The sequence below is a fragment of the Rhopalosiphum maidis genome, chromosome 1, assembly GCF_003676215.2.
Source record: "Rhopalosiphum maidis isolate BTI-1 chromosome 1, ASM367621v3, whole genome shotgun sequence".
NCBI lineage: Eukaryota > Metazoa > Arthropoda > Insecta > Hemiptera > Aphididae > Rhopalosiphum > Rhopalosiphum maidis.
The window spans coordinates 58,874,291-58,929,713 of NC_040877.1; the positions used below are offsets into that span (position 1 = coordinate 58,874,291).

At 27.1% G+C, this 55,423-nt stretch overlaps 4 protein-coding genes across 6 annotated transcripts; 2 read left to right on the plus strand and 2 right to left on the minus strand.

Moving 5' to 3' along the window:
* The first annotated feature begins 1,551 nt into the window (after positions 1-1,551).
* On the plus strand, positions 1,552-26,161 carry LOC113547782 (disintegrin and metalloproteinase domain-containing protein 9). Of its 2 annotated transcripts, XM_026948274.1 has the most exons (18): positions 1,552-1,921; positions 14,129-14,238; positions 18,465-18,547; positions 18,633-18,708; positions 18,780-18,862; positions 18,929-19,044; positions 19,099-19,142; positions 19,231-19,395; positions 19,453-19,622; positions 19,692-19,907; positions 19,970-20,068; positions 20,347-20,506; positions 20,584-20,724; positions 21,865-22,040; positions 22,131-22,332; positions 22,407-22,602; positions 22,666-22,804; positions 24,478-26,161. In XM_026948274.1, exons 1-18 carry the CDS (start codon positions 1,813-1,815, stop codon positions 25,946-25,948), a joined length of 3,756 nt encoding a protein of 1,251 aa, XP_026804075.1. In that variant the 5' UTR covers positions 1,552-1,812; the 3' UTR covers positions 25,949-26,161. The 2 variants fall into 2 exon arrangements, with proteins under 2 accessions (XP_026804075.1, XP_026804077.1); XM_026948276.1 differs by lacking the exons at positions 1,552-1,921; positions 14,129-14,238; positions 18,465-18,547; positions 18,633-18,708; positions 18,780-18,862 and having other exon boundaries at positions 19,236-19,395.
* A 1,713-nt stretch (positions 26,162-27,874) lies between these two features.
* LOC113547805 (alpha-1,3/1,6-mannosyltransferase ALG2) lies at positions 27,875-29,301 on the minus strand. The gene has a single exon (XM_026948317.1). The coding sequence runs from the start codon at positions 29,102-29,104 to the stop codon at positions 27,920-27,922; it is 1,185 nt and encodes a 394-aa protein (XP_026804118.1). The 5' UTR covers positions 29,105-29,301; the 3' UTR covers positions 27,875-27,919.
* A 262-nt stretch (positions 29,302-29,563) lies between these two features.
* LOC113549421 lies at positions 29,564-30,610 on the plus strand. 2 transcript variants are annotated; one of them, XM_026950704.1, is made up of 3 exons: positions 29,564-29,703; positions 29,831-30,139; positions 30,207-30,529. In XM_026950704.1, the coding sequence occupies exons 2-3, from the start codon at positions 29,837-29,839 to the stop codon at positions 30,339-30,341; spliced, it is 438 nt and encodes a 145-aa protein (XP_026806505.1). In that variant the 5' UTR covers positions 29,564-29,703; positions 29,831-29,836; the 3' UTR covers positions 30,342-30,529. The 2 variants fall into 2 exon arrangements, with proteins under 2 accessions (XP_026806505.1, XP_026806504.1); XM_026950703.1 differs by lacking the exon at positions 29,564-29,703 and having other exon boundaries at positions 29,710-30,139; positions 30,207-30,610.
* A 4,722-nt stretch (positions 30,611-35,332) lies between these two features.
* On the minus strand, positions 35,333-48,701 carry LOC113547859 (tubulin alpha-1C chain). The gene is made up of 4 exons (XM_026948403.1): positions 48,542-48,701; positions 39,709-39,931; positions 38,276-38,817; positions 35,333-37,080 (listed from the first exon to the last, which is right to left on the minus strand). The coding sequence occupies exons 1-4, from the start codon at positions 48,542-48,544 to the stop codon at positions 36,496-36,498; spliced, it is 1,353 nt and encodes a 450-aa protein (XP_026804204.1). The 5' UTR covers positions 48,545-48,701; the 3' UTR covers positions 35,333-36,495.
* Positions 48,702-55,423: the final 6,722 nt, after the last annotated feature.

A 55,423-nucleotide genomic window follows, 5' to 3' on the forward strand; every position in this document is an offset into this window, starting at 1 on the left:
TTATTCTTGTGTAAAATATCGTTTTGAATTTATCAGCCCATAAATTGTGTAAAACTTTATAAAACAGTTGGGACACATGAATGTGTCCCACTTTAATCATTAGGACACAACTTGTGTACCCCACTTTTATCATTGGGACACAACTCGTTACCTACCTACGTCAAAGACACGGTGTGATAGACTAGATACTGATATCATTATACTATACAATGAAAGGGGTTGGTACAACGAGGGTCTTGAGTTAGTCTCGTGCGGCTCTTGACATTAAGTTAGAGTAAAATTGTTATAATTATAAACTATTTTATAAATATCTCTTAAAAATGTTGCTCGCATCGAATTAGCTTCGTAAATTTTCGGCTTCCAAAATTAGGATTAATGGTGACCCCTGCTCTATAATATAAGTTGTATTAAAACATAAGTTATCACCTAATTAGCTAATTAGTATAACCATCATACTTAACTAATAAAGTATCTACCTAAGACATTAAGTATTGACACTTGACAGATGACAAACAATTATAAATAATATCGTTTACTTACAAATTACAACACAATAATACTGTGTTAATATTGGTTTTTATAGGTAATAGGCACTATTTAGTATTTATCATTTACTTACAATGTTTACATTTTATCGCTTTATAACATGATAATTATTTATTATGTCCAATAAACATTATAATAGTTGTTCACCTGCGTGCCGCCGTCGCTTCTCTTCAGCAATAAAATACCTTACTAATTATTAAGTGCCATAGGTACAGACATACAAGTATACAACATTATTTTTATTTACTTATTGTATTTACTATTTATTATTTGTAATTTTATTACAATTTAGATCGAATCGATGTATATAATACATAGACCTATAAATCTTTATAGGTCTATGCTATAATAGTATAATACTATGTATAAATCGTGTCTCGTTATTATAGTTGTCACGCATAATAAAAACATATTGCAATTTAATAGTAAATAGATAATATTATTATAATTATTCCGCGACTGATGATTGGTATATTATATAGTGTAATTTGTAATGACTCATATCAGAAAAAATACTATATTATATAATATTTGTTGTAAATAATAATACCTACATGTGCGATGTGCTACTGTTATTTTGATTGCATGTGTTTGGATAAACAATATTATGATCATTTTTTGTCCATCGTTATTGTAATATTGTACATCAGTAAGGTGTTCAGAACGATTTCGTTCGGGCCCTATAAAGATGTGTCTACAGTGCCTTAGTTTCGTGAGTCGCAACGTCTTTACGTACTTACTCTATTTGACGGGGAACAACGACGGACGGGAAATAAAGATTTACTCGGCGGCCGAACCTGGCTGCACTGCGACCCCTTTGATGGTATCGCTTTTGATATAATATAATATATATATACGTTATTATTGTTGTTGTTGATAAGACAAGTGGGAGTAATAAAGATAATAAAAATCCTCTTAGCCGGAGGAAGTGGAAATGGTAAAAAATAAAAATCGTGATAGTTTTTTTTTTTTTTTAACAACGTTTAGTTAATTATCGTTCGCTCATCTGTTCCGTCCGCTCATGCGTAGGGTTCGGCACATCGCACGTGAAATAATTAAATTCTATTATAATTTAACTGTTTAATACTTAATAATATCAATGTTTTCATTTTCTACAGTTATTGTTCCATTACAGTGTTGAGTGTTTCACCGTTTTAAAATATCACTATAGTTAATCGGTTGTTAGTATTAACATTTCTTATCCTCACAATTGTTTTCTACTCTTGTGTACCTATTGAAAATTTAACAGCAGACTGAGCTTGATGAATGCTCATCGGCGATATGCTCACATCAAAGGATCTTTATCATATACTGCCTATTTTCAAAGTGCTAGTTCTCACATTTTTAACATTAGTTCATATTCAATATGTTTGCTGTGAGTATTTTTAATTTTATAACATATTATATTAATTGTATACATCATAAGTATCATATGATCTAAAATAGGTAGATTAAAAACTAATATATTGAGTTGTAAATAATTTAACTTTTCTTTTCGATTTTATGATATCTTAAGTTGTAATTAAACTTAATACAGATGCCGAAACAGTTCCATTTAAAAATGTTTGTTATTACTATTTTAAAATTCAACCGTTTTCTGATTAAAAAAGTATATTGTAGTTCTTATTACTGTTAGTTTTAGCTTATTTTCATAAATCTAATGGTAATTATATAATTATTTATCATGTAGATGAATTTACCAAGTACAGTCTACTGAATTAAGTATATAGCTAAATTTATCATATTTTATTCAATGGGGGACATATTTTTTTATGTTCTAGTCAATGTATTTTTCTTTGAATTACAATTTACAATGTTAAAGAAATATAATTTGACAATGTGTTATGTAAGTCGAGAAATTACTGACATTAGTAGGTAATATTGGCATATTGCCATTAGAGCTAAATACATATGTGATATTGTCTATATTATTTATCTTAAGAATTCTTTTTTTTAATGTAGACCCCATTTAAACAATAATTTTGTGTAGAGCATATGCATAATATCTATGTTCTAATAATAATTGCTGATTTTAACTGGTGGTCATAAGTTACATTAAAAAAAAATCTTACTCTTTTTTCAATCAAATTACCTTTTGGATTATTCTGAAGCAATTTGATTAATTGTACAAGATTACAAATAATTTCTAAAATTGTAAAATATCCTTTCTTTCTTATAGTATTTATCCGGTTATCCTTGTGTTTGTTGTTAATATGTAGATATTATTGTGTTCATTAAAAGATATTGTGATGGGAAAGGCGTAGGTCTTAAGTTCCCTAGGATGTTTTCAAATCCCTTCATAAAAAATTAACATACAAAATTTATTATATTTTTAGATTTATAACATCAGATCAAATATATTATGACTTATTACTTATTTAGGTATTTACTTTATTTAAATGTTTATACCTCTATACATATTTAAGAACACAATTTTGATAGTTGAAGCCATTGAAAATTAAAACCCACTTAATTTTGATAATAGTTTAAAAAGTCCCCCCATTTTCCTACAAAAACTAAACTGTTTAGTAAATGTTGATATATATATTCTGCATGTTTTTATTGTCTTTTAGATACTTATTATATATAATATATTTGCTTAAAATTTTTGGTACCTATACTTATAATTATAAACAATTTTTAATACTTTTTTCCTTTTAATTCGTAGTATCAAATTTCATTGTTATATAATAAAAATAAAACCACATGTAACACTATACTTTAAAATGTACAGTGCAAATTATTAAAAATGAGTAGTGTCCTAAATGATTAAATAATATTAAACTCATGACTTCTTTTAATATCTTAAGATGCTTATCTTATAAAAAAAATTTAAAACCAATAATTGTTTTTAAAAATACCTAATTGTAACTACTGATTCATTTTCTTACTACCTTGAATAAAGATGGTAGGCAATTTTTGTGTTATATGGCATGTGTTTTTTTGTGATTAAAACAGGACGCAACTGATGTAGTAGGAAGCCATTCAAGTGATTCAATTTTTACTACTTGATATTATTTCTTTACATATTTACCTAATTAAAAAAATATTTTATAAGTAAAATAATCATTAATTTATGATATTCATTATTGTATTACGTATTATTTATTGTAGTACTCACTGTTATATCTATATACTATAAAATATTACATATATTTGTATAAATATCTAATATTTTTTTTTTTTTTTTGCTGATTAGTGTAATGTTCTAACATTTGCCATGTCCTATATGTTATATATCAATTTCTTCTCTGCCATGTGGACAATTGTTTTTATTTTAGGATATTATGTAGGTTAGTTATTAAACCCAACAAACATATATATATAACAATAATTTTGATTCCTAATTGGTGCTTCTTACACAAACCAGTGGTAGTCCTTGACAAGTCTCAAGGGAGGAAGGTGAAAAATATTTTGCATATCCATGTACATATTTCACTTTTTCCCTGTTAATAAGTATATTGTTCATAAGAAGTAATTTTATGTACTATACACAATAGTAATAAGTTAAATAAACTTTATACCTATAACCTATTTATGAATTTATGATATAATTTGTTTTTATAATGATTAAAGACTAATAAAGTTACTATGTATTTTATTTGTATTTACTATTTACACATTTACACATTTACACAAACCAACTCCAATATATAATAGATTAGTAATTGTTTTAAAAAATGTGTGATAAGTAGGTTTAAACAAATGTACAAAATTCAAAATTAAGATTTACATAATCTAGTTGATGAACAAGCACATCTAATAGTTTTACACTGTACTTTATAGTTACATCTCTTAAAACCTTTTAATCCAGAAATACTATTAAAAGCAGCTACTTAACGGTTATTTCCCCTTTTGCTTTTATTTTAGTTACAATCGTTTCGAGTACCTACACTTAGGTCAAGAATCCATTTTTATGCTTATAACAATAGTCCTAATATTATATTAAATATTTAAAAATTATCTTATAATATTATATAAATTATCTTTGACTTCAAATGCAACTGCGAATACATTTCCAAGTATTATTACAAATGACAAAGAAAATTACGACAACTCCTAAAATATCATGATTTTTAATAATATGATGTATCTATGTATGTTTAATGACTATAATCTGAATTTACCCCTATTCTAGAAATTTTTGGTCGAGATACTACTAGAATTCACGATTTAAGAGGGCCTCGGGTTGTATGTGTTGTTTCCGTCTTACATAAATAAACATAACATATGATGACAAATTTTTGTTCAGTGGAACTAATTTTGTGTATAGCTTAAAACACTTGCAATGTGTTATAAACTTATAAAGTAATAACCAAATTAACTTCTCGTTCAAAATTCAGTTCTTAAGTTATATTTGAAAAAATATTGACATGCATGTTACAACTTCTTATAACATTAGCTGTTTGATACGGATTTGTCTCATTAGTAATTACCGTCTATTAGCTGCCGTTTTGCATTCTACTTACTTTTTAGTTTTTATAACGATACAGAAATATTAAGCGATTTAAAAATAAGAATTGTATGCAAATCTATACATATTAAAGGAAAATAGAAAGATATTATAATATTAATAGTTTAAAAATAATTTTATTAATTTATATATATAAAAAAAAAACAAGGAATTTACAAAATAAAAATGATGTGCGACCAAAATTATTATGACAATAATGAAATAAAAACTTTAAATTAATAAATGGTATGAAAAATACCCATGTGTTACTGTTGATCTAGTGCTAGACTTAAGCGATGGGAAACATTGCGACCGAAACGGTTTTTAAGATTTTTTTTCTATTTCCGTGAATATAAAAAAAACTAAATTGTTATTCACACAATTTTAATTATATATTCTATTATCTTATTTGTATACATGAAACACGTGCGTCGTGCAGTACTTACTTCTACTGAAATTCACCACAAGCGTTAGATACTATAGAAAATATATTAGATACGATACAATATTATGGGAAGTTAAAAAATCTAATAAATATCTAACAGGATATGCAGGGATATCTAAAAAAATTATTCTATATAAAGTTATACCTAAGACAATATTATATTTCCTTATAATAATAAGATTAGATTTTTCATTCAATACCAGTAGGAACTGCAGATTCGGACGTCCGTCGCATAACATATCAGGAACCAATTCGGATGTAATTTAAAATTCATATGGTTACACGACTGCCATGAATTTTGAAACTTAGTCATACATTTATAACTAGAGAATGGATTTTATTGTAAATATATATTTTTACTGAAATAAGATATATTTAATCAGATAAAAATGTGAATAATTTAGATCATTTTAATTGAAATAAGCCCAAATTTCTTAGACATATTTTTACGTATTTAACTTAAATTCCGTTTTCATATAATCTACCAATAAGTAGGTATCATTTTAGTATATGTCTATAGAGTTTAGATACTGATCAGGTTAAATTATTTGCACTGTAGCTGTTCTTTTTTGTCATCGTACATCGAATTTGTGTCGTTTTTCATATAATTGTTTAAAATGCCTAAAATTATAACTTCCATTAAATAATAAGGTAACTGCATACTTAAAATAATTTCCTAATAAATATTTCAAAACGATTAAAAAGTTATTCACAATAACTCTGTAAATGTTGTGAAACATCAGTATCAACAAGTCAACACTTTCAAGTGATTCAGCATTTTTTTATACTATCAAACATAAACAAAATTAAGAGCATCAAAATAAATTTTAATAACAAATTTTAATATCTTTGTTTTTACATCTTATAGTAATTTATTTATATGCAATTGCAGAATTCTAATATTTTTTCAGCTGTGCTATTATTAAAAACTTGATACTTATATTTTATTTTATTATTCTTTATTTTTTTGTTAAGTGATTAATAGGTACATATTTTAATAAAAGTATATACCTATTTTGCTTTTTTCATTACATTAAAACAAAAATATACATTATTTTCTTAACTAACGTATATAGTTACAGCATAAGTCATAATACAACAAAGACACATAATGTCATAGTTCAACTTACATAAAGCATAATTTATAGATTAAAATAACTATGGGTTGATTAAATACTATTCACTATGGCTTATAATATAACAATATGTTAGAAACATAGGTACATTATTCTATTTTTATATATATATATATATATATATACATATTCAACGTTATGCGGGATGACTATTATAGTTTTGGTTTTCTATCAAGCTCGTATTACATTTTCAACCCTTTTTAAGCGAACATTTTCTTTGAAAATGGATCGTCACGGATGCAAATATAATTCTTTGTATAACACGTGCAGAGAACGATAAGACATGTTAAAAATGTAATAAACAAAGGAAGTTCAATTAATTTATCTTTAATTTAGTATAATTTGTTATTATATTGAATAAAAATATGTATTTAAAAACATAATAATAAATGATAAAAAATAGCAAATACGACGGATATGAATTGATTAACTTATACAGGCTACAATTATATTATTAAATGTATTATAGTAATATATATATTATTTTAAATTAGTAAAAATAAAAAATAAGTAAAACAGAAATGAATTCAAACTTGCTAAGTAGCTTTATAATTATAACATTTACAAGTAACCTATAATTTTGAATTTTGATACGTAAATATTTTTTAAAATTATGAGCGCGATAAATACATTGATTTTACAATAGGTAAGTTGTTTTTATTCTGAGAAACTTTTTATGCCAGAAATTGCTTTAATTTTCAATATTGAGGGTAGTTTATACTTTTAAAACAAATTTAAATTAATTTATAGTTTAAAGGATCAAAATTAAAAACAAAAATACCAAATATTTATTTTATCATTTTTTAGACATGATATATTTTTCAAAATAAATGTAATTACCTAAATATATTTTGGCTATTTATAAACATTTAAAAATTATGTTTTATTTAACTCTTTTTTTAAACTTATATTGATTCAATTTATTATAAATATTAATTAAGTATTAAAAAAATTAAAATTTTAAAAAGTTAAAAGTTATTTAAAAAATTTGAAATTTTTACCATTTTTAAACGATATAATGAACGTTATTTTGGGAATAATGGAAAAAACTTATTGTCTTGCCTTCCATAATATTGTAATATTTTAATATAAGTAAATAAATCTATTATAAAATTAAAATATTATGGAGGGCAAGACAATAAGTTTTTTCCATTATTCCCAATATAACGTTCATTATATCGTTTAGAAATGGTGAAAATTCAAATTTTTTAAATAACCTTTAACTTTTCAAAATTTTAATTTTTTTTAAAAAAAACTCATCGCCTTTCCCTCCAAAATATTGACATTTTTTTATTTTATAATAGGTATATTTTATTTACTCTAGAACCAAAATTGAGTTCATTGCGAAACACGTTTTGTCTATGTCGTAATACTACGTGTGACGGAAACAACACATACGGGTACCATGTCCTCTTTAAAAATGTTTGTTATGTTGTAATTAAATAACTAATAATTCTAAAACGCTTAAATATTTCACTATTATTTAAAATTAAAATTGTATATTTATGATTGAATCTAGGCGTGGATCCAGTAAATTTTAACAGGAGGTGCTCGAAAAAAATTATGTTACACCTTTCTATTTTCTATTTAATTTATTAGAGCTAACTTTTTTTTCAAACATCAGTTTTTATTAAATATTAACTTAAAAATACATAAATTTCTTGCATATATTTTACACATATAATTCTTCAATAACTTCCTCTGGAGTAATAAATTTAAATATTTCTGTTGGTGGCTTAGATAATAGGGGGTGTCCGAGTACTCATAGCCCCCTGAATTCACGCCTGATTGAATCCTTTAAATATTTAAAATAAAGTTAAACTATATTTTAGTGTCTAAAGTTTAAATGAGCGGAGTGGAAATGTGGAATAGAACAGGAATTTCCCCGTAAATTATTTTTCCACTTTTAACTTATCAAAACTTTAAATAACTAGTTAATAACTACTCAAAATTTGATTTTTTTTCATTTAAATTATCAGAAAAATATTATACTTTTGTAAACGTTACAACGTTTAAAAAATGAGTGTTAACCTTTTGCATAACCACCTAGTTAATACCTATAATATTTAATTTTTATTTGATGACCAGTTTATAAATAATATGCGTTTGTTCTTGTAATCTTGTGTATCTATATAGACTATACAAACGTGTTATTTGATATTTCACCATAACAAACAACATGAATATTTAAAAAGAATATTAGCAGACCTTGTTTAAAAAATATTTTTATTGTTTATTTTCATCCTCCAAAAAAGTTCTTTACACAATATTTGTTTTGGTAACCGTTTATGTTTTACCAAAACGTCTAGTTAAGTCTAGTAACGAATTTAGTAAGACCAAGAAATATTAAAACAAAATTAATTTCTAGAGTACCTAAATCAAAGGTCGTTAAATAAAATGTTTATAATTATAGGGCACATTTTATTTATAGTTACCAATATGGTAATGATTTATATATGTAATGTATATAGCTTGTTTATGAAACCTTTTTAAAGATTATGCTAAAGCTTAATGATCTTCAATAGATAAATAAAATAATAGTAGTAACATCGAGTAAACAATACAGTATTGTAACTAGCAACTTTATCTGTATAAAAATTAAATTTGACATATTTGGGCCAAATAGTTAATAGACTAATAAGTATATTATATATTATGTATATAATATGATATATAAACAATTTATAATATTATGTATATAATATGATATATAAACAATATATCGGGAGTATAATGATAATATTAAAAAAAAAAAAAAAATAATAATAATACTATTCAAAGACGAAACCGGAAGTTGAATCATGTAATTACTAGGTCTCGCTGTCTTGAGTTTTAATATGACATAGGTATTAAGAAGTCATATGAGTCATAATAACGAATAATACCAATGATAGTTTCATTCTTCAGAACTTTTTTCTTATAAATACCATTCAAATTTAACTTAAGAAAAATGTAATAATTTGTTAGGATTCACATTTTATAATTTAAAATAATATAAAATTATGTTATGATTTCTGGTTTATATACAACGATTTTAGTTATATTTAATTTAGTTAATAAAATATACATATTTCTAAATTTTTAATGTAGCATGCCGTTTAGTCCAATTTAAACTCTTAATTACAAGGATTTTTTTTAAGTAAGTGAATTTAATTTGTAATATTAAAACAATTCTTTTTTGGCTACCAATAAATTTTTATATTTTACTTAAATCATTAAATTTTGAACCGCTAATCTTTGACGCAGACGCTCATATCTTCTCTCGAGATGACGTCATGATGAGATATCTATCTATCATTCAATACTGCTAATGTTTATTTTACTTACGTATTATCTGCATCGTATACGAATAAATAGTATATTTTTCTATTTTAATGTAAAAAAAAGTAATCCTTTAACTATTATACGATTACAGTTCATTTCATTGGTCATTTCATTGTTCCATTCTATGCAGGATGTATATGTATTGAATATTTCATTCGAATAACTAACTATCATATACCTATGACATGCAATTTATTTAATTTGTACTCATTTGATTCGCTGTGTCATTGAAATATTCGATCATTGTGGTGGTTAACGTTTCATCATCATTTCTATATAGTAAAACTGTTAGCTATACTTAATAAACATTTACTTTTATTTGTAACGGATTCCAACGATACGAATAATAATTGTAAGAATTGTGAGAAAGTAAAATTATTAAGATAATATTATACAAATCAATGTTTCTTATAGGTATGTGTTTAAATAAATAAATTAATTAAAATATAATGTCTGCAAATCATTTAAGTATATAATTTGTAATTACATAATGGAAACGAGATATGCAAAATATGAAATAGGTAGACTATTAAATATTAATCATTGATCAGTATTGACAGTATTTACTACATTTTATTTTAATACTTTAATTTTTTATTGGAAAGTATTTTTATGAAAATACTCATAAATAGTGAACTTCATAATCAAATATATATACATGTATCTATCCAATTTGTATTTTATAAAACATTAATCTTAATATTAAGAAGACGGCTCACCCACTTGTTATCTCTTATCTCCATTCTACAAATACATAATATAACAAATTTATACCCAGTATTTAATGTTTAGCTTCTTTGGTTTTAATATTAGATTAAATTCTAATTTATCAGTTATAGATTAGTGAGTTATTGTTATAATCACTTTTATCCCACTAAAAACGTATTTAACAATTAAAATATCGGAAAAAAATGTATAACAATCTATAGACAATGTTGTTACCTTTAGGTTTAGTATAATAACTGATTAATTCAGTATAATTAATGATACAAAAAGTGAACTGCTATACGCGAATTTGCCATGTTACGCACTTGTAAGAAGGAAATAATAAATTGGGTCAAACGTTCTCTTAAAATATCTTAATTTCGATCATTTTTCAGAACCGTATTTTTAATTAAAAATCGTCATAAATATTTACATTATTATATTATTATTATTTTTTGTTATAATAAATTACATAACAATTGATTGATTTTAAAACTATAAATGTACTTAAGAACTTGATATTTTATTTAATCTTTATTTCGGCTGTGTTATATTTATCTGTTTGAAAGGAATTTATTTATAAATTATATTTTTCCTATACCTATAATCTGTATACTTTAAAATTAACATTATAATGGTGAAATAGTAGATCTCTATAAATATAATTTAACTATTTCCTTTTTGTATTGTTAATAAAATAAAATAAAATATATTTTTCTGTTCAATACGTCATATAATTGACGTTTGAAAATATAACCTCCAAAATCATTATTGGATGTATGATTTTATATTATTTAGTATTTACTATAGCTCTTAGTAAATTATTTTATAGTTAGAACAATATTATGATTAAGACAACGCCACACCCGCTGTGTTGTCTCTGTCTTACAAACGTAGTATAACATAGCAAATTTGAATTCAGTAGAACTAATTTTGCGTTGTTAACTTTAATATAAGAATGAATTGACCTATGGTATTATCTTATCAAATTTAAAGGTAAAAACCGAGTTATGAATATTTTTACGTGATGTCAAAATTGATCCTATTGAACATGTTTTTTCTATAATATGTTTTATGTTAGTAAGACAAATACGACACATGCGGGTGTGGTGTTCTCTTAAGTAAGAATTCATACTAAGAATTATTTAAATTTTTTTCGAAAGCTTGATATTTATTGTAATTATTAAAAAAAATTAAATTTCATAGTAATTATCTATTAGTTATAATTTATATGTTTACATTTCCATTTAATGTATGTAATTTAAAATTATTATATATAAGTTCATAAACTATTATTTTATCTTCTAAAAAAACTTCTATGTATTAAAAAATGTGTATTAATTTGTTCACTGTATAGATGACTTAATTTTTTGTGAAACATTCTTAAAAAACTAGCTTTTTTATCAAAGTGTATGATATTATTTATGAATTTATATTTGTAGTAGGGTAAATAATACGTAATCAATTTTAATAAGTTGTCGTTTTAAAAAAACGATTTGGATTTTACAATGTCGATCTATGATTTTAAGTATTTATTCTACTTTTTTTGGCTACTTCTATGTAACCATAAAATCTTAGAATCAAATAGAAGAATTTCCAAAAGAATGTACCTACACTTGTGTGTTGTGTCTATATTTAAAAAAATTTAAAATTCTTCAACTCTTCAAATGTATAATTGTTATGATTTTTATAGACACAATCTACCTATTATGTATTCGCTAACGACGCTAACCAATCATGATTGGTATCATATAATGGTGTTCCAAAATGATCATAATTTTCTTATTATTATTTATGATATAATATATATATATGAATTGAAAATTGAAAATATATTTCTTTTAGACGAAAAAACATAAAATAAAAATGTATTTATAACTTATTTTATTGTGTACTAATAATTAACACTAGTAAATTAAGCTTCACTTAAAATATTTTTTTTAATATAATATTTAGACGTTTAATTTTATAAATACAACGTTGTACATTATTAGTAGGTAGTAGGTACATTGTTTCATTTTTTGCTTGTGTCAAGGTAATTAAAATAGGACGAGTGCTCACATCATAACTCCCAATCCCGTAGAATCTTATTTCTCTACCTTTCCAGCTTTCAATGGTTGTTATAATGAGGTTGGAATGGTTGGATTATAAAAGATAACATAAATAATTCAAAATAATGGTATTATTTGTTGTCTTCGTCTTACAAACGACGTAACACATTTTCGTTCAGAATTTTACTTTTAGTTTCGTTTGTTGGGAATCAATTTAAATATTATTGAATTTAAAGATAAAACCATAATGTGTTTTCCCGGAAAGATTTTATCGATATTTTAATTTTGAAATGTCTAAAACATTTTAAAAACCTGTAAGTTAAATAATATGTTTTGATTTTAAAAAGAATGTTGTAGGTAGAAAGTTTTATAAATTGAATTAGAATATTAAAAAGCAAAACAATATACAGATATTTTGTTTTCAAGCAGCAATCGCTTCACTTCGATCACCTTATTAAGCACATATTTTTAACAATAATAAAAAAAATTAGCGATTCGTAATGTAAAATATCACTTATTTAAATTTCTTAAAAATGTTCTGTCAGTTGTCAGTAGTTTTTTCATGTTATGCATTTGGAAAATACCAGGGAGACAAGAAATAACCTTTTCTAGAATAGTTTTCTGATGTTAACCATTATTTTAAAACTAATAGATTTCTAGCTTTGCTCAGAATCTAAAATTGTATTGTTGAATGTGCAGTTATCTAAAATTCTTATTTAAATTTAACTGATAATGTACAATTTTCACCATAATTATTAATTGGTTAATAATAATTGAAGCCTATTATTATTAAAAGTTAAATAGAATAAACTCTATTGAATTTTTAAACTATTTATAGTTAATTATTTTAAATTGAAATTAGTTATCCTTAAATATACACTTTTAACTATAAAAAAGTGTGACTATACATTTTTATATTTAAAATGAAAAATATGAACTTAGAAAAAAATTGTTTCTATTATGATACGGTGTTTTATTATTGTGTTATTTGTTTGGTGTTGCTCACCAACATGCTCACCAAAATCGGGGGGGGGGGGGTTGAACCCCAAAAAATCTCACTGAATACGTGACTGTACCTATTTAAATACTAATATTTTTAATTTCATCTATTTATAATATAAAGGTGAAGTTAAGCCCCACTTGCTTAATCTATCAATCAACCACTGAAATGAGAATCTATTTGAATATTAGTATATAATTAAAGAGCATTGTAATTTTCCTTAGAATAATATTGTAAAATGTTTATTTTGTTGGTGTTACGGATTTTAATAGTTGGTATATCTTTTAATTTTATGCCATACTTCCATAACACATTTAATGTTAGAACATTAGAGCAATTTTATGTGATTTAATTTTAGTAGATTCCTGCTTAACTTTTTCAGAAGTTTTTTTTTATTTTAAAATATATTCAATTGTATGGAATTTATATTACTATAAGTATACTTAACTGAATATTTGTAATTTTCAGGTGGAATGACTGATCAAATCGACAATCAATTCAATAAATATGCATTTATAGAACCAAAATTATTTAATGCAAGGCATAAAAGAGAAATTCAATCAACCAAAATAAATCCGGTTAGTTCATATTACTATTATACATTATAAATTATATTAATTTATTTGAAATTCTATGAGAATAAACATACTAAAATCATGTTTATTGATTCGTGTAATCAACAATACGTTTATAAATACAATCTAAACAATATTATATTATGTACAATTATTTTACATTTATTTAATATGTGAACATATTAAAACATATCATTCAAATAATTATAAACGTGACATTTATGTAATTGGGTTTCTTTTGCTATTTTAATAATTAAAATAAATATTATCACATGGATTACGTTTACGTTATCAGTTGTAATTAAACTGATTAAAATCCAAGATAATTATTGTGTTTCCTGACTACATGGGTACCTATGTATGGTACTGTACATTATAAAATTATTAAAATTCTTTCCACTGTTAAACTATTTAATATTTAGTCTGCAAGCAGACAATATTTAATAGGTGACCTAGGCCACCTAGGGTAATTTACATAAAATTAGCTCTACCTATAAATAATACACAAATTTCCAGACTATCCCCCCTTATTTCATTAAACGGAAAAGTTTGGTATTTCAAAAATTCATCCAATTATTCTAATGAATGCTCTTGGCCCTTGGGGCACTTAAATGTCTAGTATTTCTAAAATGTGTCTTGTATCCTTTGAAGTTTTGTAAAAAGAAATAATTAATTGTTGCGCGTTTGTTTTAAAAATGAATTCGTGTAATACTATTAATTTTAAGATAGTAATCAATTTTAACTTAAAATACGTACCTATGAGTTATAACAATTAATGAAATACATTTTTAATTCTTGTTCAGAAAATATAATTATATAATTATTGTCTATTGAGATATCAAACCCAACATTGAGTTTTATTAATGATATTTCGAGGGAGAATTTAAAAAATATAAAAAATAATTTTTCATGCGGCAAAATTTTTCGAGTACAATAAAATTAATAAAACTTGTAATTTCAAATTAAATTAAAATTCTTTAACCTCTGAGAATTATACATATCAAATTAAATTCATTGCTATTTATTATTAATGAAAAAGTAATACCTTCATAATCTTATTATATTTCCACATATAGTACATATTTCATATTTTGATATTTTGCGTACTAATGTATCAAATAGTTCATAATTTAATATATGTATTATGCTGCATATCGCACATGTAAGTTTTTCTTGTGAGCCAATTGATCAATGGGACCAAAATATAAACATTAATAATTACATTATCTTCAATCGACGTACACAAATATACGATTTATCTATAAAAATAATAATATCAATAGCAATTTCGAACCAGTTGTATAGTGTACATGTTTCTGTTTGATAAGATATACTACATTTTAAAATTTTAAGAACATTTAATTTGTTACTTTTTTACGCAATAGCTTATCTGTGAATTTTGGTATTCAATACAAATTTGCACTATTTGCTGCAATGACTGATGAGTAGTTGTTGGAAATTACAATACTAAAAGAAGATTGAAAAAAAATAAATACAATTTTACCATTAGACTTTTGATGTGACTACCTATAGCGCTATGGCTTAATTATAGCAGGCCTTGCCATTTGGGTACCTACTAATTTATCAATAATACACATATCATCAATAATATTTATCTGGTACCTATACCTATAAACTGATTTAAAATATTGCCCGGTGATAGTACGCCTCTTAATTTATTATGTTACATCTGCTGTTATATAATAATCGAGGACACCAATGATAATATTATTTACCATATTGATAAACTTTTAACACTTTCAGACATCAATTTTATGATTTTAAAATAGCATTTCCGGTGTTTTGCAATTGTGTATATACCTAACCTTTATTGGTCTCTTTAGAAACTTTTAAATGACTCATAAATTATTGAATAATAACATTTTATTTTATTTACTCCTCGTCGTCCAAAAAAATAGTATATACAATGTTTTATAATTATTTTAATCTTGATTCATTTATCCATAGCCATGACTATAATATTTAATCAACTTTACGTTAAAAATAATTAGTACCTACGTCTCATTTTCAGCATTTTCATAATAAAATAGTAATTATAAATGTGGATTTATTGACCCCTAATTTAAACTTTAAAGTCACGATGAATTAATATTAAATACTAAGTTAGAAAATGTATATGTTTTATGATGTATATTTTAAAAAACACTAACTAGCAATTACAATTTCTTTTTCAATTACAAAACGGGTAATATTTTATTTATCTTTACGATTAAAGTACCTTTAAAATTAAGTAATAAATAAAATAATAAATTCAAATTTAAATGCAATTTATTGTAAATGTATAATGTAAAACATAAATACTAAAATAAATAATATTGTATAACATGCGAGTTACTATATGCATAAAAAATGGACAAATATGGCCTAAAACTATGGTTTTTTTTATAAAAGTATGAATAGTATGACTTAGGTTTTAAAATAATAAAATAAGTTACAGGGTTTTTAAATTAAAGTAAATGCAGATAAATATAACATTGATTACATAATAAATGATGAGTTGGTAAAATTTGAGTTTATCTCTTTTTCTTCTATTGGATTGACAGGCTTTATACTAAAATCTTTGTTTTTATTTTTTCTCAAAATTGTATACGTAAAGTTTTTATTTAAATTATAAAGTCATAGTTTATGCCATAAAAACATCAAAAATATCCTTAAAATGTTTAAAATATGCTGTAAAAACTTTAAAATGTTGAAATACACTTAAAGAAATAGTAATTTTAATCATCTTTTCATTAAACATATATATTTTTTACTTAGTATACGGTGTACTACAGTCGACCAGTAAAAATATACAAACTGAGTCTTAGTTATCAATAACCCGTATGCCCGTACTTATAAGTAGAAGCGCCGTATCGCTTTTTACCTTGAGGCTTGAAGAATCGTCTTTGTTATGGCATCGTCTAAGATCTTCCAATACTTGTACACACCAAGGACGTTTCTGAGCTATTACTACATTGTCACTAATTCATCAGATTCAGAAAATTACCCATCCGTGCGCATCATTATCAATGGACAACGTTCTCTTTTGAAAGTTAATATTTATTTTTAGATATATTAAACAGTCTCTAATTCATTTTCGATAAAATAGTGTAATCGAATATACTTAGGTAAAATCATATTATAACTTAATGTAATATTACAATAGATTCTTCAATATAATTATGCTTTAAAAAATATTGTATACATTTTAAAATTAATATAATTAATTCATAGTTATTTTATAATTAGTCTTCCAAAAATTACCCTAAATATGGTCATGAAATTAAAAATACATGAACCATTTTTATAAATTTAAAAAATACGTGTCTTGATTTTAGGCCAGATTTGGAATACGTGTACAAAAAAGACTTAACATATTTTTTTTTAAGCTTATTGTATTTGGGGATAATACTATGTAAAAAATCAGGCACTGTTTTAGTGTTTTTTATTACATCTGAATAGTGATATCTACTAAATATCCAGTAACTTTAGAACACGAATCATTGTAACTATTCAGTGCTCAAATTGGGAAAAATTAAGTAGAGAAGCTCAATCCAACGATTTAAAAACTTTTGCACAATTACTTAACACAGACACATGGGGTTCCCCTCCCCCTCGCCAACCTTACTTATATCTTGAATACCACTTTTCGTTACATAGATAAATTCCAAATATAATATATTTTGATAATAATACCTACATCCTACATGTTACAGTAGAAAAAATATAATAATCAACATTTATTCAGTATACTAAATAGATAACAAAATGAATAATTATTGTTTTTTATATTAAAAATCGTAAAATTCATTATATATTGACGTAAATTGAAATCCACATTTTAATAAAAATTATTTTAGACAGAAGTTTGTGCTGTCCCCCCCATTCCAGTAAAAAAATATAGTTGGGATATGAACAAAAAAAATAGTAGAGGAACTTCGTCTCACTGCGGGCTCTGCGCACCACCACCCCCTCCCACCATTTGATCACTCAGTTACATTATGTTATTAATGTAATATGTGAACTATTTAATATAAATTAATATCTTCTATAGTTTTATGTTTATATGTAATAAATTTGTATGTATCGTTTCTGTTTTGCACTATGATTATGTAGGTAAAACACAACAATTATTATCAGTGATATAGTTTGAAAAGCTATCTACAAGTCTAATTTTATTCAATAAGATTATTGTTTTTGTTTTATTATATTTTTTTGTACTTTTGTAGAATGGCCTAGAGCATGCTCATGGTATTACCTTAACATTTGTCAACAATCGACAAGAATATATTATTGATCTCAGCCTTAACAAGTAAGTCAGAATATTATTTATTTAATCAACAACAATTTTAATAATTATGAAACTAATTTATTTTATAACTTTTTACTATCTACAGAGGACTAATTCCAATTAATTATTTTGAAAAACATCAGAAGGATGGATCTCATGTGATAAATAGACCAAAAGCTAATGTAAATTTACATTTTCATTATATCCTAACAGTTTAATCATATTTAGTTAATTTATAATTATATATTAATAGGAACTTGAATTTTGTAATTATAATGGTAAAATTCGTGATTTACCAAATTCCTGGGCAGCAATTTCTACGTGTAATGGCATAAGGTTATTATAATAACTACTTATAAAATAATAGAACAATTTAATAATTAGTGACTATTCTTTTTATAGAGGAATGTTTTTTGATGGGGTTTCATATCATTATATTGAAAATGTTGAACGTGAACCAGGTGATAAGTACCATATTTTGTACAAACATGAAGATCTAAAAACTAATTATACCTGCGGTAAGTGATTGTAAAACTATATTTTGAATTTTAAGCATAACTTTTTATTTTCAGGATTTCCTAGTGCTCCTGAATTAACACCTAATGAAATCAAACGTGTAAGTAGATTTATTTTTATAAATGTAGCATACTATGAAATGAGTTCTTTTGTGTAATATATAATATGTATCTATTTAATATTTTTAGAATAGAAGAAACACGAGGTCCTTGAAGGGACCATATAAACAAAATGATAAATCTAGATTTATCGAATTAGTTCTTGTTGTTGACCAAGAAGAGTATAAATCGTTTAACAGTGATTTGTCTAAAGTCCATCAGCATACTAAAGATATGGCAAATATAATAAATTCTGTAAGTGGTATCTGTTAATATTAAGACATTGCATGACATGTTATTGTTATTTTTCAGCTTTATGTACCATTAAACATATTCATTACACTTGTTGGAGTGGTTGTATGGACTGATTATAATGAAATTACAATAGCTTCAAATGGTGACACTACATTGACTAATTTCTTAACCTATCGTCGTGAACATCTTGTCAAAGATCATCCTAATGATAATGCTCAATTACTAACGTAAATATAATACTTTGAAAATTATAAAAAACTAAGTATATATTTTTTGAATTTTGATTTTTTTTTTAGAAAACTCCAGTTTGAAAATGGTGTTGTTGGTAAAGCTTTAAAAGGACCTATATGTACTTATGAATTTAGTGGGGGTGTAAACAGTGACCACAGTGTTGTACAGGGTTTGGTAGCAACAACTATAGCACATGAAATAGGCCACAACTTGGGTATGGAACATGATACAACTGAGTGTGATTGTCCTAATGAACGATGTGTTATGGCGCCTTCTTCAGGGTTAGATGATAGATAAACTTAAATGATGTAAATACTATATTTAATTTTATATTTTTCTTTAGAACACAGAGTCCAACCCATTGGAGTTCTTGTAGTTTGGAATATTTAGCGCTTGCGTTTGAACATGGAATGGACTATTGTTTAAGAAACAAACCTGTTAGGTAAAGCTTACTAAGCAAAATTTTAATGTATATTCTAATAAAAAAATTTTCCAATTTAAAAAGGATGATTCATTTATCAAATAACACTTATTACTTCAATATTTATTAACTTTTTTTAAAATATTTTTTTTACATAATTTCCAGTTGAAACATTAGGTATTTTCAAAACAGTGAATAGTATATTATAGATATTAAAGTAATGAATGTTGTTTGATAAAAGAATCACCTAGTTAACTCGTATAATTATACATATTTACTCAAATTGCTTTTATTGTTAGATTATTTGAAAGCCCAGAGTGTGGTAATAGTTTTGTAGAAGAAGGAGAACAGTGTGATTGTGGTTTAAAACATATGTGTACCAATCCTTGTTGCAATCCAAATACATGTATGTTTTATGATAATGCCACTTGTGCTACAGGGGAATGTTGTGATTTAAATGTAAATTGAAACTGTTTACTTTTAATTTTAATAAATATTCAATACATAATAGTTAAAATTTAATTTAATATTATTAGACTTGCCGTTGGAAGTTGGCCGGTGTGGAATGTAGATCAGCTCCACATGAATGTGATTTACCTGAGTACTGTACAGGAGATTCAGAGTATTGTCCAGATAATGTGTTCAAATTTGACGGATCTGCTTGTGAATCAACTGAGGTATATTTAAAATATGCTGTATTTAAACTTCTAAGGGTATCTAATTATTTTTATAAAAGTTAATTATTTGTAATTGTATACTATAGAATATCCATCCATTAGGTAAGTCGGTCACTAGGAGTCTAGGACCATCTATATATACAACCTTACCTGTAGTTTTCCGATGCTTGTATCCTCTTGTAACCAAAAACGTGTTAAGATTTTTTATTCATGCCTTTATTTTTTTTAATAATAACAATATTTATTTAATATTTTTAATAATTAAAACAACAAGAAATGAAAATTAAATTAAATTACAATATACCCATTCTTGACTTAATAACTCTCGTGGACCTCTATTTACAACTCATGTAGCCTCAATTTTTTTTTTGTTGACATGACCCCTTGCAAGTCAGAATTGAGGGGGTCAATATAAATCACTTTTGGGACCTCTATAATCTAATTGAATCCTTCTCCTAATACTTCTACATCTTTCATTACTATGTCTTCATTTCTGAATCGTGATCTTCCCAGTGATCTTTTTCCATAAAGATTTTCTTCTAATACTATGCGTTTGAGTTAGTGTGAACTCTGCTATGCATATTCAGCTCATTGTAGTCTATTGTTCCTTATCATTTTCAGTATACTCAGTTTGTGGAAAAGTGTTCTTAATTCAACGTTTTTATCCTCCATTTACCGTGTAGTGAATCCTTTGTAGGTTCAAAAATCTTTTGCAGTATTTTTTCTCTCCAAAACTAATAATATTTGATCAATTTTTCTTAATACCCATCTCTCAGGTCCATATGTATTTACTGATTGTATTACTTTTATTAATTTAATGTATAATTGTATTTTTAAATCTTTTGAAAGTGATTATGATCTTAGTCATTTTGTAAGATTATAGACATTTATTTTCAGTTTGAATTTTTGCCGTTATTTCTTTTTTAATTTCATATCTAAAGTAATCATTCGTAAAAAAGGATATCAAACATTATAATGTTCAATTTTAGAACAATTACATTTAAAAATATTATAAAAATAAAAATTTTTAGTACCCAAAATATTAATTCCTATTATAATTAATAATTTTGCTTATTTTAACACATGTGTATCAATTAATTTTAAGTATAATAATTATACTTATAATTTTATCTTTTATAGGCATTTTGCTTTAATGGAAGTTGTCGTACAAAGGAATATCAATGTCGTTTATTATGGGGTCCTACTGGGGAATCATCAAATGAACAGTGTTATAAAATGATGAATATTAAGGGTTCACCACAAGGTAATTGTGGTTATAATCGCCTGAACCAGACTTATGTAAAATGTAACCAGGAGTAGGTTGATTTTTTTATTAATAATTTTTTCATTTGTTGAACATGTTTAATTTTGGTTTTATTGTATTATGTACCTATTTGTTCAATTAGAAATGTACTATGTGGCATGTTACAATGTAAGCATAAAAATGAACGTTTAGAATTTGGTATGGAGACTGTATCCACCGTATCACACACATTTATTAGCTCTAATGGATTAATGATACCTTGTAGAACTGCTATTGTGGACTTGGGATTAAATGATGTTGATCCTGGTTTAACACCAGATGGTGCAAAATGTGGTGACAATAAGGTTTGTATTATAATAGTATAGATTATAAAAATTATTTTTGATCTTATAGAATTATTTATTGTTTAAATTTTAAGATGTGTGTGAACCAAAAATGTGTGGCAGTGAAAGATTTTATAGCCCAAAGTAAAAATTGTAAAAATAATTGCAATGGAAATGGAGTTTGCAACAATCAAGGACATTGTCACTGTAAAATTGGTTATGCGCCACCATACTGTGATCATCCTGGTCCTGGAGGAAGTGATGATTCTGGACCAGCATCCAGTCCAAACAGTACTTTAAATAATGTTTTATGATTGTATTCATTGTAACATATTTATTTGTTTTTAATTTCAGCATTCAAAGGATTCATGACTGGAATGTATGTTTTAACATTTGGGGCCATTCCACTCTTGTTAGCTATTTTGTTATTTGCCTATTGTTCAAAGAATCATTCACCGTCTGACTGGAATAAAACTAATCGCAAAAAGCTATCGTATGTATCTAAATGTTTGCCATTTATTCAACGTTTGCAACATTTGGTCATTGATGATGGTGATGGTAATAGCAATGCTTGCACTACTACTACTACTACTACTACTAGACAGCTTCCTAGTATAAACACTGTGTCATCCCTAGTTACGCAATACAACAGTGACATTTACTCAGAACCATCTAAGACTAGTAGTTTTTGTAATAATACATCAGAGCAAATTTTAGAAAATGCTTATATCAACAACGCATGTTCTATACAATCACCAAATTATATTGATGCTGTGAAATCTCGTCTAAGTAAAAGTGATATTATTATTACAAATCTTATGTCTACAACTAATCCGCAAGTGAATAGTTATTTGCAAAACGGTGTATGGGGAAATTCAAAATAATTATTTTTTTAGTAAATTATAATTTATATAACTTATGACAACTTAAAAATTGAGATTACTTGCTTACACTAATCATAGAAGTCTCAGATATCTGGCTACTTGATTATTGTATGCGTCTAGTAATCCACCCCTTTTAATTTTCAATAATAATTATTAGCTTATAGCAGGGATGGGCAACTCAAAGTAACTAGCGGGCCACTTTTAAATACTTTAAAATCTAGCGGGCCGCAGTGCATAGGAGAAAGCAAAAAAAAAATTAAAATTTTATTTTTTATATAGACAATTTAGTAAAATCCACTTCTATTATATGATATGAAATTATATGAAGTAATTTGAAAATGTAGCACGGGCCAGATAAAAAAGGTACGCGGGCCGCCAGTTGCCCATCCCTGGCTTATAGCTACAATTATTTATGTATGTATGTATGGTTTTTATTTTAATTCAATTTAATTAATAAACATTTTTTCTTTGCATATTTTAAAATTTAAACATTATGTGTCAATATGTGATTACTAATTAATTTCTGATTTTTTTGTAAAATATATATATATATATATGATATTTATCATCACATATAAAATTGATAAATTCAATTGACAACCCTGATAAACTAATTGTACATTTTATCCAAGAAAATTTCAAGACTGTAGTCAAAAACTCATGCATAACAAAAACAAAATATATAATTAAAAATACAATAATATGTATATGTATACCTATTTAATACAGTTTTTTATTTATAAATTTTAATACTGTGGTTCCGTCTATGCTGGATTTCCATAACTACTGTAATTAAGACATAATAGGAAGAATAGTATATAATAAATGTATATTCTTTGTATTATCGTTTATAATTAATACTTGCATTACAATTATATTTGTTTTCTATTATTTTTTTTTGTAAATATCTTCTTGATATTTAAACTTAAAAAATTATAATTAGCAAAAATGTATTTAATTTAAAATATTTTCGTTTAGTAAACTAATTCTTGCATAACATATAGTGCGCATATTATGCCTTAGATGTGCATTGCGGATATGTATTTACTATATTGCTTTACTTAACAACTAACATTTATTAGTGATTGCTAATTACACTTGTATTATCTTATATGTTGCTTTATATTGCATATTTATGTTTCTAATTATTGTTGGTCGATGAAATATTAAATTAACCTTGTCTTATGCATGCTATACAATCATGTACATTTTATTCAACTGTACTTTTACTATTGGTCTTTCACTTGCCGGTGTTAAATATTTTCAAATTTTCTTTTAACAGCAATGATTCAGAAATCGGTAACAAACCTAATGGCACTGTTTCGCCCTCGAGTACATTATTGATAGACAATCAAAAACCACTTTCACTTCGTGCAGAACTAGTAGGTAACTACAAAGGATTTAGCATTAAACCGTTGGCGCCAAACGAACAGCCGGTCGTCTCCCGGACTCCAAGCAGACCGGCGCCTTCTGCGCCTGCCGCTGTTACCGCGGCGTTGAACGAAAGAGGCGGTAGGCTGCAGATAAGTCAACCGGTGTTGGACGCGACAACGTCGTCTACCGTACACAAGTTGGTGTCTATACCATCGAAGCCGGCGCCGCCTGTACCAACTGCCGCTAGACCGGCGTCGTTGATGGCGGCGGACAACAAAAATAGTAGTGCCGGAGGCGGAGGGTATCCGACACTGCGCAGGATTACGTCGTTTATGAAAAACCAAAAGGCCGACGATAAAAAAAACACGATCCCCCGCGCCAACGCCAAATTCGACAAGGAAGAGCTGAAAAAACTGGAAATATCGCACCCAATCCTCCAGAAGGAGATAAACGTACCGTCGGAACCATTGCCACTGGAGGCGGATCAACACAAAGCCGTCGTGCTCAGGGCTCAGAGTTTGCGCATTGCCAACAACACCAATCAAAGGCCACGCGTACCGAACTTCGGGTCAATGAAGTACAAGCGGCCCACCAGCGTTGCAGCCCCGACGACGGCGGCGTCGGCAGCAGCGACTGTCACCTGTTCGAGGCCCACTTCGCCGCCACCGCCGCGTCCACCGGCTTCGCAACCGGTCCAGGTCCATGCCGACTACCAGATACCTAGACCGTTGGCGACTGACTGCAGAAACGACGTTTTACGGGCCGCAAACGTCAGTTGTGACGAGCCACACTTGGAGAATATCTATTCGGTGATCGACGAGCGGATCACGGTAGACGATGACGACTCGTGCGCATACAAAGTGCCCAAGTCGTTGGAGAGTTCGTTGCTGGGCGAAATCGTGTCGGCGATACAAGAACGAAATCACGAGTCCATTTACACCAGTAAACCAGCCGTCGATCTGCCTCCACCGCAACAGCAGACTTACGAAAACTATATGTCATCGCCGGCCGGTTCGACCACCAGTTCTGGGTACATGCGCCCCGTGGACGTCAAGTCGCGGGCGGCCTCGTATGATCAGCCGGACTTGGTCAAAAACTGTGATGAAAACCGATCGTTAAACCCTTCGCCAGACGTGCTAGAAGCCAAAAAGCTACCTACAGCCGACAAACCGACCGTACTGTTTCCAAAACCGGTTGTCGGTGTAGCCAGCAAGTCGGCGTTAACAGCTACGGTGGGTCTGAAAAAAAAACTCTCGGACAGTAGCCGATACCCATCGAAAGGCGTGGCCGATATTCAAAAGAGATTTGAAAGCCACGGGAGTGTACTGAAAAAGAATCCTCCCGTGTCGACCAAACCGACTATTTCAGGGAACAGGTAATGGCGGTTGACATAAACAGTATAAGGATGTTTTATTATTATTTATTTATTTTTGGGGGGGTGGACGAAAGACTGCTGTCATGACACCCGCTTTTTATATACAATTTTTTACATACACAATGGTGCTTATATTTATCATTTTTATTTAGGAGTTAATTATTACTTGTATGTAATTATTTTGGTGTACATACAGTATTGTTTTATTATGTTTGAACAAAATGACTTATTATTAAAAAAAAAAAAAAACCATGTGATAAACTTTACTCAAAAATTAAATTTATTTGTGTTAGTTCCTTTAAAGAAAATATTGCAAATTTCAATTTCTCGGAGTAGTTTTATAATATTATTTTCATTTTTATGTGTAGTCTTCAAGCTGCACACCAAATTATATTATAATAATAATAAATAATTAACCAAACCTTTGGGATGCATTATTTACCTATGGCTTCATGGCTTATAACTCCATTCGTAATTTTTATTTATTTTCTCTATTTTTTATTTTACTAGTCATTATGTTTAATACTTTAATGTGAAGTTTATGTATATTATTCTATATGTGTTGTGTTCATGTACTATACATTTTTTTGTCTCCATGCTATTTATAAGCTTTATTACCAGCTAATGCTCTATGTATACAAATATAACGGTTACATTTGCTAATTGCTAAACAGTATAATTTTTTTATTATTATTGAATTCTACACTGCTAGGTTTATATACATATTTTTTTTGCAATTATACTTTGAAGGAAAAGGAAAAAAGACACTAATGTTATTGACGCCAAAGGCTCATGTTCCTCATAGTCTATTATTATATTATATAATTATTTTATTTATTATTATTTATTGTATTTGTATATATTGTACTTATATTTTATATTTTACATTTTTACTTGAAAATAAAATAAAAATTTTATATCATATTTTTATTGCATTGATTTTTCAACCTGTATTTACAATATAAGTGTGAAATTTAAATAAAAAGTCAACTTTTAAAACTAAAATTATTATAATACAATTTAATCATTATACTTATATTATAATAGACCACATATTTAAAAAAATATTCTTATATAATGTATAGATGGGATGGGCAAATGGTGGCCTAGGAGTCGCATCCGCCCACGTTCAATTTTTAACTGGCTCGTGCTACATTTCAAATTACTTTATAAAAATATAAAATGTTAGGATTTTTCTGTATCTTATTTTATTATATTTATAAAATGTATGTAATTATAATCAATTATATTATTTAAAGGCAAGATATATAGATTATAATCATTAAACCTTGATTTAAAGGGGCATAGTTAACATAGCTATTAAATTATCAGTTCTGTCATGTCATGCTATAAGTATGCTAAATAAATGTAAATTGTAAATTTGTGATTGACCTTTCTTTTGCTTTATGCTTTCTATGTTCTCTGGTCTGCTAGATTTTTATTTTCAAAAAATTGGCCTTTTAGTAGCATTTAGTTACCTATCCTTGCTGTATAGTAACATTCACATAATATTTTAGGGATGTTACAAACATACAAATATATCTGAAATACCCAGGTATTTCATTTTTATAGCATAAAATAATATATAAATAATATTATGGTATATGATTGGTAAACACTTTGAAAAAGTAAGAGGAAAAATATTTGGAAACAAGTCTGACAAATATTTGAGGAATTTTTTTTTCATCCTTTAATATTTATTGATGACAAAAATGATAGATTTTCAAATAAATTGAACTGTGTAATTATAATTTAAATGATCCTAAGTATAAATATGATATCACCAAATAGTGAAATAAAAACAAGATTACAATATGAAAAAATATATACTTTTAACTTTAGTGCCCTGTTTAAAATGTAGGTATTGTAATACATTTATAAGCCATAAAAGTTAAGCTTGTCTTCAAAACAAAACAAAAAAAAGGTAAGACTTATAACCAAATATCACAAAATACAAATCCAAGTTGTATTTTATTCAGACATATATATTTTCTAATATACTATCTATTTTAGTTTTAAATGCCCCAAATGAAAAAATATCATTAAATCTCTTTTTACCATGCTTTCCAAATAAATCAGCCTTTCCTTCAACTTCTACTAACTGTTTTATAGCATCAGCAAAATCTTCAGGTTCAGCATTTCGTAAGTATCCATTATGATCATTTTCAATGGTCTCTTTGGGTCCACCATTATTAACTGCCACAACAGGTTTACCACAGTACATGGCTTCTAATGGCACAATACCAAAATGTTCAAAAGACGGAGTGTATACCAAGCATAAGCAATATCTAAGGAGTGATATTTTTATGGTATCTGATGGTGATTTAAAAAATATAACACGTTTATCGAGTTTCATATCTTGAACAAGATTCACTAACTCTTGAAAATATTCAATATTTTCTGAATTCAAAGGATCATAACCTCCTGCCAAGACAAGTTTTATTTTCTTGTCGGATAACAAATTGAAACTATGGATCGCCAAACTCAGATTTTTCTTCCTCTCATACCTATTTATGGATAAAATGTATTTACAATTGTCCACGTCTATTAAATCTTTTACTTGTATGGTTTCAGTATTGTCGAAAAATTCTGTGTTTATGGACGGGTAGACGACTGTTGGTACTGTCTTTATACTTTTAAACGTTCTCTTGAATACGTCCAATGTGAAATGACTGTTGACCAAGATCGTGTGAGCGCACCCAGTGGTCTTCTCTTCCAGCCAGTCCAACGGCAGTCGATAATATCGCTTCAAGGCGTGGTCGTGCGCGGCTAACAGTTGATCGGGATAGTGGCAGTAGAACAGTACTTTGCAGGACATCCAATTCAGTATGGGAATGCAAACCGATATTTGGTCGACGAACACCACATCCGGATGGATGGAACTGAAAAACGTCAGGTACAATGCGGCGTACACCATACGCACGTAACTGCACAGTGCGTAACACTTGCCGAACACCGTCCTCGGCAGCCAGTCGCCGACGACAGTCACCGGCAACGTACCGTCTCTGGTCTCTTCGAAACAGTGCGAGACACTGTGATGGTTGGTGACGAACCGAACGGAATGTCCCGATTGCTTCATCGCCATAGCCGCGTCGACCACCAGCCGTTCGGCACCGCCGATGCCCAGGTCGGGGTGCAGGAAGACTACGTTCAATTTCATCGTGAGACGTTCTCCTCGATCGAAAACATGTAACTATATTAATAGGCAAACGGACACGTCACTAACAACACGTGTATACAACAATAATGTATTATTTTATAAACCGTCAGACGTTTGTTCTAATAATAATTGCTGCAAAAATTCGATAGGTATGTTAATATATTTTATTATATTTTTGAAGAGTTGTCACAAAATTACAAAAATTCAAATAATTGTTATCACTTATCTACATATTATTTGGACATCGACCCACAGCTGATAATAACATCTTTTATTATCTGTAGCGTTGTAGACCCGTCAATATCACGAACACATATATACTGTTTTTCTTATATTCCGTGGTAAATACATAAGGACTATTCCGTGATTGTGATACTAATATATATATACAAAAGCATGGAAACAAATATAATTATCAATGTATAATATTATTGACTTATCAAAAACAATAATAATAAATAATAATTAAAAATATTGTTGCTTCCTGAATCCTGGATTCGTATCGAAAAATTTGAAAATTATCATTATATTTTAAGTTTTAAAAACAATTTACAATGTCTTGGCAAATTTGTTAACGATCTTGTTTACCCACATACCAAGTAAGTTTATTACTGCGTACACGTAAGACATATGACGCAGTTCAAGGACTGTTTTAACCCACTTTTCATGCTCGTACAATCTTTTGAAGTTCCGCAATTGAAGTGTTTCTTTTTCTCGATTAAACAGACTAAAATGACTGACGACCTTTCACGTAACGAAGCCGCTCGCCAACGGCAAGAACGTTGGGAGCATCATATGCACGGCCTTTGTATACTTGACAATCACTTGAATGTCGAAATGGAAATAGCCTCTCACCGATCAGCTGTACTCAACCATCTTGTAGAACAAGCCAACAGGGTTAAGGATTTGTGGCTTGAATTCCAACGGAAATCTGATAATGGACAAGTATTGGAAGATACTGCTGTACAAATGGCTATTGAACAACATGGTCTACAGAGTCATAATTTCCATCAGCCGCAATTGCAAAATAAAACAGTTAGTACCTAAATGTTCATCTAATGTAATTTTTATTCCAATCAATAGATGTTTTCCTTAATTTTAGATTGTGTCACAACCTCAAAGTAAACCTCCAGAAATAGACTGCGATGATGTTTTCAATCAAGCTGTGTCTGCAGCAATAGTCGCAAATGGATTAATTACTACTACATCTACTCAACCAGAAAATTATAACATGTAATAATTGTTATGTAAATAAACATTTATATCATCACCAAGGGACGACATCTTAGAAAGAAAAAAATATTTCTACGTCATACTTCATACAACTTTTAGAAAAATTTGAAAAGTATTTATTAACTTAATAATATTAAATATTTTAAACCTGAATATGTGATAGAAACTTACCATTTTTTTTTAACGTTTCATTTAACTTATTTTTTCATAAAATCTCATAGTATATCTTTTTATTTTAGGTATTATTGTGTTAATAACTCGTTTATGTCTTCTTTTGCTTTACCTAATATTTTTTATTTTTTAATGAAATGATTTATTCAAACTAATTATTTTCTAACTATTATGTATTTTCTTTATACGTAGCGTGTACATTAAAACATTTTATTAAATTTTTTTTATGTTTTAAAAAGTACATTTTATTTAATCTGCAGACGGTAATAGAAATAATAATATTTTATATATTTATAAAACAAAAATAAAAACTTGTAATAAACATGATAAATATATTAGTCCCTATTGTGATTGATATGAATCGATGAAAGGTTTATGTTAACTAAATGTGGTTTAATCCACAATTCAAAATATATGTATACAAATATATTTTGTTTTATAGATGTGTTCAAATTACAATAATGACATGTGTACATAATTCATACATATATTATTATTTTTTACATACTATTGTTGTTATTACTTTTAAAACACATTATTAATTATCATAGATTACTATTCCATTTATATATTAATAATTCTTCTAATAAAAATTTTAAGTATTATAGTCTAAATTTTTATTTTTAGAAAAATTAAATTTTTTTATGTTTGCTTTTGTGTTTTAAGTTTTTATTAATAAATAAATGTTTTTGTGATTTTTTTTACTTATTATTGTGTTATATGTTTTTGATAAATATATTTAGTTTTAATTTTATAATTAATAACTTTAATTTTCCCATTTTTATTGTGACAAAAGTCAAAGTTGTTGTATATTATTCCTTATTTCTTAATCATAAATATTATTTTAATCTATATATCCCAAACTAAACTACTGTATACCTGACTTATTCTAAAAATTATTGAACATTCTTTGTCTCGTAAAATTATTATTTTTAAGTTATAAAAATTTAGTAAAAATAAATGTGTAATTGATTAATGTATAGTTTAGTGTTAATTTATTAATATAACTATTGTAAACAATATTTTGAACTATTCACCTAAACTTACTTGCCCATTTGTGACTTTTAAAAAAAGGTACTTCTCTAAATTACTGTGTTTACAGTTTACACATAATTATAGCAAATTAAAACATAAAACTACCATTGAGCTACTTTTCATACATTCTAGCTTACTAAACAATTGCAATAATTTTAAGCAAGATTGGGCAAGTTAATGATTTTTTTTAACTCAGTTAAGTTAAGTTAATATGCATCAATAAGAAAAAGTTAAAAGTTAATAAAAATTTTTTTTTAAAACTATTAAGTTAAAAAAAAAGTTATTTTTTTTTTTATTCGTTAGCATACTTTATTTTTTTATCAACACACAACTAAATTATAGGCTATAAGCCTATAATCCTTATACTTCATCCAACATATAGTATTTTTATATTTTCATATTTTCTAATATGTACAGGATGTTCCTTTAAAGTACAGAGTGATTGGATAAGTTGCTGTAATGGAAGGTATTTTATTTAGATTCAACAATAAAATATGATTGTATAGTTGTATACAAAAACGATTTTGAACAGAGGCAGTTTGTCAGGGCATGATTAGGTTCATAGTAGGTAAAATTTGAAAAAGTCATTAAGTAGTATAATAATAATAAATGTAGGTAGGTAGGTACTATGAAAGTTTCAACAAATAAATTTTAGATAGGTAACTAATTTCATCCAAATTTTAAATTAAAAATAAATGTCTATAAAAAAAATTATATTAATATAGGTATACTTTTTAAAAATTTTTGACTAGGAATAAAAAAAAAATGATGCATTTAACATTTTTCAACTACTATCATAAAAACTTATGAGAAACCACGTAGGTATAAAATTTTCATTTGTATATAAAAATACATTTTTTTATGAATATCTAACAACAAATAATTTTCAGATTGTCGAGATTATGATGAATTTTGTCAAAATTTGAACTTAAAATGATTATGAAAAAACTCATGCCAGTTAAAATTGTTTACTAGTATTATAACATCTTAACGAGGAACTTTATATTACATTTTCAAGCTTTTAGACTCAATACAAATTTCTCATTGACATTTGGTGAACATTTCAAGTCTTTAAAGTTTAAAGGTTAATGGTTTTTAAATTAAACAAAATAAGAAAATCGTTCTATAAGAATTTTTTAATTAACGAGTGAGTGACGCCCATAAAAAGTTATTTTGGAGGCTCAACTTTTTTTTGTATTTCCAATAATAACAATTTCTGGGAAATCTTATATTAACTTTTCAAGTTTTTTGACAGCGAAAAATTTTTTATATACAAATTTAAAAAAGTCGACATTCCTATAAGTTCAAAAAAATTCAAAATATTTTGAAAATGTAATGGCGTATATGTAATGCTAATATAAACATTCAGTGAAAATTTCATGAATCTACGGTTATTATTTTTAGAGTTACTTCAAAAAACAATATTGATTTTGCGTAAAAAATCCCGTTTTTTCTTAAATTTCGTGAAGTGGTTAAACCCCCCCCCCCATTTATACGTGCCTGGTTCTTAGACACTAAAAAAAAAACAGGTACCTCATCATTGTAAAATCAATACATTCTTCCACTTAGAATCTAAAATTCAAATATCTTACTATTTAATTTTTTCCTATATTATATTGTTACAGTTATTTATTGATTATTATTACACAATTAGTTATCTAAAACTATTTACTTATTATGAAATTATAATAATAAAAAAATTACAATTTACAATTTAATTAAAAACAATAAGTAACGATAATATTATGTTCCATATTAGTTTCAGTAAAATTATAACGACGACGATTTGTACAAATGTGATTGTATATGCAGAAAAACTTCATTTTCGTAAACGTTCATTGTGAATGCATATTTAAAACTTGATAATATTTCTAGGAAAAAACTTTGAAAAGAATTCTTGAAGTCAGCATTCTCGCCATGATAAATTTTATAAATTTCTTTTAATACCAGCAAGCTTCTATTTTTATTGATAATTTTAGAACATTGTATTAAATTAAAAAATTAGTTTTATTTTCTAAAATATTAATAGATACTGTTAAGTGTAACTTGTTCAAAAACTTCTAAATGGTCAACACTACGAACCAAACTAAACAAAATCAAACCAAGTATTCTTCCATGGCCAACCATCCATCTTTCCAGGCGCCAAGAAGTAATACTTAATAGAATCAGAATTGGACACACGTAAACACCTAATGACCAAAACGAATCCCAAACCTTGTCTCACTTGTGGTGAAATTCCCTCAGTCAAACATATAATATGCTTCTGTCGAGAATTCAACGACACTAGAACCAAACTCAAGCTAGCTGATAACCTTCAAGAAGCACTAGGCCCGGATCCAGACAACATTCAAAAAATATTCATCTTTTTAAAACTAACTAAATTATATTATAACCTAATCTAAAAATCTCCCCCACTTCCCAAACTTGAATTGTATAACCCACCCACCGCTTACTCTTTGTATGTACACAATGTAACATCCTTTTTTTAAACACATACTTATATCATCTATTATATATAACAAAAGTCGATAACCTAAGTTGTTGTGGCTTATTCATAAAAAAAAAAAAAATTCTAAAGCTTCTATAAATAGCAAACTCAGAGTTACAATTCTTTTTATACTTTTATTAAAGTCCGGAAAACATAAAATTGTATAATTCAAATATATAAGTATAGGTAATAAGGGCATATGACTAATATGCAAAAATATGCTATTTTCTTTAGTTCTTTACCTATAGAAGAATGATCAAAGATAACCTATTTTTCGTAATTGTTTATAAAAATAAGCATAATAATATGCAAAATCTTTTTTTTTATTTCTTTTGTTATGGCTATCGATTATTATTTTTCCTGTATACAGGTTAGGTTACCTACCTTTGAAATTTGAACTTCATAATAAACGATTTATACTGTATAATATTATTTAAATTAAATACAATTATACAATATACTATACTTGAATGTATAGTAATTTACAATACTGAATTACATAAGTACCTATGTATTTGTAAGTATTGTTCCGCTAGAAAAGTGTCATTAAAACTCAGAAGAATTAAAAACAAATTCAGAACGAATATCTAGTATAAATAAAAATACTTAACTAGACTCGTGATATTATTGGAGTCAAAAAATTATATTTTACAGTCAATTAATTATTTAGATGACATAATACAAACATTTGATTTGATTGTCAAAGCTATAAAACATTTTTAAATAGAATACTTACTTTGAGAAACCTATTAAATTTTAAGTTGCTATTATAAATCTATAAAAACTAAAATCCTGATATATATACAAATTAAAAGACAGATATTGACGTATGATATCCAACTTTGAAGTACTTACAACCAAAATGTGAAATATAAATACCCTGCAATCTTTTCAATCAATCAATTTACGCATCGCATATTTGCACACAGGTGCAGTAAGAGTGAGTGAGGTGCACCTTGCACCCCTTGCAGGTGTACTTTGCCTCTATCGTACGTTATCAATAACTCTCTATAATATCCAATTACTTAAAATTATAAATATTTCTTAAGCCTGAAAGATGTAAATACCTAGGTAAAATGGATACAAAACTAAACAAGGGATTTGTTGTTCAATTCTTTGTTTTTATCAAAAATGAGAGTAAGAATCATTATATATATAATATAAAATGTATTATTATATTATTATTATTCGTCTACAAACAAATTTAAATTATCATTACAATAACATAATATAATACTATCGTAAAAATATTTAAGTATATATAATATTATAAACTAATATCTACGTTAGTTAACGTCAGTAATAATTAATAATTAATAAGTTTTAAGTTAAATATTTATGTTAATGTCATATCTTAAGCTAAAAAGAACAAATTTGAAAGAAAAAACACATACAACTTAATTTATAGGTACTGTTAGTCGTTATACACGCGTACATATTATATGATAAATATGCAAACGATCTGTTTAACAAATATGGGGCTGTATAATATATAATATATTATATATACGGAAATATGTGGAATGGGGAGTAGGGGTTCAAATCCCACCCTCTTGACATTTTACAACGAAAAAACATACAAATTCTTATTACTATAAAATTGTTTTTTTTTTTAATGATTTGTGATAATTATGAACTCTACCCACCCCTCCACCATAAAAAATTCCTGCAGTCCATTATGCCACCGATCAACACGTATAATACAATATTATAATTTAGTTATAAGCTAGTAAAAAATAATCTTCATGTATTAATATTATATTTAAACAGGTGGTCGATCGAGTATAAGCGTTAGTGTAAATAAATTATTCGATTTTCAAAATTAAAAACGATATAGGTATTATATAAATTCAAAATAGCCATTTCAACGATATAGCCCGCGCCCGATTCCTGTTGGAGGTGAATTATGATATAATATTATGTATTTTATTTAAGATGTTACTAATACTCAAAGCTTAAATTATAAAAAGGGGTGCACAGGAACAAAGATCTTCTATTAATATATTTTATTGAAACGAGGGGACGGTACATTCTTTTACAAAAATATTTTTGAAAACCATATTCAACGTTGATATAATATTGTTAATATATTATAATGCACCTTCTTCGGTCTTTTATTAACTAAGATAAGTTAAATAAATTGTAAAGTGCATTAATGATAAGATCATGACTTAGGACCACTGTGATATATAATATTATATAAAAATATATCTTATTGATTTTTTACTTGGTGTACATTAATCGGAGTATGTATATTTTTATAGTTATGCTGAAAAGATTGTGTCAACTTATTTTTCAAATTCGAGCAGTGATTATTATTGTTAGATTATTTTCATCGTACGAGCAAGACTCGAGGGCGGAAATGTTTGTGACCAGAGATATCGCAGTCCTCGAGGTCGGGCGGCGGCAGTCGTTCGTCGCGGTGTTGAAACGGTGGTGGCGGTGGAGGTGCGAGTGATGGTCGTTAGTATTCGTCTCCGTCGTCGCCGTCGCCGTCCGCCGAATCGGTGGCCACCTCCTCGTAATCCTTCTCGAGCGCGGCCAAGTCCTCGCGGGCCTCACTAAACTCGCCCTCCTCCATGCCCTCGCCCACGTACCAGTGTACGAATGCTCGTTTCGCGTACATCAGGTCGAACTTGTGGTCGAGCCGGGCCCAGGCCTCGGCGATGGCCGTCGTGTTCGACAACATGCACACGGCCCGCTGCACCTTGGCCAGGTCGCCGCCCGGCACCACCGTCGGCGGTTGGTAGTTAATGCCGACCTTGAATCCGGTCGGGCACCAGTCCACAAACTGTATGGTCCTCTTCGTCTTGATGGTGGCGATAGCCGCGTTCACGTCCTTCGGCACCACGTCGCCCCTGTACAGCATGCAACACGCCATGTACTTGCCGTGCCGTGGGTCGCACTTGACCATCTGATTGGCCGGCTCGAAACAGGCGTTGGTGATCTCGGCCACGGTCATCTGTTCGTGATACGCCTTCTCGGCTGATATCACGGGTGCGTAGGTGGCCAGTGGGAAATGGATACGCGGATACGGCACCAGATTCGTCTATACCAAATCAGATACGTACAAGCAATCCTTTATTATTTATATATTATATTATATTTTTTTAAATAGCTCGTTGGAGCTTTACCCTCTCCGTCCCCCTTCTATTCAAATGTTTAAGACGGGCTTAATTTTATTTTTAACAAATTTAAAGTCAGATGATCCATATAGTTATTATATCGACCAAGTTTTTATTTATGTTAGTACCTTAAGTACCTATAATACGAGTATATACTTTTAATTTTGACTGAATCCGGCCTATCGTTAAAGTTATCCACAATGAAATAACTAGCTAGATCAGTAATAGCTTGATAAAAGATTAATATATTATACACATAACAGAACATTACCTAAAATAGAAAAAATTACAAAATGTCTTATGAGATTATTGTTATCTATGCGGTGATATAATTGGAACTTGGAATTGATGTTAAATATGTGCTACTTGCATTTTCTTACAGTTCAATGTAAATTATTTATTTTTAAAGCAATTATTATAACTTATAAGTATCTCATAATTGTAAATTTTTTGTGAAGTTTAAAATGTTGATAACTTTCTACCAAATTAAAATGTCAAAATAAACTTTGGTGTAGCCCTTAGTTAATATTTTTACTTTTTAATTTTATAATTTCTAAAATTCAATGTAATAGCCTAATGGATTATTCCGAACGTGAAATATGCTATGTTGATCGTTAGTATAACGGAGACAAAACATGTGGATATAAATATATATATAATATAATACATCCAATAAAATGCTATTTATTTAAGTATACAATAGACGACGATTATATGATGGACTCGTCGTCATATCATTTAAAATGTAAAATGTTCTATCACAGAAAAGAATAAAACGGTATTATTGTATATTTCGTTTCAACATTTGTATTATTTAAACAACACAACAACGATTTTATACACAGTAAATACAACGGTGGCAATTTAGCAATTTAATAAAATCTAGCAAAACTGAATTGGAAATAAGTATTTGAACTCTATAATGGTTATGTTGATACCACTGAAGAAATATGATCATTTTTTAATTTTAAATTATAAAATTATTTGAGTAAATTTGTAAATTCATAATATTTTATCGTTTATCTTCAAAAATTTGATAGTTAGATTTATAATCTACACAATAATGTGTATTTTAAAATTGTAATTGGATATTTATTAATTTTATTGTGATTTTTTTACTTGAAACTCTGTCAGGTCGACGTTTAACGCGCCGTCAAACCTCAGCGACGCCGTAATGGAAGACACAATCTGGCCGATCAATCGATTCAGGTTGGTGTATGTGGGCCGTTCAATGTCCAAGTTTCGGCGACATATATCGTAGATGGCCTCATTGTCTACCATGAATGAACAATCTGAATGCTCGAGAGTGGTGTGTGTGGTCAATATGGAATTATACGGCTCTACTACGGCTGTGGATACCTGCGGCGCCGGGTAAATGGAGAACTCCAATTTGCTCTTTTTTCCGTAGTCCACGCTCAGCCGTTCCATGAGCAGCGACGTGAACCCGGAGCCAGTACCGCCACCGAATGAGTGGAATACTAAGAAACCCTGCAGCCCAGTGCATTGGTCAGACAGCTTCCGGATCCGGTCCAGTACGATGTCCACGATCTCCTTACCAATCGTGTAGTGACCACGAGCATAATTGTTGGCGGCGTCCTCTTTGCCAGTGATCAGCTGTTCGGGGTGAAACAGTTGTCTGTACGTGCCGGTACGCACTTCGTCTGTAACAACAACATTAGTTGATGACTATAATTATAATTTAATATATACATAATTATACGTCACGATTCAGTTGTATAGTGAAAATTGCAATGCTCGAAAAGGGAAGGAACTACGGGTTTGGATATATAATACAGAAAACATTGAATAATTTATAGGTGTACAATTTTGGAAAAAGTTTTTAGGTATATTTATGTTGAAATTACAGGAGAGATTTTATAAATAACTGCAAGTAGTAGTATAAAATGTTGTATGGATTCAAATATTGGGTAGTAAACAATAAAACGGAAGACAAGGTGAGTGAAGCCGTGAAGGCCAATATAGAATTGTGGAATGACAAGGGAAGATAGAATAAGAAATTAATTCATTATGGGTAGTGTAGGAGTAGCACGTATTGAATACAAAATGAGGGTGAATATTTTGAAATGGTTCGGTAATGTTATGAGTAGGTAACGGATGTTTGTTCTCTAAAACATTTAAAAATATGCATGCATTTATGCATTATAAAGTATAAAAATATGCTTAGAATTTATTAAAAATATGCATCAATGACATATTTTATATATTAATAACTTATAAGTAAAGGTGAATTGGATATAATAAGAGAGAATATATGGACAATGATCATAAATGTAGAAAGAAAAAGAAGAAGAAACAGAGAAAGATACGATTATACGAAAATAGCTAGAGTGAGCATAATTAAAAATGCAAAAAATCAATGAGTACTATATACAATCAAATACTTTGATCATTCAAGCATAAAGATTCATCAAACACAATCTGTTTTTAATATACATATGATCATTGATTACATATTGTTCTATTATACGGTTGTCTGATGACAAGTTTTAAGTACATTTAATATAATATGAGGTAGGGAAAAAATTGGTTACCGACAACGGTTGGCTCCAAATCGACAAACACAGCTCTCGGGACGTGTTTTCCAGCTCCGGTCTCGCTAAAAAACGTGTTGAAACTATCATCGCCGCCGCCAATCGTCTTATCCGATGGCATTTGTCCGTCGGGTTGAATGCCATGTTCTAAGCAGTATAGCTCCCAACACGCATTACCGATCTGGACACCGGCTTGACCAATATGTACTGATATACATTCACGCTAAAAATAAATGCATAAATAATATTATTAACTATATTATTACTTATATTAATAAAATATGTTTAATTCACTTTTAGTGAATATATTATAGAGTAGGACTTGTAAATTATTATGTTTTTCTATACTTTATAACTGCCCATATAACTATACTCTGTCCAGAGTGAGAACGTGCCGCAGACCGACCAAAATCAGTTTTTCTGCGCATTCCTTAATAATATTCAGCTAAAGTAAACCAGTCTTGATAGCATGGTGACGCGGGAGGTTGCGCAGAACCGGCGCGTTCTCTCGCTAGACAGACTATATCTGAATTAAAATTTGGTTAGGTATTGATTGTTTTTTAAATGTGCCGTGGGGTAAAATTTTCATTATTGATACATGTTTTATCTAATCGTATACGATATTTGATATATATATATATATATTAATACCAATTTGTCAATAATGTTTTAGTTTCGTATATCTTTTAAAATATCAGTATATTTTAATTTATTCGGATATATTTATGAAATTAGATTGATTTGGATTTATAAATACATACGGTTATATATAACTTCCGTGACTCGAAATTCATCACGTAATAAAATAAATGAACCAGGGCGTGAATTTAATAGGCAATAATAGAAATTATCGACAAAGATTAATAATTATTATGTATATAAAAAGATCGGTAATCACTAATTGTATGTTGATGATTGTAAAAAATACAAAGTCTACAAGTATTTTTAAGAAACAAATAGAAGGGAATAATATTTCAGCATTGGTTTTATTAAAACTATATCTTTGAAATATTAACAGCAAATAACATTTTTTTTCTTTTAATCGACATAACTTATTTGTTAATTATAAATTCAAATGAAAGTAGTGTACATCGATTCACATTTTCCATCATATTTGCATATATTATTATATAATTATTTGTAATCTACATTTCACTTTAGAATATTATCAGGACCTAGGAGTAGGTACTATTATTTCTTATTACTAATTTATTTAATATTTATAGTATTTATATTCGATAACAAAATTGTGTACACTCATAATGTGGTAATAATAGTAAACGTCAAGTAATAAGTGCGATGAAAAAATTTTGAAAATTCATTAAATACCTATAATCAAACTATAAGTCGACGATCATTCCCTTCGTTTCGTAAGAATACCGAAAAACATAGATGTCCGAAACTTAATTGTCATTACCTCTTTACACATGGAGTTATTTAAAAAAAAATATACAAGATAGATAGATTTAGTTTGAAATGTAAAAACGTAAGAAAATAAAAATAATAATGATTGGAAACACGTATTGTTTTTATCTGAATTGCTTATTTTTCTTAATGATGGTTTTTTTTTATGCTCAAATGGATTTTTTTCTGCACATATACTATGTACAGTGTACACTTGACGACAGCAACGTGTTAAACCGTGTCTTCGGATTTAGGGCGTTCTATATTATTATTCAGTGTTATAATTATTATGTATTTTACGTAGTCGTCATCGTCGAATCATGAGATGACTAGCGATCCGAAAATGGTTTGACTGAAATCTACGAAAACGAAAGGCAAATGATAATAAATAATAATATATACGAGAGGCGTTGTGGAGAACGGAAGACGTTCTTAATGTTATCGTAATCCCACCGTAACCAATAAAATGGGAGAACCAAATTGCGAATTACCCTGGGACACAGGAAACCGTCATACGACACACAATTCCTAAATATATATTTATTACAAATCTAATATCGTAATCATACTGTTGTCTACCGGACGGGAGCGGCGACGAAATTAGATATAAACTGGTGCGTGTGTGGGTATATTCTCTCTCTTCGTCGGATATGGTGAAAAAAATATAATAATATATAAAGACAACGGCGATAATAAAAATGAGAAACGACAGAAATCGCTAATGGAAACAATTACCATAATTATTATATTATGTTATATGGGTTTTGTCAGGCATATTATAATATAATACTATAATAGAGCATTTATATTATATGTATAATTTATAATATAAATATAAGGACGAGTGACGCATAATAAACCGGACGATATAGGCGTTGGGCTAGGTGGATAATTGCATGGGGGCGGCGGTTGTAATTATTATGAATTAAGATGTGATAGTGATAATGATAAAAATAATAAATATAACGCATGGAATTGTACAGAAGCACTTTTACGCGACAATGTCTCATATAAACGTTCTGGAAATAAATTGCCTAGACTAATAGGTAGATATTATAACAATCTATATAACACAATCATTTTGTATACCTAAGTGAACATAATATTAAATAAAGATTTATTTTTTAATTTTATAATTATCTAAATTCAAATACTTGACAACGATGTGTGAGTATTATGGAGACTGGAGAGAATATTTAGAATTTCGGTAAACATTTTTTGTTTGGTGTTAACAATGGAGGTAATTATTTCTAAAGTAAATTATCCCTACATGATACTTATTCTGGGTATTCCTTGTTCTGTAGTAAGTACTAAGTACTACTACAATAATAAAAAATTGGTGATGTATAATATCGATTTCACGGGATATTGATTTTGCCAACTATAATACATACCCTCTAACAGTAGTTACTAAATACTAATATTTACTACCAGTGGATTCTACCAGAGCTTTAAATTTAAAACTATATCTATATGTACTTTAAAAGTGTTGACTGTTAACCATAGTATATAGTTGATTCGTTGTGAAATTTATACATATTATTATATAAATCAATAGGTAAATCATTACTTTGAATTAAATATTTCTATTATATAAAAATATTATAATTTATGTATTTTGGCCTGGTCCGCTAGAACTTAAATAAATAAATGTATCATATGAATCATCAGTGACGTAGCCAGGGGGCTTCCGGACTCAAGCCCCCCCCCCACCACACCGAAATTTCAGACACAACAATAATTTTATTAATTTAATTACCGTTTGTGGTGATAAAGAAACGCCGCTCTTATCACACTTACTTGATCTTGATTTCATAATATGTATAATTATATGAATTATATTGTCAAAAATACAGTGTAAACTTAATTTGTTGTCATAATTGGCCATCAAAAATTAAGCCACCCCTCCCCGAAAAAAATCCTGGCTACGGCACTGTCAATCATAATAAACTATTGACTTCCTATATAGAATTCAGGGTGCCACGAAACTCATTATACTAATATATAAAATACATAATAATAATATTATACATTAATAAATTAATTGATCAGTGAAATATTAATACAATCTTAACTATTGTCTATTGGCTAATTTTTACCATTTTTTCTTATATACATTTAAGACTACAGAGTCGATATAGGTAAATATGTAGTATGAATAGTAGCCGAGGTATTTTTTTTCAAAACATGATATTTTAACGAAGCTGATAAAATAAACATGCACATTGCACAGTGATTTTTGTTCATCAAAAGATAAATTTAAGATAAGCGCCCAGCATACAGTTATATTATAATGGCCACACAGTTAGTGTATTTTTTGTCAATCGTCTTATTAATAAATTTTTTCCAATATGGCATACGCGCACATAATCATTATTATTAACCCAATAGCCTCGATACATCATGATATCTCAAAAATCGTAATAGACATCATCTGATCGTTGTAATAAATGCCATATGGTTGCCCATACTCTATATAGACTACTTAATTTTCTTCTAAGTACTGTTTTAATAATAATTGCCTTACACTAACCCTGAAAAAAACCTAATACATTTCTATGTCCCTAAAATATATAAAATATAGACAACAACCTATATTACATCATTTTCATCAGTGCACACCCAATTCACATATTGAGGAGAATTATTGCCATCGAAATAATTTCAATTAAAGTACCTACTTCTTAATTTATAAAATTGAAGTGTATCACTATAGAAATATTCCACACAATTTGTGCATATTATACCTATATATATATATATATTATATATATCATGAATCGAGTAATTCAATAATTTAAAGTCATTGATTTTATTTGATAAAAATATAGAATACAATGTATATTACTATTTTGTTTTTGCATTATATGCCTATCTACATTATACTTAAGTTAATTAAAAAATATTTCGTTTAAAACAGAAAACAATAAAAAAAAAATCAGATTACCTATAATAATTAAAAGTTATAATAAATAACTAGGTACTTAAATACTTGATAGGCGATAGATGTCAGTTTAATATAATATTGCTATTTATTTAAGTGAACTAATACATTATATTATAGTAATTTTATGTAAGATAGAACTTTAATTTAATTTAAATAATAGGTAACTAAATAAAACATATCTTTATAAATTGATTAAGTACTTGTTTTATTAAAAATATCGTATAACTAAAAAAAATATATTATTTCTGTTTAGCTATAAACTTATAATGTATAATAATCAATATACATGTTTTACATTTCATTTGTATTTTTGTTTTTTAATATTTATAAAACCTTATAGTTATAGATGTTCTAAAATATTTAATATTTGATTATTGTTTATTATTTTTCTTCCGATAATCAGTTAGAGGTACCCACGATAACAGGCAATAAGCACTCATTTAATTGACATCGTGATATTTGATTACTGACGAAGTGACGGACGAATATAAACACTATTTTTTAATGCATACCTATCTTGAAATTCTTTCCCACTCTTTAAAGTTAAATTCCAATTTTCTAACTTAAGTCTAAATAAATACAAATTATACTGGTACTATGTAATAATAAGTAATAATTAATTTGGTGTATTAAAATATTGTTATTATGATGATATAATTATGCAGAAGTTCAAGGTTATAAAGAAATGTACTTTAGTTTTAATATTCTTACGTATGATTAATTTTGGAGATACTTAGAAAACTATCACTATCCTATCTAATAAAATACAATATAATACGACCTTACCAAACCTAACTAAATCTAATAATGATTTATGTCATAATTTATTGTACTTTTATTTTTTTTTAGTACTAATAATAAAATTTATTTTTTGCTCAAAAAAAATAGGTACCTAATGTTAAATTTTTTTTAGTGTTATAACATTGCTGCAACTCAACACATTTAGTTATTAATGTGTTTATGATAATTCTTTAGGGTTTAGTCGGAAATAATAATTAATTTAAATAAGTAATTCATAATGCTATTAAAATAATTTAAATAAAAATAATATTTTTAACTATAAAGATGGTATATTTCTCTCTATTCTTAGTATTTTGAATTATTTTTAAACATAAAAATATAAAATCTTTACTTTCTTTGTAAAACGCATGTTATCTAAATTATCAAAATTGAAAAACATTTTTAATTCTTTATGTTGGTGCCTATTTAAAATAATAATTATTACTGCTCAACTCCAAAATATTAATACTCAAAAAACACGTTATGGTATTATGTATAATATTATTTTATATTCTATTGTAAACATTATTTTATAAATTATATATAATATTGTTAACATTATTATTTCTGTCGCCTGTCAGTTGTCATATTATATACTTAAGACTTAACACATTTGCAATCCTCATCGCTGCCGTATTTCTTTTTTAGAACATGTTCGTCCAATATAACGGGATTGTTTTCATCTATTATATACTTTCGATCTTGAAACTCTTGTACTCTTGTTGAAACCCAATATATTTTAATACTGCAGCACATGGTTAATGAAAAAAAAATTTCACACCCATTATGCTTTTATGTGGCTTATCGTAGATGACTAAGCAACTTTTTTTTACTCGTTGTTTTCGCATTTTAATGAAACCTAATATACATACACATATATCCAACTATTTTATTGTTGCAAAACAAATTATGTCTGCTTAAATTACTATCACAGTATCACACAATAACGCAAATTACTGTGGATCATTCATATTAAATATAGTTCTGATGAATACGAAGGTACCTAACCTATTATGAGTGATTTTAATAATTTATTATTTATTATTCGTAGTGATTATCGATACACATGACATTATTTGAGGGATTTTATCGTTTTTTTCAAAATATTTTGACATTTTTGAGCTATATACTTATAGGCATATGAGACATTATCAAATAAATCTCATACCTACTGTTAATTGTCATCATAATATTTAAGATCAAACTCGTAATAATATAAAACAAATTCTCAAATTATAAATGCATATTTAATTTACATATACACTAACTACCTAGTAAATATAGACACTTTGAACGATCGGCAAAAAAGAATACACTAAGCTATTTTTTATTACAACACAACAATTCTCCTTAAAGAGTACTTTTCCTTATATAGAATTATTAATGAAATATTATCATAATATATTATAGTCATTCATCAAACATTAAACATTTAGCCATTTAGGTCCATCACTTATGTATAGAAACTACTTAGTATTGAAAAAAAGTTGTTGCTTATTTATTATTCTATTCACTATTGTAAGCAATTGACAACGAACGAATTTAAAATAAATAAGACAAAAATATAATTGATTTATACATTGATAGTGTAATAGATTATGTAATTACACTAAAAGAAGTTTCATTAATCACAAATTATTAAATATGTATTATGTACGTATATTTATGTTTACCTAGATAACTAGTATAGATTTTTTCGAGTATCTATATTACTATTTTTAGAATAATATAATATATTAATACGACGATTATTATAGTTATTTTATTGTTAGGTATAATATCTAGATATAAAATAAATATAAAAGTACCTATATAATATTAGGCGCCTATTACATAAGTTGGCTTTTCATCTTTTACAAAATAAAAAGTAAACCAAAAGTAATTCATATGAAAAGAAAAGAAAATTCCATTACAAAGTTACACCAATAACCATGAAATAAAAAAACTATTTTGTATGGTAACATCATAATCTGTTAACCACGAAAATATTGATAACTAAAGTGTCACGCAAAACAGTTTTCATTTTAATGCAATATTATTTTTACTATATACTTACTGATAACTAAAGATATTTTATTTACACAAAACTATTTAATATGTATACATGTAATATAAACATATATATTATTTTTATAAAAAGAAAAAGAAATTAAAAAATTTTTAGAGTTTTAAAATTATTTTTTATTAAAAAAGAAATTTTACGTATTTTATAAGTATGTTTATTTTTCAAAATTATAACCTGAGTTTCTAGAATATACATATTACATACAATTTAAATATTATTTTTTTAAATAATAAATAAATTATACTTATTAGATAATATTATTTATATTAAGTGGTTAAAATTCTATACATAAAAAATTGTACTGTCTAAGCTATACGCGTATGCTAGATATTATCAATCAATTGAATAGGTATCTGGTACCTATATAAATACTTCAACTACGCTATACTTTTGAATAATGTTGAAGTATATCCACTTTTTTGAATTGTTGAAGGTATTCATACTTGTTATTGGTATAAATATTTATGTTCTAATTTAAGATTATATTAATTTTTTTATATTTACTTAGATCTCAAACAACATATTTTAATATTAAAATATTTATTTATATAAAATATTAAATAATTTTATGTTCTAGAGACAAAGAAGAAAAAATTGTAAAACAAATAAAATAATTCAAATATTGTATTCGATAAAATTATCGCCTGTTAAAAGTTAATATATATATATGAAATATATGAAAAAAATGTCATGTATAACTAAACCTTTTTTTTCGATAAGTTCAACTTTAAAATATTGTTTAGTTTTTAATAAACAAAAAAATTGATTTTTTAGAATTTTATCATCATTGTAATATAATAACGAATTTCTTTTGATTTATTAGGATTTGTTTTTTATATATTTTTTTAATAGCATTGGTATATATTCCAAATTTAAACAATATTTTTTTAAATAGTTTAACTCTTAACCGAAGACTTTCCATCATTTCATATGTTCCCACGACATCTATAGAATGTATAGCTCTTTTAAATTTAATGTGGTGTGATGGCGTATACACTCAATACGCTCACGGTGCAGTGTCCACCGCAATTATTAGCGATTTGTTACACATGCACATGTATGCATACCTATATGACAGGCTGTTGATATAACGTGTAGCGACTGTCATCAACATAAAATGTGTATATGTGTTACACAGTGTACTATATACTCTATACGGGGTTCGTTCACTTGTGTAGAATCAATGTTTTTTATTTAAGTTCGGAGAAAATTTTATATGAAAAATTTATAATATAATACTTGTTTTATTTTACTCTCCTTCGCCTGCACACCCATAAAAGTGGATTTACAGAAACAACGAATCGAAAAGGAAGTGAAAACCGCAGATGTGCAGCGTTAAATGTGTATAGGCATGTATATATAATATATTGTCCATTGCAGACGACGAACGGTCAAATCGATTAGCGACGGTTTTAGTGTAAGACGTAACCGTCGTCCCGGGAAATGACAATTTTCCTAAATGGAAAGCGCGCGGCAAAAAAGACGAAGAAAATCGTGACTAATGTCGTCGAACGTTCCGGAACGCCGGCGACGCAATGACTCAAAAGTCTGTTCGATAAATTTTTAACGACAAGAAAAACAAAAATAATTATAATTATAATAATAATAAAAAAAAAAAAACTCTAATATCTACTTACCATCTTCGTCGAATGTTTGCAGCGGTTTTGGTCTCAACAGTAAATGACTGTGTATATGGGTTTTCGGCGGCGTTTGAAGTTGTTTCGTACGGGCTTAATGAAAGACACTGAGACGCGTCACTTACCGTGCTCACGTTCTTATATAGGCGCGACCGCCGCCGCTACCGCCGTACACGAGAACTGTAATACGGGTACGCGTCTTGGTCGGTTGCACCCGCGACTCACGAGTCAGCGGCCCCTTCCACCGCCCTCGTCGCAATATAATAATAATGATGAAAAAACAAAAAAAAAACACGATTTGGATATTTAATATGCACTTACACCAGTTATATGTGCATTATTAAACCGTATACGTAAATAATAATAATACAATATATATATATTATATATTATATATATGTATATCTGCCCACTATTCACCCACTGGTAGGGTTGCTTACATCACTTGCAAATCCTGCAGTCGTTGGTCGATGACCACAAATGGATTACACCGAGGTCGCTTCTCGGACGATTTCCATGAAAATTATTATACCTACTTGTGTTATTTACATTTAAATATATATTTTTATAAGCCTGAACTCGATTTGCGGATGAAAGGTATGTTAAGTATACCCAAAATACAACTCTATCGACACGCTATTACGCCTCATCGTTATCCCATACATACAGGACGCAGTTTAAAGTGTTGCAAAAATATTTATTATTTCCTTCGTTTCTCATATTAGTCATTTAATGTATTTTTTTGAAGGAGTGATAGGAATTGCTTGAGTCTAAACATAATATATATATATTTTTCTATTTAAGTAAATTATGTATTTATAAAACAAATATTATTTTCGAATTGCAAATAATGTATAGTACAAAATTACTATTGCGCAAATGACGCGTTGTATTATTCCAGAATAAAACAGATGCACATCATTTAAAAATTTCATGATTTTCATATAAAATAACAGTGAACTTAAAATTGTGACTTATAGTACAAGCCATTAGTAATAATCTTTATTAGTTTGTTTGTATAAAGTAGGTAATAACTAATAATCGTATCCATTAATTATTCATATTATACTTTAGATATTTTCTTTTAAATTCAATTATAAATCAGTTTTCTCCTCGTGAATATTTCTACATGAAATTATATCAAAAACAGAACTTTCAATAATATTAAGTTACGATTTATTTCTAAATTAAATTTAAGTTATGTGTTACTACGGGTAACACCGCTGTCATTTATTTTGATTGTTAAATATATAACTATATGTAGGTGCGTCAATACTCAAATATTATATAGTTACCTACATTTCGGTATTTTAAAAATAGTCAATCATCCTTTATTCATTATTTAATATTTAAGTATCCAATAATAGTACCTTGTACCTATTACTATAGAATGAGAATATGTTTTACAAAAAATTATAATAAAAATCCAAGTTAAACATTTCAATTATTTTATCATTATTTATGTTTTTTATAATGACTTAAAATTGTGTAAAAGAAATATTTAAAAAAAATGCGTTTTCTGAAATGAGTATCATAATGGATTGGTATATTATAAGTTTTATATAAGCAATAAGCAATGTTTTTAATAAAAAACAAGTTGAAACTAACAAATTGAGAAAATACTAATAATATTATAAATGTAATAAAAATATACCATATTTAGAAACTTAGAATTTGATGTTTATCTATCCACCATCTTAACGCAAAATTATTTTGCCCTGTAGAAAATGTTATCTTTGGATTCAAATAATGTAACACAATAACACATATATAGCAGTGATTTTCTCAATTATGAGGTATACTCAAAATCTACTTATTAAACATACTACTGAGCGAGTTGTCGGTTTTTTCAAATGTTTATAACTTAAACCCAAAATTTTATGATAAAACCTCAGAAAGATTTCTTATTTATACAATTTAAAATTATTTATAAAGTGATAACTATAGAAATATAGGAGTGGAATGTCAGAGTAATGTATACACCTAAATAATATATACTAATATGTACGTAGTATGTTATATATTTTATATCATTAATATAATAATACCATAAATGCGGTATACGATTTATACTATATAGCACTACATTAATACTTGGAACATACGAAGAAATCAAATTTATAAAATTGCATTCTCTTAAAATATTTAAAATTCTATGTAAAAAAACCAAAAATGTATACTGATGATATTCTTTAATTTTTATAAATTCAATCTAAATTGAAACTATAATTTAGTTAAAATTAGTCATCTGATATTTATTTTCAGGAAAAATCCCTAATGAACTGTACACTACAGGAGTACAGGACGATGAGCGTAATTTTTGCCCTTGTTATCTATATGTGTACGGATAGTCGGAGAAAACATCATCATGGTTCATCCTGTATAATAAATTATTAACACATAATTTTGTAAAAATTATTAAAGATTAAAATAATACGTTAATGGTAGGTATGAGAAACATTATTCACATTATTAGTGGGTCGACTACCACTCCCCAAAGCAAGGACAACCTATCGTAATTTTCAAAGCACAATTTATTTTTAGTGCCAATCACTAATAAATAATAATATAATATCCAATTCAACTTTAATAATAAGCTAAAACATTGCACGTTTTGTTGCAAAAATTATTGTTTTAATTTATGTGTAATTGTTAAAAATATTCTATTCCTATATATTCATTTTAATTTGTACCTATAAATTGAAAAACTTATAAAAAACCATGGATTGCATTTTCAAATCTTAGATATAAAAAAAAAAAATGATGAATTTTTAACTATAAAATAACATTTACTAACTTTGTGTAAAAAAATGTATAACTATAGATTTTTCGATATTTTTTAATTGAAAAATTAACATATTTATCATTTATCGCTCCGCTCAGAATCTAAAATATTACATTGGTACATTTTAAAATTACTAATAATATCAGTTCACCTTCATTAATATTGCAAAGACTAAGTCTTCTTATTCCTCTTAAAGTGCTTCATGTATCACAGAGTATAAATGCTCTGTACTTAAATCGGCTTTGATTTTTGGACATCGTTCATAAACGTACACTTTCAAAAAAAGGTCGTTGTTAAAAACCACACACTTTTATACTTTAATCCTGCATATTTTCCCCATATCAAACCGTTCAATACCATACACATTGATGTATATTAATAACACCAGTTAATCATATTTAATCAAGATCAAAAAATCATAAAAATAAAACTTTCGGGTTTATACAGCAAAATCAGTTCTATTCCAATATTCAAAAAAAAAATTACAATAATAAAAATTCAAAATCTGGATTATCATTAAAACTTTTTTTTGGTTTGCCTTATTTACTATCACATATAATAATAATACCTAATATTTGCGTTATTTTAACGTTTGTTAAGATTATGGCTACTATTGTCCAGATAAAAAACAATTTTATGATTTTGCTGTTTAATTTTTAACTGTGAATCAAATGTGTGTGGTTTTGAACGGTGTAAAATATGCGCGCAGTAAGTATGCACTTATGACGACCGCCATGATTTTTATATCCTTCAATGTTATTAGCTCACAAAAGTACCTTTTTCACCCATTGGCCTTTTGTCTTCACGCTTATTCTTCACAAAATCACGGCAAATTTTAAACAAAAATTATATATTTTATTAAAATCAATAACTATATGAAATTCTAAGAAAAGAACTTTTATAACAATAGTTTTTTTGTTGATATTATTTGTTTTATTGCAAAATAGGATTATCAACATTATTTACAAATGATACTATATTAATTAGATATTTTACTTTACAGTTTAATTAACGAACATAATGTGGAATTATACACTAAATTTTTCATTTCGATTTTAAGCAATAGGTGGTACTTTAATTTTGGATCAAACACCCACTGTAGCTGCTTTGATGATAATTCTCTCACAAGGTTTTTCTATCTTATCCATTAGAGAGACCGAGACAGTAAATGTCGGTGTAACGTCCTTTTAAACAATGTAAATTGAAACGCTCCGCATACGTACGCGTCCATGTGAAGCGGGCCTGAAGTTAGATTAGATGAGTAGAAGCCATGGCGTCCGGACTGTAAAGGTGGGGCGAGCCATTAAACAAAATAAAATAAAAGTGATTCATTAGAAAAATTAAAACATTTCTGAAGATAAAGGAAAAATTGAAATGAGGTTTAACTTTGAACATCACAGAAAACTGAAATATTTCTGACCAATTATAAATTTTAGCTACAACAGGATTTTGAAAATTTAATTTTTATACACACAATGCCACATGATTTTAAAAATAAAACATTTTCATACCATATTACATGTAAAATAAATACATTATTATAACGTTTTGTGATATAGACTATTTTAGTATTCTGCCGTCATACAAAAAATACAATAACTTTTGAATTAACATAATTTTAGTTTACACTGTTTATACATTATTGGAGATATATAATACTAAATAATATGACTAAGTTATAGTTAATTTTGTTATTAGAGAGATATTATATTTTTGTGTTATGTCAATAAAAGATTTAGTGAAAAATTGTATAAGCTTTAATTCCATACAAAAACACCTTGTTTTTCCTCATTAAGGTAGTAATATTAATAGACAATAGTCAAAAATTTATAAATGTAATTTTTTAGGTAAAGTATAAGATAAATGTTGATTACAAAATTCAAATTGATATTAATAACTAAAAATATTATAATGATATTTAACTGTGCTATACACTAACATAATACATTATTATCGAACCAACATCTTCCCAATTCTTATAATTATTTACAAATTTAAAATAAGAAAGGCATTTAATCAGTGACATACTTAATACTTACATTGAATTCTTAATGTACAAAATAGAATTATTAAACAAAGTAAAATAATATTATTAATAAATAATAATATTCAAAATGTAACTTATTTATTTCTTACGGCTTCTTAAAACTAAATAACCATACATTTTATTAGAGAGATTGCTCGACAATCAGATATTAAATCTAGTAAATAAGATTAGCGATGACTGTCATTATGACATATTATGTCAATATAGATAATTTTTAAGCATTTAGTAATTATTGGTATATGTGGTATGTTTATGTTACATTTACAGTTTAGACAGTTTAGTTCTTAAAACTTAAAATTGTAATAAGTTATACTTTGTGACACTCTATTATAGACTATTTTTTTTAAATATTATTTTATAGTTTGATTAGAATTTACATAGGTATACTTAAATATCTTAAATTGTATACATATACAAAATTTCTAAACGAAATTCACCATAATGGGGACTTTTTTTGGTCAAATGTATACTTCTACACAAATAACCTTTTTATTTGTAAATAAAAAATAGGTACTGTAATCTCCTACACGGAGCTTTTTACCTGAAAAAATTCTGGTAATATACTATGATTCAAAATTTTTACTCGAGTACACAATTTTGGAAGTGAAAAGCTCAAAAAGCTAAAAATGATTATAAGTAAATACAAGTTACAACTGATATTAATTATATTAGACGAAATGTGTATAATATACGTAAGTCTAAATTGTCACCATTGTCTAAAAGTAACAAAGTTCATGATACAATATATGTAATGGATATTAAAACAAACTACTTTTGGAAATTTGTCATTTTTTTTATCAAAATATGATCAAGATACCCATATTATAGTATTTTCTTGAATAGAAAATTTAAAATTTCTTTGTTCTAACGAAAAAATATTATTAGACTGTACATTTAATTATGGTACAAAATATTTTCTGCAGTTATTTACTATTAGTGGTTTTAAGAATCAAAATTATATACCATTAGCAGAGCCATACCGTTTAGATTTGGTGCCCAAGTCAAAATTAAAAATATTCATCCACTATTTTATTTATCATTATGCATTTCAATTCTTTTGGCGCTCCTTTAAACCATGCGCCCGGGGCGCATGCCCCTCCCCCCACGGCAAGGCTCTGACCATTAGTTTTTGCTTTGATTCCTAACAAAGTAGCTATATTTTTTTTATTCTTGTATTATTTTGTAGTTGTTAACTCAGTAAGTTAACTCTATCGTCTCTATCTTTTGTAGGAGATTTCCTAAATTTGTTGAAGTTTACCATTTTCCTCTTTTTTTTATAAATATTAGCCATTAGGTATTATAAATAAATAATAATTATTAAATACCAATAATATAATAAATGCAATACTTTAAATATATAAAAATTATATCAACCTACTATAGATATAATATTAAAATTATTGAATTTAAATTTAACACACCTATAATAATGATCCACTAATTACCTAATGTACAGCAGAGCGATACCCACTTATCTAATACCTTTTTAATTTTATATTCTGAATAATAATAATTTTCTGTGAACTAAATAGTAAATTAGTTATGTAACTACTGTACCTGTACCAAACTCAATAAAAAAATCCTAAGCCACTGGTATTTTATTTCCACTTTTTGCTAATTCGTTCACTTTTTTTAGGTAGTGCATTAACAACAATAATATATTTAAGAAGTACCTCTGTGGGGACTGTGCCACTCTGCTAAATAGATTAATACTTATAAATTTTAACTTATATCTTATCGAACTACTAATTCAAAATTCGATTTTTATGCATAAAATACTTAAAAACATATTCTACTTTGAGTAGGTATTAAATAAAAATGTATATTCTTGTTCAAAACTTATAAAAACTTAAAAAATAATAATAATAAAAATAGTAAAAGCCCATAACTTTTAAAAAAAATGATATTTTTTAATTACCTAATAAAACTTAATAATTTCTAAAAAACATTAGTACTTTTCAAGTGTATACAGTGTCTATTATTAAAAAAAAAAAAAATCACATCCTGCAGTAGAAATATTATATTAATATATCATCATTATTCGACGTGA

Bases quoted from the DNA above. Each gene is read 5' to 3' on its own strand.
- LOC113547782 (XM_026948274.1), top strand. From the start codon at position 1,813: ATGCTCATCGGCGATATGCTCACATCAAAGGATCTTTATCATATACTG. The intron at 14,239-18,464 runs GTTAGTTCATAT...GTACTTTTGTAG, and splicing joins AATCAACCAAAATAAATCCG to AATGGCCTAGAGCATGCTCA. The intron at 22,805-24,477 runs GTATGTATCTAA...TTCTTTTAACAG, and splicing joins ACTAATCGCAAAAAGCTATC to CAATGATTCAGAAATCGGTA.
- LOC113547805 (XM_026948317.1), bottom strand. From the start codon at position 29,104: ATGAAATTGAACGTAGTCTTCCTGCACCCCGACCTGGGCATCGGCGGT.
- LOC113549421 (XM_026950703.1), top strand. From the start codon at position 29,735: ATGACGCAGTTCAAGGACTGTTTTAACCCACTTTTCATGCTCGTACAA. The intron at 30,140-30,206 runs GTTAGTACCTAA...CCTTAATTTTAG, and splicing joins CGCAATTGCAAAATAAAACA to ATTGTGTCACAACCTCAAAG.
- LOC113547859 (XM_026948403.1), bottom strand. The intron at 38,818-39,708 runs GTAACCAATTTT...TTGTTGTTACAG, and splicing joins TTTGGAGCCAACCGTTGTCG to ACGAAGTGCGTACCGGCACG. The intron at 37,081-38,275 runs GTAAAAAAATCA...GATTTGGTATAG, and splicing joins TCGACCTGACAGAGTTTCAA to ACGAATCTGGTGCCGTATCC.